Genomic DNA, 70,932 nt, shown 5'->3' on the forward strand with positions numbered 1-70,932 from the left:
AGATACGTACTGGGGAGATAACGTATAATTTATGATTGGTTTGGGAGTGTTGTTGAAAAATAAGTGCTGAAGTATAATTACTGAAATATGAGTGATAATTTTAGAATAAGTAAAAGCGAGAGATAATAATTTAAAATTGCTAAAATTAAAATTGATACTTAAAATAGAGAATAAACATAATAAGTTTTTATAAACATTTATCAGCATGCTTGAGAAAGTCGCGTTTTCAATCGTAAAATTTAGTCAAATCATGGTTTTGAGAAAATTCACAAAACACTCATTCTGCCTTAAATTCAATAAACTAAGCATTTATTCAGTCGTTATCACACTCGCAAACGTAGCCTTAAACCTTGAAGCAGGCCTGAGATCGCGGCACCCGTTGGATTGGATAGTACAGACATCCTATTACTATGCATGGTGTGGTCCGTGGCTGACGCTGGTCGCAGCCTCGCAGGCTTCATGCTTGTCGCGGAAGCACAGGAAAACCGTACATGTTATAATAGGATACGGTCCTGCTAACATGATTCGGATTTGGGGTCATGTGACACCGAGATCCCAACCGTCCACTATACGCCGTTCACTATACGTGAACCCCAAGTGTGGACGGCTGTGATGGCAGACAGAGGATCATGTTAGAATTTCCCAATAAGATGTGGACTAGTACACACGATAAAGAAAAGAATAGGTACGAACCGAATATTGTGAAATAAAAAAATGCAGGGCTGTTTCTACAGAATCAGTCCATCCAATGCGATAGATGTGTTAGCGGCTGCTATCGTTGCCTTTCTTAGCTTAACAGATCCTGCTTTGTATATACTATTCGTTATTCTTACGTTCGTCTTTACTTGCTCTCTGGGCCAATTTCCTGTCCGTTGAATTTTCGATGTCCCACAAACATTCGATTCGAGAAAAATTCTTTAGAGCCAGTCAAACACCCGATTCAAGAAAAATTCTTTAAGAGACACTGAGATGTAACGAGCCCAGCCTGCAACAACACATGTTCATCGTACGATGAGATGGAAGAGACGAGGGACTGGGCGTGACAACGCACAAAATGCCCGATGAGATGGAAGAGACGAGGGACTGGGCGTGACAACGCACAAAATGCCCGAACCCAAAGTAAAACATATAAGGGGGGGGGGGGGGGGGGGGGGGGGGGGGGGGGGGGTGGTGGGGGGGGTGAACAAACAGGGAAAGCTTTACTCAGTAGTTGAATGAAGAAGATACCGACAATAACGAGAGCTGCACACTGGTTGAGTCGATGTCTGAACAGAAAAATAGCGGTGTACTGATAATTCTGATTGAATTGAACTGTATAACCAAGTAGGTTGCGTCCTAAATGAGTTTGCTATGGGACATTCTTTTTCAGAATTTCATCTCAAAATGATTGCCCGGCCTTTGTTTTCGGTAGAAACAAATGGGCTAAAAAGAGACTGAGACCATTATGCCAAAAAATCCCTACACCTAGTAAATCCCGAGCCGACATATTGGGTTTCTCTTGATGAGACCAAGATCAACCTGCAATAAGAGAACTCCGTGTAAGTTTTCCGTAACGTAAAAGGAAAGATTGAGAAGCATGTCCAACAAGAGTACCTTGTGGCCGAAGAGATCCCGGATGTTATCAACCCCATAGAGTATCATAGTTGGTCTGGTCCACAATAAAGAAACCGTGAAAAGATAATACAAACAGAAAAAGTTGGCACCACAGTAGAATTGCACTTGGCTGTCTGAGATCAATATTTTTCATTTTTGGTGAAGGTTTTCCGAAAACTGTATCTTCACGAAACTCTCCTGTTTTCCTAGAAAGAGGAACTTTTGGGGAAAAAATAATAGTTTTATTCCCGTGGCATTAAGAGACGAGGAAAACAGACTTCCAAAAATTCCTTCAGTAGTCAGCAAAGCTTTGTTCTGGCGGGCCTTGTGAAATGGAAAAAGAGGACGCACCCAAACTTTACAGAGGGAATAAATTAGCTTACCTTTCAAGGGAGAGCCCCCAGGCAATGACACTAACATCCTCTGGGAGTCCCATCGGGAGCAACATTTCTGGTCTGAATATGCCCGAGTTTCCAATCTCCACCCATTTCTTAAAGCCTTCATGGTAACTGATAGATGACGATATTCAGATTCAATCTTTGTACTTTTCTTTCAGTAGATTTGTGAGTATCATATGCAAGTAAAATCCAAAACCTAGTTACCTGAAAATCTCCATGCTGGGTTCAGTATATGGATTGTAAGCAGGCTTGAAACGTAGATTTGACATGCCTGAGAACAGCAATTGGAACAGAGTAAGGGATGAAACAAAGAATTGCCAATAACCATCATTAATCTATTGTTGTTATTGGAGTAAGGATTCACTACCAAGCCGGGAGAAAAAGTCATGAAGCACTCCAATTAAATCTCCAAGAGTGAGACCACGATCACAGACCAGGCCTGACACCAAATCAAAACGATAAGTACAAAGCACTGAAAGCAAGATGTTTTGACTTTTTCTTACCCACAAATGGGCTTTCTACTAATACACAGTCAGATTAAAACAGCAACTAATGTGAACTCTTGCTCTCTTTGATATCATCAATGCAAGTACGATACATATTCAGGTTATCGCAGAAACAGGGCTCTATTCTTCTTCCACTTTTCCACCTACAGCATCTCTCGAATTTGTAGAACTCTAGTATTCCAGCCATCCGTCAGAAATTTGCTCAGCTGTCATTCTTATTTACTTAAATTTTGGATTTTGTTTCACAATTCACTGCGAATAGCAGTTACAGTGACAAGAGCCCCTGTAAGTGGGGCAATTCAAATCTCAACAGTAACTTAAAAAAATACACACACACACATACCTTCTATTTGATGGAACTCCGCTAGATGTGTTTTATCAACAGCTTCATTCCTAAAGACGCGGTCAATCGAAAAGTACTTTTTAGGTTGGAAAGGTTTCTGCAGATTAAAGAAAGATGAGAATAATCAGTGCCTTCAATTGAATGGGAGAAAAGTATGTTCTACTACAAGTCATGTGAGCTTTGGATGTCTCCAGAACTCTTCAATACAGAGGTCAAAATAACCTTCCATGAGAAGGTCAGCCAATGAAACACTAGAATGCTCATTATGGGACACGAAAAATATAAAAAGTTCAGAGGCAAATCCCACCTGTGCTAGCAAATATAGCATCCGGGAAGAGACAGCAGTTGTATGAGTTCGTAGAAGATTCTTGTTTGCTTCCTCTCTTTTCCAATCATATGCATACCTTCATTTAGAGAGAGGGGAAAATCAGAACTCCAGTGGATCAGCGGATTAATAAATTGGACCAGACACAAAGGACTAAACCGACAAGCTTACCCTCTTGATCCATAACCACCAAGTTCATGGACTTTCTTGACCCGTTCAACATAATCTTCAGGCAATTCCTTTGTAGTGGCAGGAACTACAAGTATAAATACCAAATGAACATGGAGTGATCAGATGAAAGTTAATCACACTCAAGCATTTATGCTTAACGAACCTTGTAAAATTGATCAAATGAAAGTTAATCAAAACTCAAGCAATTATGGTTAACGAACCTCGTAAAAAGAACGTATCATGGGAATCACGAGCAGGATGTTGTTGTGGTTGGAACAATGCATCGAAATTCCAAAAGCTGCACATTGAACGGATACAGTAATACTTTAATGCACTTAATACTTGACATCCGAAAGAAAAGAGTTTGACACAATTTTTTTTATTACATTTTATTGAGTGCATTCCCACCCAATGCTTTAAAGTTGAATAAGAATATATTGCATGATAAATTTCATGATGGTTTCTATTTTCTGCACGATAAATAAGCATACAAAAGCAAATTTTTAATATGCCATGTATTCAGCAGATATATGTAAGCATGGAAGAAGCCATGAGATTCCGTTTGCCATAAAAGAGCTAAATTCAGGGTTAAAACAAGAGCCTCAATTCCAAACTATGTCTTTTAATTTCTTTTTCAGTGTAAGCCAAGACATCTGTAGGTCAACCTCATCATTCAACAAATCATGTAAAAGCACTTATTTATGCAACTACTAGCATCTTGAAGCATCCCCATTCAGTGCTTAGACTTAGACCTAAGTGCAAACTGATGATTCCTAAAAAGAAGTAGTTCACAGGGAAAGCCTGTAAGATTGCATACCTGCTTTCAACAAAATTGTTCGTGGGCATCTCCTCAAAGCTGCAATCAGCATAAAAACCAGACAATTATGAAAAACATGAAAATGGGGAGGTAAATCTCATCATCAATAATAAATCAGATTTTTTTGCCAGAAAACAGCCTAGTCATATAGGCCTTTCACAAGCAAAAATAACTCACCCCATTTGCTGAAAGATCATTTTGAACTGCTGCCGCACCTATAGTTAACAAAGAAAAAAGAAACGGGGAAAAAAAAAGCAACCCAATTAAAACAGAAATAACAACACCCTCCTATTGGAGAAACATATCTAAGAAATAGTGCTAGCAATACAATAGACATTTCCCAAGGAAATTTTTATGGGAATGAGTGTCAATTGACTTGCTCTCACAAAGTTGACACTTAGTAGTCTAGTCTGTCTCTATCTGCGTTTCAAGTAGCATAGACATTTAGAGCCGTGTAGAGATACTAAGTAAAACTTCTCGGAAACATGCAACCGTCCTGGTAAATAGAATCCGACAATGTAAGGAAAAGGTTGGGACTAGAAATATTATCACCTGTCATTCTACCGAATCTTCCTTTCTAGTATAAACAGGGTCTTTTGCAAGATCTATATACAGTTAAGAAAGGGTAGAGGCAAGAAGTAACACAAACAATCGGACACTTGCCTTGAGGAGTGGATGAAGATGGCCACCTTCTAGAGGCTGACCCTTTGCACTGAAGTTGTACCCTTTAAATTCTAAGTCCTTCCAGTCACCTCTATAACAATAGAGTATGTTTCAGGATATAAACAATGCAGAAAAATGGAAACAGCTAATCAGCATCACGCCAATACACAGTCAAGTTTTTTAGAGCATCAACCCTATAAATATCAACATCATTCAGTATAAAAAAGCACCTAACTCAGAAACAATTCACATTTATATCATTCAACTGCAGGAAAATCATTATGTCAAATTACCATCCTAACTAAACAATACTATATCCCGAAAAATGGAATTGTGCACACGCACAAAGAGCACCATAATGGACACCATAAACAGCCATATCAAGCACACTATGATCATAAGGTACCTTAAAAGAATCTTCATCTTTTGATAATATAGATCTATGTCTACAATATCTTCACAATTTTGCTAAATGAATTAGAGAACCTCTATATACACACCAATCGATCATCATCCACGCTTACAAATTTCAAGAATATTCAAGGTGATGTACCTCTGCATATTTTCCCGAGTAAAATCAGTTGCAAAAGTCTTTCTCTTGGGAGCATAATTAGGACCTTTCTTCACTGAGTAACCCTTCCAAATCCTTCAGCAACAGTACACATGATATTAACAAAAATAAATGCATATATGTTCCTAAAATAGCTGAAACCAACATTATCTTCCATAGATCCACTAGATGATGAAGCTTGAAACATTTTAGGCTCTGTGAGCAATACCACAACCTAGCAAGCAACTCAAAACCAGATATATCACGAATAGAAGATAATTACTGAGGAGCAATCAGCTTCCTTGTCTTCAGAGCTCTCACATCTTCTGGTCCAGGGGCCTGTAAAGTAAAATATGTGTTTAAGTGCCATTATATACACAGATAGACTTCCTAAACTATAAACAGAATTTAAAGAAAATAGAAAATAAAATCATAAACCAGATTTATGAGGAAATTAGTAGGGCCAGTCCTCCCTGACTCAGATTTTAGAGACACAATTATAATTAAATACAGATGCGAACAAGGAAAAGGCTGGTGCCAACTGAAACCCCATCTTAAAATCATATAGATATCCTTGGAACCTTTCAATTAAGGACATGGAAGGAATATTTTCCTATCATTCTCTATTAGTCCCACTGGGTTTCCTGCTCAACCTAGATCCCACATCTCCTTGAAAAGCTTATATTAGTAGGCTATATATATTGAAGGATTCATGAAGGTTGAATCTAGTTAGAAGGGGAAACTTCGATATTACCAAAATTTCAAAAGTTCATCTGTGACATTATAATCAAATTACTTCTGCTAGCACGTAATGGAACCGGAGACAGTAAGATTTATTCAGCTAATCATATATCTTACTTTAGATTAATGCACCTTTTTATAACAATTTACAACTCTTGAAGCACAAAACCAGCTTTAAGGTAGCTACTGAACAGGATTGTCGCAATTTACAGGAAACCAACAATATTTCTTCATTTTAAAAGTCACCATACACTTTTCTGAACAGGGTCAAATGAGAGAACTAGCCGGTACTCATGATACTTGACAAGACCATATATATATATATATATATATATTCTCTAAGAGTTTGAAACTAATCAAACTAACAAGAACAATAAAATTTGGACCTGTCCATCTTTGATCTGTATGAGCACATCTTTGACTCGATCCTCCACATGTTGAACCTACAACAAGGTTGTGTTCTCAAAATGAGCATAGACTTTTGATAACAAATAAAAACCAAAAGACACCCAGCATGACGCTATTGCTCCATCACATAACATCCTTAAACATTTTTATTTCATTGCATCACCGGACACTATACCAAAGATTTTAAATTTATCTTAACAAATGCTGAAATCAAGCACCTTATGAGGGCCCGAAACTCTAAATGCATAAGAACTAATATAATAAATTACAAATATAACAAATTACAAAGGAGAAGGCTCTACAGATGAGGTAGAGAAGAATATGCAAAGGGAGCACTTTCTATATCATCCTTAAGGAATAAAATTGCCTTGATTAAGTGATAACTTTTTTTTTGGGGGATAAGAATTAAGTGATAATGTTCATTCATCTGAATGTCTTACTACATCATGACAACAAACTTCATTAAGTTAAAATATTTAATATGGATCACAAATCACAGGTTTATAAGTGATTGGGTACCACAATCAATCAGCTCGAGCTTTGAGGCTGGAGATGGGCCCAATCGCTTATAGGCCCAGTGGAATTTCTCTTTAGTTTCTCCGTGTGGGACATGATGATATGTCTCAACACAGCTCATAGATGAAATACTAATTCCTAAGAAAATACAAAAAGATAATTAAACCAGGAATAAGTACATTTGAAAACAGACATTAAATGAACCTTGCTTCATTTCCTTACCAAACTCATGCACAACAATCAGATTACAGCTTCAAATTGAAACAAGGAAAGCCAATTTCATTTCTAATTACTGTGAGAAAACAGAATGCCAGATATATTCATAAACAGAGAACTTTGACCGCTCACCTGTCTGGAGAAGATTTTTTTCTTTTTGTCATATTCCACCCACTTAAGCTTTGAAGCCTGTGCACACCCTATCTTGAAAACTGATGTGTCAAGCCTTTGCTGCAGGTACAGGCGGCTTTAGTAACAACTTTGATCAAGACAAAATTCCCTTATATTAGCATCTTAGATAAAAAGGACAAAGATCCATTTTACAAAATTGGGAAGTCCCAGATTAATCAGCTAAGACATATTCACACATTCAGGCATATCAAATCCCCCTTTATAGGAAACTCGACCTAAAGAACGATTAGCAAGTTGATGCACTATTCATCACTCGTATACATAGTTTTGGACAAGGGACAGAACGTACCTCCAATGCTTCACGTGATATACCCTCTGGTGGTATAGCCATGAAAAGGTGTATCTCAGGCGATCCAACCGCAGCATATGTCTCACCTTCCTCAGTGAGCACCAACGTTTCCCTCTTAATGTCCTGCAATATTTAAAAAGATTATCAACTAATCTAAGGATAACAACAACACAGAGGACACAATTTTATAAATTGCAACAGATTACGACGTAACTGTTATGCCAATATGAGAGAGATCTTTCTCAGCAAGCATTTGCGAGGTCAAAATAGACCAAAAAAGGAGAAGAAAAAAAACTTTGCAAGCGAATGATAAACTGGGATCTCTTCTGAGTTCACATATTCCATTTTACAGCACATAAAGTCCAATAAATATTATCAAATTCCTACCACAGCATGATGGACACAAGATTATACACTCACACACGTCAAAAGCAATTACCAGCAACAGTGTAGAAACATGTTCATACAAATAATTCTATGTTTTTTTTTTATTTAATGAAAAAGGGGGAAAAATCAGATATTACTTGATAGATATACCATTTATGCCTTTGACAATATGCACACTCAGATGCCAAAAGAATACTTATGAAAATGAAAGGACATACTCATATAAACTATTGTATATTTAGGATGCAAAAGCGGGAAAAAATTATATCGGCTAAACGAGTCACCTATACTGGACTACTCTAATAATTCAATGCATCAAGCAATGAATACCACATGAACTCCAATTCAAATCGTTGGGTGAAGACATTTTATAAGACAGGATTCTATCTTTCGTTTGTCCTACGACAAGGAACCAACTATAGCTCATCAACTTTGAGTATCTGACACCGCCCCAAGAGCATGCAAAGTACCCTTTTCACGCATATTAAGTACGACCAAATGCAAGGCAAAGGGCTATCCTTTCAGTAACAGAATCACTCGTGTTCCATCTTCTGAGATATGAAGATCTACGTACCATTTAGATCACTGCCAGCCCCTCAACATGTAAAACATAAATTTCAACAAAAGGAAAGTAAATTTCACAAAAGCCCGGGGGGGGGGGGGGGGGGGGGGGGGGGGGGGGGTGGAGAGCTTAAATAGAGTACCGAGATAGGTAACCGCATCCATTAAGCATGAACCACTTCATCAGTTGTAGATTTAGGATATAAACATTTAACCACAACTAACATGTATCAGCAAGTTCCGGTCGATAAAGTTCCATTACTGAATTACTGTCTAGCTAAAACGCATTGAGCAATTTATCAGAAAAAGCTCCGCCGGTCAGCGCCGTCAAGACATTGCACAGCAAAGAAGAACCGACGTGATCCGGAACTTCACAGTTATCAGCGGAAATAGCAGCTCTAACTCAAATGGCAGTCGATTTCGCACAAGCGATGAGAATTGGATCGATTTTGCGGCGGAGAAGACAAGAGGACAGCTCTAGAGAAGCACCTGAGCAACGATGTATCCGTAACCGTGGAGGCTCTTAATGACATTGACGACCTTGTCGTGATCGAGCCCCTTCTCCGCCGCGAACTGGCCGGAGTCGGCGATCTCCTCGTGGTCCTGAAGGTGGCTTAGGATTGCTTCTTCCTCCATGTCCGGGCAAGCACTTCCCTTGCTGCCGCAGGCGGAGTGTATACGCAAACAGTGGATTCGTTCTCAGTGTGACGGAGTCCCCTCTTCCCCGGGTTTGGTCAATTTATGGGGTAGAGCCCATCAAATCGGCCCATCAAATCCTTTATCCTTTTTTTTTTTTAATAAGTAAAATGGATATCAACCAATGTTATCAGAACCGGACTTGACGATAAATCGAAATAAATATGGGTTTATGGGTTTATGAATCAAATCGAGGGTTCAATGGGTCAAACTACACATATTAAAATAAAATAAGTATTCATATTATTAAAAAAATTATAATAGAAATATAATGATTTCAAAGAAATATAAAAATAGTATAAGAAAATGTCTATATTTAATATTTTTTATTCCAAAATAAATATTGAGTTTTAATAAGTACTTAAAAATAGAGTTAAAAGAATAAGAAGGTAATGGTGGCTTGATTGATAGCATGCTAGTATAAGAAGCAAATGTTTGTGGGGGTCAAATCCTTACACAGCTTAGTAATTTTTACATTAAAAATAACTAAATAGGAAACCCATAAAACACAGAGAACCAACCGGTTCAATGGAATTTTTCTCAAAAATTAGTCAATTCAATGGGTCTGACGGCTCAACTCTACAACTTGGGTCTTTAGGCAGATCAGATCGGACGTGGTACCGATTCTTGGTCCGACCGATCAAACCGACTGATCTGATCCGGTTTTGATAACAATTATCAACAATACAATCCGATATTGAAAAATAAAATAAAATACAATCCGATATGTGAAAGTTTTTCTTTTTTTCCTTTCCGAAAGTGCTTTAGTAATAATATAATTGATATAAAATACATTGACATATTGTTTCCATGAATAATTGAAATATTTGATATAGTTGCCGAATTAAATTATTGAGAATAAACTATCAATTTGGTCCCTAATGTTTCAAGCAACCATCAATTTCATCCTCAACGTTTCATTGCCATAAAAAACGCCTCGTACGTTACAATTCAGTCTATCACTTTAATGCTTGCCGTTAACTAACCTCTAATGGCATTAAATAAGATATTAAAAAAAGAAAATGAGAGAGACGAGGGAGGCGTCAGTATTGTGCCCCATCCTTTCTCTGCCACTATACTGCTCATCAGGGAAAGGGGCCTACGATTTGCCCCCTTCTCCCTCTCTCTAACATTTTATAGAAGAGAGAGAACGGGGAAAGGACCATATCATGGTCCATCTATCTTGGCCACTTTCGCCCACTCGGGAAGTCGCCGGAAGAGCTCTCTCTCTTCTGTAAACATTACAGAAAAGTGAGATAGGGAGAGGGACAAATTGTGGTTCCCCTCTCCCGGCCACCTGGCAGTCCCTCTTGGCGACCACTCTCATTGGAGAGGTCGTCAGAGGACACTCCCCTATCGAGAATGTCGTCGAAGACTTTTTGTCCTCCAGTGGGAGGAGGTTGTTAGGAAAGGAGGAGTGCAATACTACCCCTTTTCTATCCTTTTTTTAATTATTTTTCTTATTTTTGATTAATTTTTTAATATTTTATTTAACATTGTCAGAGATTATTTAACGGTGAGGACCAAAATGATAAACGAAAGTGTAACGTTAGGGATGTTTTTTATGGCAATGAAACGTTGAGGATGAAATTAATGGCTGCTTGAAATGTCAAAGACCATATTGATGGTTTAATTAATCATTAAGTTATTAACTATCAAATAATAGATACTAGAAGGTGGGTTAAGAAATAAAATCCGTTTGCAAAAAATGGGATGGGTGGCCGCAAAGGGAGAAAGGAAAAGGAGTAAAAAATGAGAGACATGATGAGTGGAGAAGAAATAGTGGGTAGTTTTTCTCTTCTACTTTTACTTTTTTGCCCCTAATCTAACTGTCTTAACTAGTTGAATAATAAATAATAAGGGTGATTTTGGAAATAAAAGTTAGACAAAATCCTCATCTTTGACTTTATATGATAGTATAGATATAGGTATATAAAAATATTTAAGATATTGTAGCCAAAAATATATATTGCACATGTTAATAGTGAAAAACTCTATCTTAATAAGAAAGTGTATATATATGTATATATATATATATATATATATTAAATTGAACTTATATTTAAAATAAGTTCTCAAAAATTCCAATTAAACTATGAACAACAACTCTATAAAATATCGTGCAAGAAATATCGTATAAATCAATAGCATAAGGCTTTATTGTAATAAGAAGTTATATTCTCTCCTGTTTTGGATTCCTAACCAATTCACTTGTATAGTCATGAAGCGTATCTCCTCTTCTAGGATTAGTGTGCTTTTTAATGGTGGCAAACTAAATCAATTACCCTCTCACTTGTGGTATATGTCAGGGCGAACCTGTTTCTCCTTACCTCTTTATTCTTATTATGAAATTCTTCTATATTCTTATTGAGTACAAAGCTAGCAGGAGAGCTTGGAAACCCCTAAGGAAATGGACATCACCGCTTCCGATTCCTCCTCTTTCAACTTCATTCTTGATCAGGTCAAAGAGAAACTTTTTAGTTGGAAGGTGAGTCTTTTTTCGATGGCTGGAAGAGTTGTACTTACTAACTCTATTATCTCATCTCTTCCAACTCGTATCATGCAATGCATTCTTCTACCACAAGAAATTTGCAATTCTTTTGATCGATTAATTAAGAACTTCTTGTGGGGGTTCTCGAAGGATCATAGGAAAATTCATCTTGTGGGCTGGGAAAAGGTAACTCTCACTACAGGAATTTTGCTAAATAGGGACGGTCAGAAGGGATGAAAAAATTTCCATCTAAAATTAGAGACGAAATAGGGACGGTATAGAGACGGAAGTAGTTGAGATAGAATTCAAGACGAAATTTATGTTTCAACATTTTATACACAGAAAGTTTGAACAAAAACTCTGTCCCAATGTTGGGACAAAAAATTCCGTCCAAAAGAACCGTCCATATCGTAGAGATGATCTTACAAACTAAAATATCATCTATATAAATAGAGACGGAAAATTTAAGATGATGCAGTCCGTCTAAATATTTGGAATGATTGAAGACATAAATTTTGTCCATACATAGAGATTGAATTGAGACGGAAATGTATGTCAATACTCTAGGGATAGAATTGAGACAAAAATATCCGTCCATATCATAGAGACCGAAATTTTCGTCCCTATTATGTTTAAATAAGTAAACACATATGCACGCTATCTTCGTAAATTTCACAGATTATTTTGAAAAATACATAGCTTTTGCAGTTTTTCTTCTCTTCTCTTTCGATCCAACCTTCTTTTACCCCCATCGGCCCCCCATATATAGACATCTTTGACGAATTTAAAGCATCCATCGATTTTACATCACTCGTCTATTTTTCTTTGTCAGGCAAGTCTTACCGATTCAGAGTATTCTCAATTCAATTAAATGTTTCATCTTCAAAACCCTAGCTTAGAGATAAAAATATCGAATATTGATGAAGCTTTTACTAATTATAGATAGTGATCTTTTTTATATTGTGAATATGTAGATGATGAATTTCTTCTGCATCGTTCGTGGATGTATCATATGACTAACCCTTCTCAAGCGGGCCTCCGAGAGGAATTCATTGAAGGAGTTGAGAAGTTTATTAAACATGTTTCAAGTTTTAATCTATTTAAGAAAGAGCGCAAAACTAGATGTCCTTGCAATCATTCGAAATGTAAAAGGCGAGGGTACATGTTATCAAATGTAAAAGGTTTAGCTGCATTTATTAAAGTGGGGATTTAAACCAAATTATTGGATTTGGACTGAACATGGGGAGAATGCTGAAACTCATGTCAACACTGAACAATAAGATTTTTAGGATCCACTGAATAGGGTTGAAGAGATGGATTATGATGCAGTTATGCAGAAATTCGGTCATTAATCTGAGCAAAATGATGATGAGGTTTCAGGAGACGAGGATGACCACATCGATGATGAGACCGAGAAAGATGAAGAGCCTAACACTGATGCTAATCGATTCCATGAACTACTTGAGAAGTACAACAATCTAGGATGCAAACATTATGCATTTGTCTATAGCTATATGGATAATGAACATTAAGAGTGACTGAATTTTGCCCCATGATGTTGTTCATGAGCTATTCAAGTTGTTGGACGAGATAGTTCCCGGGAAAGACAGTATTCCAAAGGATTATTATGAGGCGAAAAAGATTGTGTCTAAACTTGGATTAGTAAAATACAAGATAGATTGTTGTGAGGACGAATGCATGTTATACTACAAAAACGATGCCAACGTGAACGTTTACAAGTTTTGTGGCTCCTCTAGATATATTGAACGGTTCACTAAGGAGAAGAATAGTTGCAAACGGCTTCATGTTAAGAGAATGTAGTGCTTGCCTATCATTCCTAGGTTGAAACGGATTTTCACGTCGATGAGTTCAGCGCCTCACATGACATGGCACTACGAGCATCGAAGAGAAGCGAATGTTACGTGTCATCCCGAAAAAGATTGGTAAGAAAGGAAAATATATTGTATGAATTGTTCAATATATTATGATGTTTCTTTTCTAACTGAGTGGTGCAATATAGGAAAAGTTATGAAATCAACCAATTGGGGATATATAATTGTTCATCAAGCTTCACAAGAAAGATGATGGAACCTAGAGCCACGCTCGAACAATTAGTGTAAGCTTAAATTTTGTTCTAATGTTTATATTGTTATTTTCTTATATTTTGTTATGTTGTGTTCTGCTCTCCTGCAATGTATGGTCTGGTCTTGTCTATTTTGTTTAGTTCTATTTAGTTTTGTTTTGTTATGTTCTATTCTGTCTGTTATGTTTGTTTTAGTCTTCTGCAATGTTTGGTCTGGTCTAGTTTGTTCTGTTCATGTATGTTCTGTTATGTTCTGACTGTTCAGCTCTATTTTATTTAGTATATTCTGTTCTCTTGTAATGTCTGGTCTAACCTCTTCTGTTTTGTTCATGTATGTTCTGTTCTGTTCTCCTGCAATGTTTAGTCTGGTTTGGTATGGCCTATTATGTTCATGTATTTTATGGTATGTTCCTTTCTCCTTCAATGTTAGCTCTATTTTATTCTATTATGTCCATTATGTTCTTTTCTATTATGTTATGTTCTTCGTTCTGTTTATGTTTTGTTGTGTATAGATATGATAACTTGGAGATATGAAAGGCATAATTTGATCGGTTGAAAATTACACAACAATAGTCCCAAGGAGAGGATGACCAATGTGTAAGCGAAGTCACTGAGGCCGAATTATGGATTAAGGCTGTAAAAGGCCCATACAAGAAAGAACGAGTATGTGGGATGCAATACTTCAATGCATCTGATATCCCTGGCTCTTTGCGTGCAATGGAGAAGGACGTTGAGGAGATGAGGCCCAACATCTCTTTATTGGATTCAAAGATGAGAGCGCAATCTGAGCATCAAATTTCCATATTCAGGGAGGAGTTGCGTCCAAGATGCTAAATATGGTGTGAGAAGAGCTTGCCCAACATGAGAAGAAGTTGAAGCAACGTGAGAAAGGGCTCGAGAGACATATTAACAATGTGCATTAAAAGATGAACAAGACTTTGTCTGCTATAATGATGTTGGTGAACAAGGATAAATGAAGAAGAAGAAGAAGAAGAAGATAAACGACAACATTGATAAGTTTTTCCAGCCCATAGAGGACGAGGAAGGTGAAGATGATGTCGATGATGATGAAGACGATGATTCGGAAGATGATGATGACTCAAAATCTAATGATGACTAGTATTGTTTTCATATTTTGTTTTTAATTTATTATGGATACATGAAGCTTGGTTATCTGCTTTTGTGAATGACTATATAGTTGATGTGGATATATGAGATTGTATGGTGACTTTATGAGGTTTTTGGAATAATTGTGTGATTTTATGTAAGATGTATTGCAAATAACTTTTTATTTCAGTTTTGTCCTAAATTTTATTAACAAAAAAATCTACATGTTTTGAGAAATGTCTGAAATTTGATCTTTCGTTACCATTTTATTAAGTTTTTCGTCTATTTACTTCCGTGGACTTTATGGAATCCACAAAATTTACACATCATCTGATCATTTTTTCTTTACAAAAATAACCTAAGCTTTCAGAAAGATCTCGATTTTGTTCCAAATTTTGATTTGTAATTTTAAAAAAATACATTTTAAAAAAATTTCTCAGAAATGGTCCATGAGAGGAGATACTAGCCGAGGCCGACTTTAGGAGCACTGCAAGGAGACCAAGATGAAGAGAGAGGTTATTTCCAAGACAATTTTTATTTAACCTATCTTATTTGTTTATTAGTTAAGGTTTTATGAGTTGTTTATGAATGTTTAAAATGTCACATGTGTAATGCCCATCAATGATTTCAACATCTCTATATCGAATAATCAAAGCACACACAAATTGAACATATCTTAAAATAACTTTTATAGTTGCAACTAACAAAATACACTCCTATGAGATGGAGAGGCGGGGGAGAGGGTGGGAGATGGTGATTTATAAAAAAATGGGTTTGATATACAAAATTGACGGAATTTATAACGGATGTCATTTTTGAGACAATATAGAAAACTCATGGTTTTTTCTATTACAAAACAAAATTTAGGATAAAACTGAGAGGTTTTACAAAATTTAGGTTTTTTTTTTGTAATTTGCCCTTATTTTAATAGAGACTGAATTTGAATGGAATATATTCATCTTAATATCTGTCCCAAATGGATCATAGAGACAGATTATGGAAGCAAAATTCGGTCTTTGGTATGCAAAAAATTATGTCCCTATGTGCGCCCAGTGTATGGATGGAAATATGGACAAAAGTGTTCGAGGGTAATTAAGTCTAAAAAATTTGGATGGAAAAAGGGATGAGAATCCTGTTCAAGAGAGACGGAAATAAACTATTTATATTGTCGTCTCTAATGTATGGATGGATTATGGACGACAACTTCTGTCCCTATGAGACGAACAATTTTGTCCCTATAACAAGTGTTGAGACGGTTTTGAAGTTGTAAAATTTTGTCAATTACAGACGGAAAAATTCGTCTATAATCTGTCAGTATGTCCACAGAGACGAAATGGGGACGAATTCTCGTGTGGAGAGAACTGTCCATCTCTAATCCGTCTCCTAGAGATGGAATTGACACGAACGTTTCCGTCGCTATGCATTGAGATGGAATTTTTCCGTCTCAACCCACAACGACGCTAAAATTAGAAACGGTGCTAAGATGGTCACTATTCCATCTCTATGGGTGGTTTAAAGATGGAATAGAGAGTGATTGGACCGTCCCAAAACGGAAGGGCAAACTTAGCATCCCAAGATCTGAACTGAGGGTCGCAACCTCGCTCTCCAAGGTAGCTTTGCCTAGAGAGCTCACGAGATAACAAACTATGGGCTCGAGTGCTTAAGAGAAAATACCTCACGAGTCGAGTCTTCAAATCCCCAGCCAACACTCCTGCTACAATACGTATTTTCTAGGCCTCCGCCACGACTCAAAATTTAGTTAGTTCGTGTGGCCTGGGACCTAATTGGATTTTAGTTGTCACTACACCGTTTATTTAGATATGTATACCAAAGAAAAGAAGTTTGACGAATTCTTTTGCTGTGGACAGTAAAAAAAATTCGTATGTAATTTGCCACGAATTCTTTTGCTGCGGGCAGTAAAAAAAAAATTCATATGCAATTTGCCTATGAAGATTAATGAAGAAGAAAATGATTTCTTTATTTTATCTGAGATTAAAAAAAAATACGGATTGGGTTTAATTAAATATGCTTTTGTTTTCAGTTTATTAGTTGGTTCAACTACATATACCAGGCAATATAATATTATACAGCGCGAAATCATCTACTTACCTCTTCTAAAGGCTGTTTTCACATCTTCTATGCTGGATCCTTCGGAACCACAAGAATCCTCAATTCAGTAAAAAATTCAGCATGCTTAAGAGCTCAATTTTGAGCTAAGTAAAGCCAATTGAACCTAATTAAATCTAATTTCAAACAATAGGAAGTTAATTACCCCTAATTAGACCTGATCACGTAACAAATCACGGAGTTGACTCATCTAAGCCTAAATTACAGAAAATTATAGAATATCACAAAGTTCAATTTCCATACTAATTTCACCTGATTAAGCAAATTCAAGCCTAATTACTCATAGCCAAGTTTGTAATTAGTCCAATTACACTCGATTTGAGCCAAATTACACGTAATTGACACCAAATTGGACCTAATTACTACATGAGCAGAATATAGACAGAAGAAATTAAGCAAGATTAAGCCTAATTAGGACCTAATTAGCACATACGTGAGCTATTACAATTGATTACATCTAATTATACACAAATTGACTCAATTAACAACAAACCAAGTCCAATTAACATGCAATTAGTCTTTTCCCGAAGACAACCAAAGTTAATTAGCCGAGTTTGATTCCTAATTAAGCATGATACTATCCGATTAGTCCTAATTAAGCTCCAATTCAAACAAATCAGCAACCCATTAGTCTAACCTACACATAAATACACTAATTAAGCACAAAGCAACAAAGATAGGAGCTAAAGAGCTCTATCCCGGTTCTGGACAGAGGCGAAAAGTCACCCATCTCACCTTAGTTCGTCATGGTTCGAACTCACCAACTAGGAATCATGGAAATCGAGCACTAAGCTCTTTAAAGTTCTACTAATTATGATAGGGGTAATTAAGAATTTTTGGAGTTATTTTGACAGAACCTCAACACGTGAAGTTGGCTAAAAGTCTATAATTTTGGAAATAACCCTCTATTTATAGGGAAAGAGAAGTCAGAGGTCGTTTTGCAAATAACGGTAGTTCAGGGGTCAAAATGAAAATTGTTTTGAATTTTTGAGAGCTTCGGAAGAGTCCAGTTGTCAAAACCTATCCGTTTGGAAAGCTGGCCCAGGGGTGCGGTTACTAACCGCGCGGCACGATTAGTATCCTCGCCTCCGTACAGGGACGAGAGAGAAAATCGCCTCCCTGTCCTAAAATTCCACCTCAGTGGGAGCTCACTAGAACCAGTTGAACTGAACTGGTCTAGTTGGGCAAAAATAACACATTCGCCCTCAAACTTATAAAAACATTTCACTTTTACAGTTTCAGGATTTTAAAGCCCATTTGAGTGGAGAAAAATATCGAAAAATATCCTCAGGCTTAGAAAACAATTCTTAATTGGAAATCACCCGACATGAATATTTTTCGCTTCATGAGATTATCGATTTTTTTGTCTCGAATCTTTGTTCTATTGAATAAAATATATAAATAAAGGGTTTTAATAAGAGAAAAGTTAACATGCCTTTTTTATATAAACAATATGAGCAAATTGGTTTTAAAACTAAGTCTTTGGAGAGTGAAGCGTCACGCTTCGAAATCCGTTTTACACGCTTGTATTTGGATAAAGAAATATTGCCATTAACTCGTATAGTTTTGAAAATAGGCACACATGGTCAAAATTAAGCACTTAGCACTCAAGAACTTATCTGTTTATTCTTGATAGTCCATCTTCTTACAGGCAATCACCAGGTGCTTCGTCGTTTCTCTGATTCAATGTACTTTCCGAACAATTATAATAGCTTGGGGTGGAACGAGGTGCTTACAGCCGCAAATAATAGGGATACTCTTAAAACTAGCAGCCACTTCTGTTCCCTAGGCAAAAAGAAGAAGAAGAAGGTATGATCGGCAATGGACAGCGCATTAACTTTTGGGACGACTGCTGGGCGAGTAACACTAGCTTGAGATTACTCGTCTCAGGTCCCCTGCCCTCTTTTGAAGGAGGCCTTATGGCGGATGACGTCTAATGAAGCATGAAACCTTGATGCTCTCTATTTTGATTCTCCCGGATTTTGTAAGAGACATTATCATCCCGAACTCTGGTAGGGGGAAACCAGGAGGACCGTGTGGTTTGGTAATGCTCCCCGCAAAGATCACTTTTCTACCAAGCGTACATGATCGTTCGTGGCCGTAACCCTTCTTGACATTGAGAGAATGATTGGAAGCGGATTGGGAAAACTAACACCCATCCTCGTGTGCAAACTTTCATTTGGCTTACCAAAAGCTGCTCAGTTATCCGGAAGAGGGTCGAACATCCCCCCATCTCGCCCTTTCTGTCAAGACCCCGAGGAAACGGTTTCTCATGTCCTTAAAAGGAATGCTCTGTTGCAGAAGATTTTTGGGATAGAATGGGAATCCCCCTTCTAAAAAGGGAACTTTTTCCATCTCAATTCACTAATTGGGTCTGGATAAATTGCGAGGGCTATGAGTTTCATTCCCTATATATTTCCATGGAAAATTGTCTTTCCATACACAGCTTGGTTTCCCTGGAATTAGAGTAACGAATACTTTTTTGAGGGACAAAGCTCCGCCCCTGCCAAACACAGCACCACCTGATTTTTGCCTCGGTGTTGCTTAGAGCAGGCCTCAGATCAATACTGCTGGCAGCCACCTCCCGAGGGGTGGACGAAGCTGAACACCGATGGCTCTTTCTTAAGACTCACTGGGTAAGGCAGGTGCGGGTGGCTTGCTTCGTAACCAGCTTGGAGATTGGATCAAAGGTTTTTGCAGATCACTGGGGGCTGTTACTAACAGCATTCTTGCCAAGTTGTGGGCGTTTAGAGATGGGCTCATTATGGCATCAAAATTAGGCATCCAATCTCTAGTTAGTAGAATTGGGATGCCAAGGGTAGTTTATGATCTTTGTTAGTGTCCCATCTGATCGTGGGAATCTCATTCAGCACTTGGGAGATTTAAGGATACGACACAACTACCGTGAAGCCAACATGGTGGCCGACAACTTAGCTTAGGCTTGCTAGAGATTATTATTTCTCACATTGGGACATTTTGTACTTCGACCTGCCACCTCCAAAGGTTGCTAACTCTGCTTTAGCTGATTTGGCCGGCGTAGCCTATTCCCGATCTATCCGTACTAACAATCCCTAATCTCTAACACCGTATCCTCAGAATAACCGAAAAGAAAAAAACAAAAAGAAGCTATATATCGATATTATATTTTAGAAGATTCTTAAATATCTCAACAAAAGAGCTACTATTCTGATGACATGAAAATGTGAGAGAACGATTTCAATTTTTCTCAGGTGACGGCATGAGATGTCGAATGGAGCATTTGCTATTATATGGATAGATTAAAGACCACAGCAGTAGCTGCTCTGATCAGCGGCTGCATTTGGAGGCGGCAATTAACGCTATCAACGTGCAGAGGCAACATCCATAGCCGAACAGTCAAGACCAGACTCGCATCGAGAAGATATTTTATAGGCATTATTAATTAATACCCGTAAAACCAAATGTTACAATTCATTTTCCTAGTTGACTGAAAGTGGATGCCGTCGACTTCGAAACTTTCCGCAAAACAAGCACGGCAAGTAAAATAATAAACCAAATGAACGGAGCAAATATTAGATTACCGTTTCTGCTTCCCATGAGCGATAGTAAACTTCATCAATTATGTCTTCTCCAATTCAACATCTCAATCAAATGAGATGTTAGCCAAATAATAATAGGTTTCCCATTGCTCAAGAACCCAATGTACAAGCAGGAAAAATTGTTCAATTTCCGCCCATTTGCAACTAATTAACAGCACAGGTTGATCGACATTAGTCCAACAGAATTAGCTCAACTCAAGGAAATCAAGTCCATATTTTTCTCAAGACCCACAGAGGACTGATCTTATTCTCCATATCGAAGTTCAAGTGACTCAAGAGGAACACTTGAGCCGACAAAAAGCTTCAGCGGTAGAGGCTCTCAGATCTTAGATTCTCGGCGATTTCTGACTCCCAACGGTCTCCATTCTCGAGGAGCTTCTCTTTGTCGTAAAGCAGCTCCTGCAGCAAATGATAGACATAAGAACAGAACCAGTAAGAATAATGAAGTTATATAGTTGCAAGCTGGTCTTGATAAATAAGGAATGATGCAAACCTCGTGAGTTTCAGTAGAGAACTCAAAGTTGGGGCCTTCAACGATGGCATCAACTGGGCATGCTTCTTGGCAGAATCCACAGTAGATGCACTTTGTCATGTCAATATCGTATCTGTACAACCACACAGTTTATTAGTTAATAGCAGGAGTGAAAATGGACAGTGAAAATCAAACCCACAAGGGAGACTAGACACCAAATCTCACCTAGTTGTCCTGCGACTCCCATCTTCTCGCTCCTCTGCCTCTATGGTGATTGCTTGTGCTGGGCATATCTGAAAATATCAGCTCTTATCAGAATTGAATTCTTTAAGACGTCTTGCGATTACCCTATGAATACAGACTATCAAAACCATAAAAGTGAAAACACAATATACATTTCTCGGAGAAGCTTTAAATGAATCTAAACTTCATTTAGATCTTCAGGGACATGAAGAAGGAAAATCCATGTTATGTTTGCAGCAGCACAGCATCTTATTTCAGCAGCCAATAATAAGAATGCAGGACAAGCAGCCAATTTTTTTTTCCTCAAAGGGTCTCCTCCACAAAGCTTAAGTGAGGGGTAATTTACCCATAACTGTAAAGGGTCATTTACTCATAATAGAGATGCTACCATAACCATTACAAGTCTCAAGCAATGGAAAGCTTGATGATGGATGATTACATACAATTAATCACCTTTTCTTAATGCAAATGGGCAAGACAAAATCAACAAATGTTGCTCCTATAAGCTTATACAATAACTTCATAGAAAATCTAAAATCTTACAGCTTCACAAAGTTTGCAGGCAATGCAACGCTCCTCCCCAGTTGGATACCTTCGAAGGGCATGTTCACCGCGAAACCTAGGACTCAAAGGGCCCTTCTCAAATGGATAATTGATCTGCGAACAGGAAAATCGATAAGATGGGATTGTCCACACAGAAAAGAAACATGTGATAGCAACCTAATCAAATTTTACAGAATGGCAAACACTTACAGTAACATTTGGCTCGAAGAAGTACTTCAGTGTCAGCATCAAGCCACGAACCAACTCGGTAAGAAACAAGGTATTTATGCTTCTCTCAAAAACTACAGATGGAACAAAATGGAATCACTAATCTCATTCCATACTCTGCTTTAAAAAAAAACACAAAATGAATAACACAAAGGCCTAACGTTTTACCAGAGCTCCAGTCCTTGGAGATCTCCTTTGTCAGTTGCTCTCTTTCTTCATCATCTGCAGACAGTTTGGAAGAAAAGGAGGAAAACTTCAATATTTGATGCAAATGACAACGTAATTATGCTCAGGAAGTCCAACTCTACATCAATTTCTAACTTAAACATCATAGAAGAAGCAGAGAAGTTTATCATCTCAATAATGCTTGGACAAACGATAGTACTAGCATGTTTTCAGCCTGGAAATATTCGTAATGGCCCAGCTCTGTTAAAGCAACTACAGGTATTTGTCTCAAGCAATCGACTTAGAAAGGTAAAAACAGCGAAGCATTCTGATGCATAGGGAAATGGCAAACCTTTCTTAGTAGAGAATGAGTGCGTGCTGGTCCGAAGACCATAAAGATGCGAGCTCTGCAATTCCTGCCCTGACACAGCCTGAAACATCACGGCACAAGAAAGATAAGCCAGTCGGTACGATAAATATCATAAGCTATCCGGTGCACTGAATCATCAAGAAAATGCAAAGAACCTCCCTGAAACAATAATAAACAGGGTAAAATGTAGATTCAGTGCAATAGTTGCCGATCTTAAAGTGCCTAATCATTTCCGGCAGTTCGAACCTCTGCAGAAACAGTAAGCTATGTGCAATTTTTATTAAGCTTTCGACAATTACGCCCCGCTGAGGTGGTTGCACGGTCAAATTGGATAAACTTGAACATGATCGAGCAGTAGAAGAAAAGCATGGAAATCCCGAACTTAGCAGCTAGGGATCCTAACCATACAAATTCAAGACATGGGCTTTCCGGCCAGTGAGAGGTTCGTTCGGATTCCAGCTCAAATCCCATATCACTGGATTTTCTCCGGCACCAAAACGAGCTCAAAACTAGGCGAAAAAGGAAGAAAAGAAGCCAGAAGAGTGAGTGAGGTACGTACGAGCTGCCGGGCGCGGAGAGCTTGGAGAGACTTGCGAGCTAAGATCGAAGCCGCCATTGATAGAAGCGATCTCCTCTGCTGAGAGCTAATTAGGGATTCTCCCCGAACACTGTCCGTCCGAGATCAGCTGATGGAAGAGAAGCACGGGTTGCGTCCCTTTGGTTTGTCCACGGGCAATCCACGCGTCACGGGACCATTTCTCCCCGGTTCCGTTTTCTAGTCGAAACGGGCAGAGGCTGAGGCGGTTCCTTCGGCCGGCCCGCTATTGGCCGGTTTAAGCTCTTTCTTTCATCCCTACTAATTAATAAAACTCAAATCTTTTTTTTTTCCTAAGCCAATATTTTATCAATGTACGATTGATTGTTAATTAGTGAAAATATTGATCATTTAGTTTTGCAAAATATTAATATTAATGTGAACTAATCGAATCAATGAACATCATCAACTACAATATCGCACTTTATTTAATTTGTTTATATATTTGAAATAATTACAAAAGAATATTGCGGTGCTTTCTTGAAGTTTGATCAAACTTTTATTCTATTTTTTCTTAATGTCATGTTATTGAATAAATTTGATACATTTTAAAAATTTATTTACTCTTTTTATATGTATATGTTATATGAATAATTTTTAAGCTGCATATATACTTGTTGATTGTTCACTTAAAATATTATAAATAATTATCATATATTGAAAATTGATTCCAATCTAGTAGGTAATGAACCAAACATAAGTAAAATATGCATAATTGAGGACTTCAGTGCATGTATATATTGGCGTGAAAGGTGCAAAATAGTCACAATGCAAAAGTTTTAGGGAGCAAAATCAAATTTGTTGAAATCTAAAACCCTAGCTTCGTCGTCTTCTCTCCTTACAGCTTTCTCTCTCTAAACCTTCCTTCTGCTCGCTCAGCTGCTTCGCCTTTTCGCTCTGTGATTCTCCAAGGTTAGGGTTTATCTCTCTATCTCTACCGAAATCTCTCTTCGTCGGCGATCTCTGCTACTCCACTAGCCTCTGCAGCTCCCCAGCTGGTGCTTCACCGGAGTGAAGAAGGTGCTGATTGCATCCCACCTCTTTGCAGTTTGTTGATTTATGGCTTAGTTCGCGATTAGTGTTCATTTTCAGATGTTTGCTGGATAATCCTGGTGGGAGTTAGACAATCGCTATTTCTCCATTTTTAGCCGGAGCAACTGTTAGGAAAGCAGTTCTATGTTCACTACCTGGGTTCTTAGGGTGCCTCCCAGGGACTTCTGATGAACCGTCAAACCGAATTCCCTGTCTCTCCCCCTGAGCTGCGCATCTCAGAATTATAGTCTCTGAGAGAGTCCTTGCACGTCTTATTTCGAAATTTTCTATGGAATTTTTTTGAAAAACCAGCTGTTTATTTTTGTTCAGTTAGCCTATCAAGTTAGCCTTTCTTCATGGTTCTCTGGAAAAATTTTCCTGTTTGGCTCGTTAGCTGAGAGAAAGATTGGGAAAATAATGGTGAGAGAATGATTTGACCTACTTGATGCCTCCCGTTGTGTAAAAAAGTCGGCAGATGGGGATCGGGAGCTAATAGCTTGTAGTTACTGGCATCTTGCTTGTTGCCCTTGTGCTTTCGCTAAGATGAACTTGTATTTGCGTGTGCGATTTGGGATTTGAGTCATTGCATGTAATATATTCTTTCTTGTTGTTATTAGTATGTTCTAGCACATTAACATGCTGCTTTGAGTTCCTCTTGGTTTGGCAGTCTTAAAACTTTGTGTCTCATTTATATATTCTGCGTGGTCTTTGCTTATGTTCATATTGACCAATTACAGTGACATATTCTCTCTCTTTTTCTAATTGCAGCTTTTTCAGTAGAGCAATGGAGGATGATGCAAATGTAAGTAATGTTACAGATTCCCTATAATTTTTACACCCTTCTCGATGAACTAGTCCACTATATGATCTTCTTGCAAAAACAGTGTATTAATGTTGATGTTATATTCTAGTGTCAACATTTTCTATGCATGTTTTGCCCATTGTTTTATGACAAACTAACTTTGCCAAGGATCTGGTCTGCTTAAACTGGTTTTGTTTTACCTGATTGTATATGTATATTTTAATTGTATGTGAGTGTAGATGATTTGTACAGGTTTCATGAATTGCTTGTAGCACTTGAACTTACCTGGATCTTGATTTACAGGCTACCAAGAATGAGGAAGAGGAATTCAACACAGGCCCACTCTCTGTATTGATGATGAGTGTTAAGAGCAATACTCAGGTAGAGTACTTTAATTGCTCAAGTGTTCAGTAGATCCTCAGGTCCTTCAGTGTTGGCAGTCCTAATATGGAGCAATTGTGCAGAAGGGCCTTAATATTGTTTGTAAAAATAAGATGAGCTTACAGTTAACCTGATTACTATATGAGACTGTTGCTTTATGGATATACTTGAGTTTACTGAGAATGAAAAGAACGTAACACGAGTTTGAGATTTCCCTGTAGCCATTTGATTTTTTGTCGGCTCTGCTCGAATGCCTTGCATGGAAAATTCATCTCTTGTTAATTTTGTTCGTGTTGCCACCATCATTTATGCGTCGATGTTACTGCTTCTGGCAGGTGCTGATTAACTGCAGGAACAACCGGAAGCTTTTGGGACGTGTGAGGGCTTTTGATCGTCACTGCAACATGGTTCTTGAGAATGTTCGGGAGATGTGGACCGAGGTAAAGAATTTTTTTGCCTGCATATGGTCCCACGTTGAGAATACTTGTGATGACTTTTCTACTTTTGATTTCATCTCATCAGATTAAATCTCTGTCCAGCATTAGCAAAAGCGCTCGCCTTGGTGCTTAGGTGCATCAAGCGAGGCGCACCAAGGCCTCAGCGCCTTGGACGCGCCTGTGCGCTTTTTTGTCGAGGCCCAGGCGTGTGCTTTTTTTGCCTGATTAAAAATTTTGTTCCAGACCACCTTTTTGGGCTCTCTCTCTTTATTAGTGAGGTTTATAACATTAAAAAGAACTTTTTTAAAAAAGAAAATGTTAGGGCAAAAATTAGGAAATTTTAGTGACGAGGACTCTGAGGATGAGGCTAGAGCTCTAGAGATTAGGGGAATCACAAAATTAAACTATTTAGAAGTCTTTACGTTTTGATTTGAGAGTCAAGTTAGCTTTTAAAAAATTTCGGTGTGTTGTGTCTCTTTAATTGGGATAATTGGATTCATGATATGCAAGACTTTGATTTGCTATAGTATATCTTATTGCTGATACATGCTATATTGCTTATGCATGATTTTTATTGTTTTAGATAGAGAATGACATAGCTACAGTGTGCAGGTAATGTATATAGTATGGTGTGCATTAGTTTAGTCGGGCGCGCGCTTTTTCTTGCGCCTTGCGCCTCAGGCGATAGGTACCCTTTCTGTGTTGAATGCACCTAAAGCTTTTGACAACCTTGCTCTGTCCATTGCAGGTACCTAAAACTGGAAAGGGCAAGAAGAAAGCACTCCCCGTGAACAAAGATAGGTTCATAAGCAAGATGTTCCTACGAGGAGATTCTGTTATCATCGTACTTAGGAACCCGAAGTGACTTGCAAGCGATCTCCCTTATCTTTTAATTCGATGAGTAGATGTTTAGATACTGAGACTTTTGTTGCTCGAGGATCTGCAGTAGGCTTTTACCTTATTGTGAGTTAACTCTGTACCTGCTTAATATGGTCGGATCATATTATACTACCTAGTAAAGATGTAGTATTTGCCTTGTTTTACTATGGCTTAATGTACATCTTCTGTCTTGTTATTGTCTCGTCTGGCTTCTAATCTGAGTGTCTTTGATTCAATCCACGCTTCTTGTCAATTTAATTCCCGAGTAAACCCGTTCATTGTATAGATATAAAAGCAACCGAAGGAGATGGGTGGAGATGAGGATGAGCGGTTTAATGCTCACCATGGTTCTTTCAAGCTCGAATTCCAATTACAACCAAACTCCTATATGCTGGTTAGGAATGGAAAGGGCTCGAATTGTATGTTGGTTAGGAATGGAAAGTAAATAAAGTCGCTTGTTGTCGGAGCCGAGAGCATTATGTGAGTAATTTGGTGAGACTAGTGGGATCGATTAGTTAGCCAGAAGCAATTCGACTGATAAATACCTAACACTCGGCTCGTCCATCAAAACCCGAAGGAAATTTTGACAAATAACTCTCGACTTGTCTATCAAGCCCGAGTAAAGTATGCATAAATGAGGACTTCAGTGCATGTATATATTAGCGTGAAAGGTGCAAAATAGTCACAATGCAAAAGTTTTAGGGAGCAAAATCAAATTTGTCAAAATCTTTCCCCCTGGACTACTTGCGAAGGCCCCTCTCTCTCCGGTTTCGTCTTCGTTTCACTCTCCAGCTCCTCTTCTTCTTCTTCCTCCTCCTCCATCTGCGCTTTATCCGAAGCTCGGAGAATGGCTTCCCTCTATGGTTCAGCTTCGGCGGCAGCTTCCACTTCCCTTGCTCCCAGCTCCAAATCCCGAGCTTTCAAGATACTCTCTCCTCCTCTCATTGCTTCGCCTGCAACCGTCTCTCCTCGCCGTTCAAGGTACTGACTGCATTCTCACCTCGAAGAATTCGTCCCCGTACACCTCATGTTCGTGTAAATTTTGCTCTCTGTGGAGTAAACTTGGAAAATTTAAGCTTTTTTCTGTTATCAATGGATGATAATTTCTTTGAGAGTGAGAAGCGTTCGTCAGTCATTGATCAGTGCTTTTACGTGTATCAAAACTTGCGTATCAGTGATTTGAACTTGCGAATTGCTTCACAATGGATACATGGTATCCATTGCAGGTGGTGGATATTTTTTCTGGTTATCTCAACTTCGTTTCCTTCTTAAATTTTCTCTTACAGAATTTGTATAGTTTTAGGGTTGTTTCAGCATTGGGGAGCAAGGAGTCGCCTTACAATACCATTGCACCAGGTATGATTAACTTCCGTGGCCCTTCTTGTCGGTATGGTCTGTTTATCTGTGTTTTGGTTATGTTGGCTGCGAGGATTCTTTGGCACTATGCCCCTTCAATGCCCGTAAGCGTAGTGACAACTGCACTGCAGACTTTATTTTCACGTGTTGATAGTTGTTGCGGCTTGTTATATGTAAAACTTTACAGGACAGAATGATTACTGTTGTTCTCTGGTGTAGTGAGATATTCTATGACTCGAGAGATATAAGGTTTCTTAAGATCCCTATTCGTCAGTGTGTATTTCATCATGCAAGTGAAGAATTCTGTGGACGTCATTTGAAAATTTAAAATGATGCGTATTTGCGCAAATTAAAGTGCTGATATTTGTCTGAATGCAAATTGAGTATTGGTTGGCTATTGCTGTTTCAGGGCCGTCTCGTAAAACATATGGACTACCTCAGAAGTTTGATAGGAAGGATTTTGGTGATTCCAGTCTGAGGTGAGCAGCCATGTCCCTTTTGCTTCAGTGTGCTTTGAACATGATTGGGTCAACCTTTTTTGACATCATGTTCTTACTGTAGGGATTCATATAAGTTTTCATAATTAATGTTAATGATGCATTGTATTGTACCAAGAAGGTTTTAACTGGTCTGTGAGAATGTAGGAATTGTTTGAAAGAGAAAAGGAATACCTAGCCTTTGGCTTGGTCCATGGATCCATGTGTCTCTATCAGCTTTTTCAGTTCATGGATTAAGGAAGCTCCACAAAAACTCTATTTGCCTTGACCATTCCATGATTTTTTTTTTCCTTTGATGATTTGCCTTGCCAATGGCTACACATGCAAGGGTCAATTCAAACCCATGACCTCATGGAGTACTGCCAAGGCGTACAACAACCTACCCGCTTGCTCTAAATCTCAGCACCTTTCCCACCTTTTTTTTTTAAAAAATAATTAGTAGCTTTCCTACATAGGTTTTCTCACTGGGGATTTAATTTTGGATGTTAGTTATTGGTCCAAAGGCCAAACCCACATCTGCTGTTCTAAGTCTTGCGTATCACCAAGCATTTCTCTCCCGTCTCTTCTCTCATTCAATTAGTAGTCCTGTTTCAGATTTTACGATCATTGATTTCCACCTGTAGTCCTGTTTCAGATTTTACTATCATGATGGTAGTCTCTTGGATCTACTGCTCTGCTTAGATCAGGACCTAGTCTTAGCTCCAATTAAATTTTTTATGTGAAATTTGTTTGAAGATTTAAGAGCATGTCTGGCTACTTATTACTATTAAGGTGCAAGTGGGAAGAGATTAGGATCTCTATTGGCATGAAAACTCAGCTCGACCAATTATTATGCTCTTGAAAGTTGACATTTCTCTATTTTTCTAGTATTCCAGTATCAATTCTGTTATACACGGAGAGTTTGTGGATGTAGTATACTGTACACATGCATGCGATATATTAAGGGATCATTCAGTGAAATCTTGTGTCTGAGTTGCTTATTCTGGATTTTACTTTTGAGTAATTGTCCCTCACGGACTTTCTATATTCAGTTGTTACTCTTATTGAACCTTGTCAAAGGAGAAAGGAAAAGGAGAAGAGAGTAATTGGGTTTTCAGCATCTTGATGGTGCAATTTGGCATATTTATTACTTTGTATTTTTTTTTTATCCGCAGTGATGGCACAATTGTAGCTAAAAAGGGAAATCCTCCGATCATGCCAGCAGTCATGACTCCAGGAGGACCATTGGACCTGTCGTTAGTGTTATTCCGGAATCGCATCATTTTTGTTGGGCAGCCAGTCAACTCTCAGGTGGCTCAGCGGGTCATATCACAGCTTGTAACCCTTGCAACCATCGATGAAGATGCGGATATTTTGGTCGGGCTGTTAATTCTCTTTTAATTCTACCTTGCAGCCTGCAAAACAAACTTTCAATCTGATTTTGCAGAACTTCTTGGTTTTCAGATGTATATAAACTGCCCGGGCGGAAGCACCTATTCGGTGCTGGCAATTTATGATTGCATGTCTTGGGTAAGTTTTATATCAGTCCTAATATCAGAAGCCTTTCTGCACATTCTTCTGAGATAAGCCCTTGTAAGAAGAGAGTGCCATTACATAATATGGAAACCGGGCAACAATATCAACAATTTCTGTCATGGTAAAAATAAATAGTTTAAGAGATAGATTTATGCATGTTATTGTAGAGACGAGAATTACTTGGAAATGAAAAAGATATTGCTAAGACATCAAGAAAGCTTGAATAATTTTTTGCAATCAATGGTGTAGATGGCTTTGTATTCTACTTTATCATTCATTTTCTCTTTTGGAATAACTTTCATACTTGGAGTACTCACACCTCCAATATACAGATTAAGCCAAAGGTAGGCACAGTATGCTTCGGAGTTGCAGCAAGCCAAGGAGCTCTTCTCCTTGCTGGTGGAGAAAAGGGAATGCGTTATGCAATGCCAAATGCCAGAATTATGATACATCAGCCACAGAGTGGATGTGGGGTATGGATTTTATCTTGAGTATTGTTCCATCTTTCAATGCTATAAATAGAGCGAAGCCCTTCTGTCCCCTCTTTAGTCCATTTCTCTCTCTCTTTTTGTTTTTTTGTCTTTTTTTATTTTTTATCAAGTATGTCAAGGAAAGGAAGATGCCTCTGAAAATATTGAAAGTTCGGGATCTCCATTGACAAACTCCTCTGCTTTCCATATGTTAGTGGCATTAAAAGTGTGTAGATATTTGATTTAGCCAAAATTATCTTACTGTAAAGGAAGGCTTTGATTGTTATTGGCAGCAATGATTTTATTAGTCGTACTATATGTATTTTTTGGCATCACATCTACCAATTGTGACATCAACATCCTTGTGTTTGCATGCATTAGGGTGCATATGTATGGACTGATACTTAAGTGGAGAATGGGATTTTGCTCGTCTTCTCGCAGGGCCATGTGGAGGATGTGAGGCGCCAAGTGAATGAAGCAGTTCAATCTCGCCATGTCAGTCTCTTTAATCTGGTTTTGTGAATATTTTCAGTGTGTTTCTCTCCCAATCACCAAAAGGAAACAAACTGCATACCTACGATCTCCAGTTAATTGATCAACAGAAATTTGGTCTGTTGAATCCGAAAACTTAGCTTGCCAAAATCATTCTCGTCTATATGCTGACTTCGGTGCAGAAAATTGACAAGATGTATGCTGTTTTCACTGGCCAACCCCTTGAGAAGGTGCAACAGTACACAGAAAGGGATCGTTTCTTATCGGTTTCCGAGGTAATTTTCCTCGACTCTTTTCTGACCCCGTTACGTGCCACACTTGAGAATATCAAACAGCAGCGGATCATTTTTTTCCAAGGAGGATCGCTTGATCATCAATAATACTAGTCATAAATTGCCAAATCAGTGTTGGACCTCATTGTATAAGCATCAGCAGGCTGATATTCTTATGGTGCATATCAGTTTTGTCTAGAATGTTCAACTTCTACACTCTTTGTTCTTTCAGACATAAAAACCGAGGCATGAAGCCCCAACTATATGTTCCTTCTTCTCAGTACTTTTGATGGCACAGATTATAGGATTTGGAATTTTTTTTTAATCTGTCCTGGCTTTATGATGGTACATTCAAGCCCTTGACCATGCTATCTTCATCTATTCTTGCAGGCTCTGGAGTTTGGGCTCATAGATGGAATCCTCGAAACAGAGTATTGAAGTGGCCAAATTTCTTTTGGACAATTGCTCCAAGCTTCAATATAGCGCGAACTTTGGTGTTGCACTAAGAAAGGAGGAAAAGTGTAAATTAGGTCAGAATTTGAGCCTGAAACCATGTTAGGTGATGCCAGTTTAATTTTTGAACCTCTTGTTCCCATTTTTCACGCTTTGTTTAATTGTGACGAGAAGGCATAAACACTGTCATGTCTGGTATAATTTTTATTTTCTATTCGGTTAGGAATTAGACTCCAAGTAGAGTTGTAATTCTATATTTACATTGAATTCGCAATGAAGTTTTTGGCGAATTCAAATCCTAAAAGCCATTTTGTGTTATTGGTGAAGAATTAGTATCTTCAAGTATTATTTCTTTTGCAACTTATTATATCACGTGGGAAATTCTAGGTTCATCCAAGTCAGTACATTATAATTATATAAAAGTCAGAGAGCATGAGGAGTGTACCACTTGGTTAAATTATGTAATCTTCTCTCCAAGATGAATTAATTATATTGGAGATTCTACCATGGTTGGTTACTAAAAATAATCACAATGAATATTTTTTTTCAGTCGTTAGATTTCTTTCTGTAAGATTTTAGACGTATATGTGTCTTAAAATTTTTTTTACTTTAAGATTCATCGCTTATAGTTTGATTATCGATATTCTTGGCGACACATTTTTTCGTTGACGCTCGGTCTCGTTGGTGAACGAGATGTATCCGCTTAGATATAAAATTAAACCGAAATGAATTGTTTCAATCAAATAAAAAACAATTTAATTACTTAAAAAAAGAAATAGTAAACAAATGCCAAACACACACTAAAAAGTCTCTTCTGTTCTTACACTCTGAATTAAACAACAATCAAATCCCTAAATTGAAAGCAAATTTAATCTTGTCAATCCCTCAAATCAAAAGAAAAATTCAATTTTATCGACGCTCAACACCGCCCCTCGATTATCTGCCTTACCCCGATTTTGCTGCCAGCTTGCTCTGAGTCCGACTCCTCCCCTTCCTTTCCCTTGCCTCCTGGCCTCATAGTTCGGTAAAGTCCACCGGGGTGAGCTCGAGGTTGTGGAGTGGCTTGAATCGAGCTTTCCTCGGTAGACTTTACCAAACTGTGAGGTTTGGAGGGAAATGAGAGAAAGGGAAGGAGTCGGGCTGGCGACAGAACTGGGGTAGGGTGTGCAATCGAGGGGCGGTGCTGAATGTCGACTAGATTGAAATTTTCTTTTAATTTTAGGGATTTGACGAAGATTAATTTTTTCTTTTACTTTGGGGGATTTAGTTCTTGTTAAATTAGGAGTGTACCAACAAAAGATGATTTTTAATTTTTTTAGTGTTTGCTTATTTTTTCTTTTCTTGAAGTAATTAAATTATTTTTTATTTGATTGAACCGGTGCATTTTGATTCAATTTAGTATTGAAGCGAATCCGGTTCGTTCACAGGCAAAACCAAGCGTCGATGAAAAGATGCATGGTCAAAAATATCAATAATCAAATTATGATGGGTGAATCTTAAGGTAAAAAAAATCTAAGACACATGTACAACTAGGATTTTATGTAAGTGGATCTAACGGCTAGTAAAAAATAATCGCAGTGGTTGTTTTTGTTACCAACCATGGTAGCATCATATAGATTGGGTGGTTATTAAAGTAAAATTACAATCTTTTAACCTTATCAAAGTAGGTCAAATTTAGTAAAAACGTTTTAGGAAAATGAAAATTAAATCAAAACTTTTCTTCTCACTTTTGTAGTAGTATAGATATATTTTATTGTACCAGAAAACATTACAAAAATGTGAAATGTATTGAATATGGAAAATTGGGTTTCTTGTGGCACTCCCTCTTAATCATGGTGCCAACACAAGATACTCTTGGCAGTCTTATTATATGATTTTGTTTCATGCAAAAAGAAAAAAGAAAAAAAAATATCTCTTAATAAAAATGGGTCCGTCCTAAGGAAGTAGAGAGTGGGGACATTTTCCTACGCTCGGCTCCTTTTTTTTTTAATTTGTAATTTTTTTAAAAAAATTTCCCCTTGTTCTTTTATGTTATCAAACCGATTCAAAAAGTATATCACGGAATTCAATCTTAACAAATGAAAATGGGTCGATCCTAAGGAGTTAGAAAGTGGAGACATTTTCCCTATTCTCGGCTCCTCTTTTCTTTTATTTTTAAACTTTTGCAATTTTCATTTTTTAAAAATTTGCCCCCTTTTCTTTTATGTTGTCAAATCGATCCAAAAAGTGTATCACATAATTCAATCGACACATTATGCCTTTTTAGATCCGAGTTCAATAAGGTCTCAGGTAATCCGATCGACACATTACGCAAAACGATTCAATCAATAGGTTCGAAAGTTAGTCTTTTTAATGTTTTCAAATTTGACCCGAATAATGTACTGCGTAATCTGGTCTACGCGTCATGCCAAATGATTCGATCGTTATAGTCGAATTATTTTTGAAAAATACTTTTACCTCAATTTTTATTTAGAAAATTTCGAAAAGGTTTCGTACTAGAAGTACTATAGATTACAATATATGTTATGTTCTTTGTCAAATTTTAGTTTGTGAGTACGACACTTTTTTCCTTTTTTATTTTTCTAATTTTCTTTCTTTTGTCCAGTATTAATAGAGTGGTGTAATCCAATTGATCCCACTGGATCAAATGCCAATCGCACTAATCTGTAACTTCCATGGGAGAGCCGGGAGATCTTTCCTATTCCGAATGGAGCACTCTTAATGCTCCAATGCGGAGATTGTCGAGTCATCGCTCTTGTTTCCTTGTCAGGTCAGATAACGAGCACCTACAGAGTCTTACAACCAAACAAGCTCGGGAAATCACTAAACGTGATTTGTACATTAAGAATTGTCCTTTTTTTTTTTACCCTAAATTTCTAAAAAACTGATATTAATGCCGAGAGAAATCATTTCACGGAAAACATTGCTCGATTGTCGTCGTCGAGACCCTTTACATAGAGGATGATCTTTCTCTGCTTGGTATGTAAGAGTTAGAGAGAGAGAGAGAGAGAGAGACCTTGAATCGGGCGAGGAGGGAAGAGAGACGTCAGCAGGGAAGGAGGAGTGAAGGAGATGAAAGTGCATGGCGGGATTCGATTTGATGACAGAAGAAGGGGAAGTGGGTGCAGGAGCTTGGAGGAGGAAGAAGACGGTGAAAGAGATGGAGTGGGTGGTTGGTCAATCAACTAGTCAATGCCATGTGATAATCCACATCAGCACCGTTACCCATTAACTGTGTCATGTCAGTCGGTCAGTTAATAATTTGACAGGATCAGTTATGACGGGATTGATTTGAATCAATGTACAAATTATAATCCTTTTTAAGTAATTTTTTTACGTGAAATAGATTTGATAAAATAACAAAATCATAATATATTTGGTACAATTTACCCTTATCTATTTTAGACATATGAAGTTTACAAAAATACCGTCCAATAAGTGAGATATTTTTTTAGTATATTATTATACTCTTAACAAATTATGATATTTAATATTATATTAACATCACAAATAAATGTTAAAAGTTTTGAAATGAAAGGTTTTCTTGATCGAAAAAAATACTAAAATTTCTCTAAAAAATAATAAAAAATTACATAAATTCAATAACTTCTCAACCTCTACATAACATGCGCGTCTGTACTTATCTTTTTTAATAAAAGTTTTGAATATGAGTTGGTTCAAAATGTTCGGCGCTTACTCCCTTTAAATAAAATCTCGGGTTCGAATATTGTAAATGGAGAAAATTCATGTTGAGAGAGCTTTACTCCTTAGTGGGCAGGCTCAACTCAAATTAGATTAGTTAGGGACCGTTGGACTTTTGAACCAGGGTTCACAAAAAAAATATATATATCACAACTTTTTGCTAATAAGCCCATGTAAAAGGATAATATAATATAGTTATTTAAAATAAAATATTTTCTTTCCCTCCATTTTCTTATTTAGGCATATGTTTATAATTCAAAATTCATCGTCCTAAAAAGTTTGATTATATTGTATACTGCATAGAGTCAAAGCCGGCTTTAAAACTTTTTGCGACTCAGGTCGGGGGGATTATTCAAGTTCCTCTGAGTTTAATATTCCCGAGAGGCATGGAGTGATGGTATTAAATCTAGCCGAGTGTTTGAAGTTTGGATTTAATGAATAATATGAACAAATCTTAGGATAGTATGCGTTGATATTAGGATATTCGTATATGATTGTATCTACATATCTCTTTCATGAGATTCAGTTTCAAATTTACAATTAACAGAAAATATTATTATATGGGGAGGCCGGAAGTGACCATCGAATTGGAATTTGCAAATAATGTCACTGCGCACAAATGCTTTTCTTGCGAGTTTTTCCCTATAAATAGGACATAGATTTGGAGAGCTTCCCATTCCTATGCAAATTAACATTTCAGCAGAAAAAAAAAAGGACTAAGTTGAGCTCTGCGCATGCTTGGGAAGACAATGAGCCCTCTTGCTTTTGCTGCTCTGGTCACTCTCCTTTCGGTAAAGGACTATATACATATAATATATATGCACAAACATATATAATTATATGACGATGTATTATTTTTTCCAGTGATATGTAATGTTATGTTTGACCTGCATACTACTTCAAATCTTATGAACTGCATCCTAGGATATAGACTAAGGAATGAACGGACTAATATTACGATATTTTTCTAGAGTTAGGGGAGACGATAAGGAATTTCATCAAAATTTGAACAACTGTATACAACTTTCTTTAAGACTTGAAAGTTTTGGGGGAGGCGATTGCACCCCTCAATCCTTCCTCGATCCATTCCCCGAAAATCCTCATGCCTAGCTATACTTCCTCGTAAAATTTGAACCAGTCAGCTATCTGGCCATGCTGAGGCACGACCAGGTAGTAATTTGTCAGGCATTCGTGAAGGAAAAGATACTGCACAAATTTCAATCTATTCATTCCATTGTGATATGAGGAGCATACTTAAGAAGCCTTTAGTGATTCTCTTGGAAATTTTGCAGGTAGCAACCACCGGGGGAGCTGCAAGGAATGACCCAGGAGAGTACTCGGTGGCGGTGATGAAGGATGAGCCAATGGTCGAAGCCCTCAGTGGACTTGTTCGAGGTCTCAACTCTCGAACCAAAGAAGGTCATATTCTTCCTCTACATGATCATTCGCATTCTCATCACCATCACGGGATGACCAAAGATTGCTTGACCGAAACTTCCGGTGATCAAGAGAAGTTTCCATCCGACCTCGAGCCCAAGGCCAAAACGTCAACTTATAGTGACGATTTCGAGCCAAGGCCAAGTGCCACTGATTACAGAGGTAAAGGTTACAGCAGCGACAATGTCAAGCTGACTGAAGAGCTAAAGAAGAAGGTCACTGACGACTTCGAGCCAAGGCCCAGTTTCACTGATTACAGAGGAAAAGGTTACAGCAACGACAATGCCAAGCTGAACCGAGAGGTGAAGAAGAAGCTCACGGGCGACTCCGAGCCAAGGCCCAGTATCACTGATTACAGAGGTAAAGGCTACAGCATTGACATTGTCAAGCTGAACCAAGAGGTGAAAAAGAAACTCACAGATGAGTTCGAGCCAAGACCCAGTGCCACTGATTACCGAGGTAAAGGTTACAACAATGATCGTGTCAAGCTAAACCAAGAGGTAAAGAAGATGCTCACCGACGACTTTGAGCCAAGGCCCAGTGCCACTGATTATAGAGGTAAGGGAAAAGAAAAAAAGTCGTACCCTGGAGATTTTGAGCTCAGCCCCAAAATATACCTCTACCAAGGTTAAAATTAATTTGCAATCGAGGATGCAGGTCTTGAAGTAGAAGTCAGGTGCTGTGATGTGGTATTGTACACCTGCGATGGCAGGATCAGGAATAAGCTTTGAGAGTTCTAGCTCTTGTGCAGCAATGTTGTCATCTGTCTAACTGTCTCTGTTCGTCAGTTTGATGATGTGTTTGTAAATCGTTCGGCTATTAAATTTTCACCTTGCTATGGTTGTTGCTTGTATTTGGACTTTCGGTTTGTGTCATTATAATCAAGAGATGATGTCCCATCTGATATGGTCATGGTCGATTTGACTTACAACTTTGTGCCAAATGCAAGTAGATCAAGCATAAACATGTAGGAGATCGATGATGCAACGTGCGCGGAGTGTATGTTTGCCGACTCCATTTGTAAACTGGACTTTCCTGAATCTTGACGGAATCACAAGTTACTTGATATCCGGAAAGATACAGGATCTAAAATCAGAGGAGAAAATGTTGAATGACTCTTCCTCACACTTTACACAGAATATAGTCCGGAACTTTATGAGCATGAGGATTGAGGATGGGGACGCAATCCTCGTCCTTACGATCTAAAAGATGTTGTTGAGATATGTTGTCCCACATCGAAAAATTGAGAAAGAAACTACAAGCTTATATGAGGTTTGGGTCCAGTAATCTATCAGCTTAAGCTTTTGGGTTGCAGATGGGCTCAAGTTCGTGTAGGCCCAAGTGAGTTTTTTTCATGGTATCAGAGCCCTTGCCCTAAGGGCAAGCTCATCACGTATCAAATTATCTTCTCTACATCATGTCTGGTGATCAGACACTTGCACCTCTTGCAGGAATCAGAGGGAATCAGCCACAATTGGCTGCACTACTTTCTCCCTATACCGTCACTGCGTCTGATGGCACCAGGGTTTAGCTGATCAATTGTAAGCTGAACGGGGACAATTACCTCACATGGTCCCGGTTGATGTGGATATCGCTTCGCGCGAAAAACAAAATAGGATTCGTTGATGGAACCCTCCCTGAACCAGCAGAAGGAGAGTCGAACAGGGCTCTATGGGTGATAGCAAACTCCACGGTCGTTGCATGGATTGCAAATACGTTGGAGAAAGATCTTCAACCTAGCATCGCTTGTATCGAGAACGTAAAAATTCTCTGGGACGACCTGAAACAACGGTTTTCCCAAGGTAATGAAACCCGAATTTATCAACTAAAATGCGAAATTTACCAGTTGAAGCAGGAAGGCAGACCCGTCTCAAAGTATTACTCACTACTCAAGGGTCTCTGGGATGAACTCGATCAAGATGACACTCAACCAGCATATACACGAAGTTCTTGGCACATGCCGTGGAAACCGCGAATTTCACTCCTAAGGAACTCTTGAGCCTCTTACTAGAGTTTAACCCATCTTAATTCCAAATTCTCTTTCCCATGCAATGATTCTTAATATATCGGCTCGAACCATTTACTTTAAAGATTAGTAGGTTGCCCTACATTGGGAAGATAATTAGAAATTTTGGGGTTTTAGGGTGAGCATATATGATCAAAGAGATTTGACATCGGGGAATAGCTAAAATGAAGAACTCGGGGTATGGTTCATATCAATTCTGTACAAGAATTCATTTGTTTATTATATCATCAGATTATGCTTGTATTCGAAGTATTTAAATTTTAATAGCGTCGTAGTGCACATAAATTAATTACGCATATATATTGTGCCATAAACATGTACGAAAGTGAAATAAACACTAAAAACCTTAAAAATATTTTGGAAAAATGAAATTTACATTTGGAGTTCACCTTAAAGTTGAAAGAGACGTAAGGAAAAGGCATGTGTTTTATACGCCGGAAGACAACGGCAATTATGGATTCCATTGTCCCTCGTAAACAATTTGATTTCAATTAGCAATGTGGTGGGGTTCAAATGGGGTTCAATGTCTGATCCTCTTAATATAAAATTTCGGATTCGAGTGTTGCAAATGGAAAAAATTCACACGAATGATTTGGCACAAATTTAAATTAATCGAGACCCATTATACTTCAAAGTACTAGATGATTCACACTGAAAAAAAGAAGAAGCTCTAAATCACAATTGTCACCCCCAATTCATCGTTTCCACATATGTTTTGTATATTTTATTGCAAAAAGAAAAGGACTATAAATTGAAAAATACATTTATTACAGCCATACAGGTCTCCGGGGCCTCTCCTCTGAGTCATTGCGTCATTGCTGGTCCAATAGTATGATTCTCACTAAATCTATTTTACCAAAAAAAAAAAAACTTTGATAATGACTGCCATTCCACGTGAATCACGAGTTCATCCGAGCGTTTTGTTAATGTTAAATGCACGCACCTCGTTTGTAATTCTTTTCGACGACGATCCTAATATTCAGAAGTGCAATTGAGTCCCGACTAATTCAGTCGAACCGGATGGACCATTAAAAGGTAAAGCTTTCTTTTGTAATTTCAACTTTGCCACTAACACAAACAACTGCGATTAAAATGCTTGAAAGATTGTTTCAAAAGAACAGTTTGCCCAAGGAACTATGGTTATTAGAATCGCGATTTGAATCGTATTCAAGGGGTAACTAGCGATTCCGATTTTATGGCATGAATCGGGAAGGTAGAATCACGGTTGAATCGCAATTCGAATCGCAGAAACGTAAAATCGGATCGATTCTATGATTCTAATTTCAATCAAAAGTCAAATGCCCCTCTCTCTCCCTCCTCATCTCTCTCATTGTGCGACAATATTGCTCATTGGTTCTCTTATTTTATGAAAAGTTTGAAACTTGCATCTTGGCTGTAAGTGATAGGGACCTAGAAAATTTTTGGAACTGTTTCGAATTGGGTTCTGGCCGCTTCTTGATTGCCTATGGTTTGAGATGATTTAGGCTGGAATTTTTTTCGACTTTTTTAGGTGCAAAGAAAGATGATTTCAAGAAGGGACAAACCAAGAAGAAGTTAGGGAGGAAAAGCAGCTTCGCCTTCAGGATCTGTGACTATGGTACTATATCAATTTTCATTGAAGGTTGTTATAGTGAGAGCACTCTCTTGTGAAAACTAAGCACCATGCGATTTTGATGAACAAAGTATGAGGCAACAAGATTTATCATTTGATGTTTATTTCAACTATTTCTGACATGAGATTTGGTGTGTGTATATATATATATGCTTTTTTTTAATTACAGATAGAATTTTACAATTCACGATTCGATTATACGATTCACGATTCCATGACCCTTGACTGATTCTAGGTAGAATCACAATTTTGACAAGCTTGCAAGGAACTATTGCGTGCATATATCTAATGACTAAATCATCACTCCATGTGGATGAACTTTACCTATAGTGTAGATTTTGACCATCATTACAAGAACTTCGTGCTTAGGACAAGCCAACATCTGTGCAATGATCAGTAACTTATATAAGGTCCTCATTTGTAACGGAAAAAAAAGTGATCTATAGTCGTCTCGGCACAAAAACTCGAAAGGTTAGGTACTTCCCCCCACCTGCACCCCGTGGGGGTTTCTTGCCCCTGACCAGTACTATGACCAATGACAAGTTTGAAAGGCACTCCATATCTTCTTTTTTATTTCTTTCGGTGTGTATCATTTGGTATTTGGATGCTGACTAATCCAAATTTGAGCTTAGATCGGCCCACTATAAGGTATACTTTTCCAATTGTGATTCCTATTTTTTTTTCATTTGCAGACTCGAATTGAAAATCTTATTTAAGAGGAATATGCGCCGAACTATCAAAACAAATCCATGTTAGTAGGTATTGAATTTTTCTGTCGATAATTTTTATAGTTTGTTTGGAATGAAAAGAAAATAGAGAAATAAAAGGGAAGAGAAACTTTTTACCTCTAAGATTTTAAATGAGGTAAGGGAAGCAAAGGTAAACTTCCACCTCCTTCTCCTCTAAGGGTCTATTTTCTCTCAAACCCAATCGATATATAATATATAATGCATGCAATACTTAATCAGGTCGCACCACATGTAATCGTTGGTCTCTCCAACTTCCACCATGTGTCGCCAGAACTCTGCCAAGTGTCCATGTTCCCATGTGAACTTCGCCACATGTTGCCATGTGTCGAGTTATACTAATTACATAGTTATTATTTCACAAAAAAACACATGCACAAAAAAATCACGTATAACAATTACTTGGAAAATATGAAAAATTACTTTTAATTAAATAGAATTACTTGGAAAAATTATTTTTATTAAATACAATTGTTACTTACAAATAAATATAATATAACCCTATTTCATGTTGTTATAAAATTTGAATACATATATAATATATAATGCCTGGAACAGTTAACCATGTCACACCATGTGTAATTGTTGGTCTCTCCAGCTTTCATCATGTGTCGCTAGAACGTTGCCAAGTGTCCATGTTCCCATGTGAGCTTCGTCGCGTATCGCCATGTGTCGAACTATATTAATTAGGGAAAATTACACAAAAAAACCTAAATTTTGTAAAACGTCTCAGTTTTGTCCTAAATTTTGTTTTATAACAAAAAAAATCACGTGTTTTGAGAATCGTTTCAAATTTGACATCCCGTTACCATTATATTAAGTTTGCCGTCTATTTGCCTACGTGGACTTCACGGGACCCACAAAGTTTACACATCATCTGATAAACCATATTGTTTTTTTTCATTACATACCAAATTTATGATGAAATTGAAACTTTTTTAAAAATTTGAATTTTTTTATTTAACCTATCTTATTTGTTTATTAATTTATGTCTAAAGTTAACAGTTCACGTATGTAAAATTGACGGAATTTATAACGGATGTCATTTTTTAGACAATTTTAAAAACTTATGTTTTGTTTTGTTACAAAACAAAATTTAGGACAGAACTGAGACGTTTTACAAAATTTATGTTTTTTTGTGTAATTTGCCCATATTAATTACATAGTTATTATTTCAGAAAAAAGCACACAAAAAAAACATGTATAACAATTACTTGAAAAATATACTGCTGCTGCTGCTTCTGCTACTGCTGCTCCTGCTGTTGCTGCTACTACTGCTGCTCCTGCTCCTGCTCCTACTACTGCTCCTCCTACTACTACTACCTACCCTTAGTGGGCCGGCTCAACTCAAATTAGATTAGGCCTCCTCTTGTACAATGAGAGTGCTCCTCAACTTTGACAACCAATCCAATTGCAGCTAAATGCCACAACCAATGTGTACATAAATATATTTAAGTGACTACTCTTATGGCATGGAATATGAGGACATTAACACTAAATGAAGCACATAGATGTTACCTACGACATTGCTTTTTGTAGTGTGTGAGTGCATATCTAAGAATGGAACAAAATGATACTTGATAGTATCACGCAGTATAGGGTTATTGGCCTTTTTCAATTTGAGAGCTTGTGATCAAGAGAAGTTCAATGTCATGATGCGCATTAGCATATTCACTCTTTACTCTCTTGAGCATTCCATTAGATACATAATAGGTCTCATCCCTGTATAGATCGTGCTCGAATAATTCTACCGCCTCGTTGAATAATATGGATTGCACTATCACACCCTTCACTGAGAGAAGGAATACAGTGAATATATTTTTTTCCCATTTTTTATTGTTCAAGATATATATAAACAACAACAATAACAACAATAACAATAATTAATAATAATAACGTGATAATAATAATAATAATAACAATAATAAAAAAAGAAGAAATGTACCTCAGAAGCCATGGATAGAATCTTTTGAATGGTTCCCAAACCTTTTGAATTTTGATATCCCTCTACAGTTCCCCTACATAATACTCTCACCTTTATTGTCCGACTTCTATCAAATGCCTTCAATGAATTTATTGGGATAATCCCTGTTCATCCAAAATTTTTCATTGTTTCACTATAAAGAAAGAACAAAAAACGAAAGAGTGCAGTAACAAATTTAATAATAGGTGGAAAACATCAAAGAGGAACAAATATAACTACCTGTTGGGTTATTGGGTGGAAACGATCGATCTGGAGGTGATATGGGGTTAACACAATAAGATTCGAGGCGCGAATGACGCTTTCCAAAGAGAACTATTTGCCCCCACACAAAGTTGCTAAAGGGTTAAGGCAAAGGTCCTCCCGGGATACTATGAAGCCTTATGAATTCTTTCAACTAGCAAAATCGAGGAATTCCCTAACTCTCACTCTGATTTCTGAAATTTTCTTTTTAATTATCATTTGAGCACTATAGCGTCTCTATTTATATGCACTCAATGGACACTATCGAAGAGTCAGAACCCTTCGTATTGGACGTAACTCTTAGATGGAATATCACCCATGGATAAGCAATTAATGATCTTACATGAACACTTAGTTAATGTAGACACTTTCATATACATTACTTGTCTTGCACTCAAATGTATCCATTGAATGAATGAACCTTCACTTCGTAACATGAATTCGTCCAAGTACTTATGAATCACACTAAGTGACCCATTAATAAAATCCAATGAATTTGCAATCTATAATTTCCAACAATCCCCCACTAGATTGCTAATTCCAGAACACAAGTACACAACGATCATGCATAAAGAAGTGGTGTCCGCAGATTGAACCCTTCCTTAGTGCAAACTCTCAAAGTATCAACAAAGTGATTGGTGGCTAGTCGCTTGAACCATTACTCTTAAAGTCAATACCGGAAAAGTCGCACACATAATCGTAAAGTATTCGAGTAAGAGTTTATTTGCTTTAGCACCGTTATGGCCATGTGCTCATCCCGTTTCATGAATATGTACGAGAGAAAAAATCATAAAGAAAACTCTCATTGAAGCGGCACCACTTCATGTCCATATAGGTGGATTTCATGACAACTAATGTCCATCCATTAAGAGTAAAACTCATCCTCCTAAAACTCAAGCACTAAATTCTAATTCTTAGTGCACGGTGTCATTCGATAACTTATTATTACCCTTTGAACCTCAAAACTAACTTTTGGCTAGAATGAGGTAGGGTTCCCATTATCAATGACGCGATTAGAATGGTTTTAAACCCCATCTTAGCGGTGGTACTCTTAACCAAATCCCTTGACAAAACTTTCGTCAATGGGCCGCTAAATTGTCAATTGACCTAACATAGGTAACAGTTATCACATCGTCCCTCATCAATTGTTTCACATACTCATGTCTCAAACTTTTATGTCTAGACTTTCCATCATACACCTTATTGTACGCTCGAGACATGGTGGATTCACTATCACAATATACGGAAATGGCGAACCTATGTTGTGGCCACAACTTTATATCTAGCAAGAGATCTCTTAGCCATTCCGCTTCCTTGCCGGCAGCAGCCAATGCTATAAATTCAGCCTCCATGGTTGAATGTAAGATACAAGTTTGTTTTTTGGAGGCCCAACTAATGGCTCCACCACCAATCGTAAAAATCCATCATGATGTGGACTTATTGTCACTTAGACTCGTAATCCAACTTTCATCTGAGTAACCTTCTAGTACCGCGGGATAATCACCATAGAATAATCCCAAATTTTTGGTCTTCCTAAGATAACCACGAATCTTACAAATTCCTTTCCAATGATCGGTACTAGGACAACTTGTAAATCTCGCCAATTTGCACACAACAAATGCGATATCGGGTCTGGTGCAATGCATTGCATACATTAGACTTCCAATTGCGCTAGCGTACTCTAATTGCGCTATAGCCCTGCCATTATTCTTACTTAACTTGAAGTTCGGATCAAATGGAGTGTTTGAATCCTTGATATTCAAGTGTTTGAACTTCTCCAATACTTTCTCGATGTAGTGAGATTGGCTTAGTGCAAAGCCCCTTTCATGCTTTTGCACCTTTATACCTAGGATTGTATCTACTTCGTTGAGATCTTTTATCTTAAAATTCAAGGTTATATACTCTTTGGTCTCACAAACACCTTCCAAATCCGTCCCAAAGATCAACAAATCGTCCACATAGAGACAAATAATTACACCGTACCTATCGGTAAATTTAGTGTAAATACACTTATCCGCACAATTATGCGAAAAACCATATGACAAAATAACCGAGTCAAATTTCTCATGCCACTGTTTAGGCGCTTGTTTCAAGTCATATAATGACTTGATCAATTTACACGCCTTATGTTCATTCCCCAGATGCACAAAGCCTTTCAGTTGCTCCATGCAGACTTCCTCTTCAAGATCACCAGCCAAAAAGGCCGTCTTAACATCCGATGCACATGTAACTTATGGATAGATGCAAGTGCCATAAGGACTCGAATGGAAGTCATCCTAGCCACCGGTGCATAGGTGTCAAAATAATATAGGCCTTTATTTTGACACCTATGCACCAGATAGGTGTCAACTTTTAAACACCCATTTACACCAGATAGGCTTCGATCCATTTTATTCTTCCTTTTAACATCCATTTTATTCTTCCTTTTAAACACCCATTTACACCAAATTGGCTTCGATCCTTGAGGAAAATCAACTAGGACCCAAGTATTGCTGAACAATATTGAATCCATTTTATCATTGATCGCCTCTTTCCAAAATGCCGCATCCCTAGAAGCCATGGCTTCACCATAGGTTTGTGGATTACCTTCCACATTAAGCATTATGGGGATCTTCCTAATTACGGATTCTCTATCTCCCTCAACGAGATACGCTAGAGATTGCGAGGAAATGAAATCGGGACCAAAGTCCTTTTCTTTTCTCACACTTTGACTTTTCCTCGGCTCCGTATCCTTATTGTCACAAAGACGTCTCTTGTTTTGATCACTTGAGATCATTGGTTCATATTCTTGTTTCGAATCCACTGAATCGTCGTAAAACTTGCTTTCAATGAATACAACATCTCTCGTTTCAATTATCGTATTTGACACCAAGTCAAGAACACGATAAGCCTTAGAATGTTGGGCATATCCAACGAATACACCCTTAGTCCTAATTTTGTTCTCTGTTGGTCAGGAACTCTATAGTAAGCCAAACACCCCCACACTTTGAAATAATCTAAGTTTGGCTTCCGACCCTTCCATAACTCATATGGAGATACCTTGAATTTTCTCGATGGTATCCTATTAAGGATATGACACGCAGTCAATAATGCTTCACCCCATAGGTTATATGGAAGTTTAGCATTTAACAACATCGAGTTAACCATATCCACTAAGGTACGGTTCTTTTTTTCCGCCAAACCATTTTGTTACGAAGTATACGACGCGGAACACTCATGTACCACATCTTGTTCCTCACAAAATACATCAAATTTATTGGAAAAATATTCACCACCTCTATCACTACGAAACACTTTGATTTTCTTGTTAAACAAATTCTCAATCTCATTCTTAAAACGTTTAAACATGCCAAAAGCCTCGTCTTTACTCCTCATGAGATACACATAAGTAAATCTTGAGAAATCATCAATAAAAGTGATAAAATATCGTTTTCCACCTCTTGTTAGAATTCCATTTAATTCACAAACATCCGAATGGATCAAATCTAACACTTGTGAATTTTTTTCACACTTTTTAAGAAATGGTTTCTTGGTAATTTTTTATTGAACACAAATTTCACATTTATCCACAAGTTTATCATCATTTAGATTGATGTAACCATTCTTTTGCATATATTGTAAAGTTTTAAAATTAAAATGTGCTAAACGCGCATGCCACAAATAATAAGATTCAACAATATAAGTAGAAGAATTAGCTTTATTCATATCAATGCTCAACTTGAACATGCCATCGCTACAATATCCCTTTCCCAAATACATATCACCCTTAAGCAATACTAACTTATCGGATTCTAATATAACCTTGATTAAATTCTTTCTTACATCATGAACATGCAACACATTGATTAAGGTCAATTTCTTCCCGGATGTAAAGTTGTGTTCCACCGTCCCTTGACCAAGCACCTTGACCGATTCATGGTTGCCCATAAGCACCTCACGGTTTGCCACTGGTTCATAGCTCTTGAATTGTTTCTGGTCGTTACACACATGGACAGTTGCTTCGGAGTCGAGCCACCAATTATAGGACTTATTGGTCATGGCTATGTTGAGTTCGGTAATCATACCAATCTCCAAGCTCTCGATTCCTCCCGCAACCATGGCCACTAAGTCCATGTCCTCAACCATATTGGCTTTGGAAGTTGTGGTATCTTTCTCCTTTTTGAGAAGTTTACAATCCTTAATGTAGTGTCCTTTCTTATTGCAATGATAGCAATTGCGAGACTTTCTCTTCTTGTCTTGCGTGTCCTCGATCTTGGACGTAGCCTTTCGCTTGCCTTTCCGAGAGTTCTTGGACTCACTCACATGGTTCACTTTAGAACCTTAGGGAAGATACACCGCATCGCGCTTCTGAGTTTCCTCTTCAATATGCAAATGCCTAGGTATTTTCTCCACAGTGAAGTCCTCCGCCATATGTAGGAGTTTCTTCCGGTAATCGTTCCAAGACGAGAGTAACTTTGAGATGATGGCCTCGACTTGTAGCGATTTCGGAATAATAACTTTCAGGTCACGAAGCCTGCTTATAAGGATTTGTAGTTCATGGACTTGATCCATGATAGGGACACTATCTAGCATTTTGAATTCTAAATACTTCATCATTAAAAATTTATCGGTACCTTGCCGCTCGGTGTTGTATTTCTTCTCAAGAGCTTCCCATATCTCCATCGGGGACTGCATCGACATTTAGAGATCGTACAGTCGATTGGATAAAGTGTTGAGGATGTGTCCATGACATGTGAATTTGACTTCCTCGCGCTTCTTCTTGAGTTCGGCCACCTTTACGATTTCCTCGGGGGTTGCATCGGGGGCGGGATCCTCCAAGGTTGCAGGTTCAGGTCCAGAACGTACGCCACATTTAAGACGGTAAGGAGGAACAACATCTTGTCCTTCCAGCGGTTAAAGTTTGTGCCATCAAATCGATCAAGTTTCATGAACTCTTGGTTCATCACTTTGAACGCGGTGGTATCCTCCGTCGCCATCTCAAAATAGTTCTCTTTGATTGTTGGGTTATTGGGTGGAGACGATCGATCCGGAGGCGATGTGGGGTTAACACAATAAGATTCGAGGCGCGAATGACGCTTTCCAAAGAGAACTATTTTTCCCCACACAAAGTTGCTAAAGGGTTAAGGCAAAGGTCATCCCGGGATACAACGAAGCCTTATGAATTCTTTCAACTAGCAAAATCGAGGAATTCCCTAAATCTCACTCTGATTTCTGGAATTTTCTTTTTAATTATCATTTGAGCAATATAGCGTCTCTATTTATATGCACTCAATGGACACTATCGAAGAGTCAGAACCCTTCGTATTGGACGTAACTCTTAGATGGAATATCACCCATGGATAAGCAATTAATGATCTTACATGAACACTTAGTTAATGTAGACACTTTCATATACATTACTTGTCTTGCACTCAAATGTATCCATTGAATGAATGAACCTTCACTTCGTAACACGAATTCGTCCAAGTACTTATGAATCACACTAAGTGACCCATTAATAAAATTCAATGAATTTGCAATCTATAATTTCCAACACTAACATATAACTTGACAGGTTTGTACAATAAGTTTTTGTTGAAGTGATTAATTCACTTATCCTTAATGTTTGGCAAAGAGGAAGAAGAATCAATTGAAGCGAAAGTCAACGATCCACATTTAGGGTTGGTGCCGCTCTTTCTATTATCGATATCTTCAGACTCTAGAGAGCACATCACTTTTCTATTCCTCTTGGTCAAAGGGTTGAGGACAATATCTCCAATATTCATTGTGGGGTTAGCAGCACCTTGTGATGCTACTGAGCCTGACACTTTTCTCTTCCCCTTGGTCGAACTACCATAAACAGTCATATCCTCTTTCATAACAGTATTGGACTCCACAAAGCAAGCGACTTTTCTCTTCTTCTTCTTCGAACTATTTGGGGATAGTCCTTTCCCCATTCTTGCGAGGATTGATTTTACTATTACGGGGCATTTTTTGACATAGAATAACTAGATCTGTATGTCTGGAAAAGTATGGATGACAATTGAAACATTTGATTTGTTTTAAAGTGTGTGAAGGGATGTCACCGAACCATTATGAGTTTTCATGTTTGAATGGTTGACAATATTGGTATCGTCTCTTTATTTTTTCTTTTGGGAACTGTTGAGGTACCCAATAGTTTGATGATTGTGGACGGTCACAGGTGAGGATGATCATGCAAAATTAACCGTCATTTTTTTAAAATTAAAATTAAAATTTTTTGCATCCTATACACTTGTTATTATTTATATCTTAAATTAAGAAAAAAATCTCATAACTGATTTAATTTTCTTTTATTTTATTCTCTAATTTATTGCCCTATTTTTAAGGAATTGAATTTAAAAAATATATAAATTGGAAAATTAATCCTATAAATCCGACAATAATTGCAACATTACTCTCTCTCTCTCTCCCTAAATCTGCAACCGAGAAAAAGATAAAAATCCAACCTAAACACGTAAGTGTTCTACCGAGAAAAATCACACGTAAGTGATGATCTATTTTGAAATTCCGCTGTTGATCATATTATTATAATAAAATTTGCTAGTATGATTATTTGAAGATTGAAGGCCACAACAGGTGCCAAACTATAATAGTGTATACGCTACAACAATCCTTTTTAAAGGTTTAATTATACGTTGTAAAGCAATCAATAATTGATAAAAGGAAGCAAATATTGGTTATTTTAATGTTAGCTGTGCGGACTCGAATTTCGTTTCGTTGGGGCCCACAAGCGTGCGCATTAGTCGCATGGCTTGGGAGTGTCCACGTTCCCTAGGACGTGTGAATGAGACGCGTGAAAATGAGTCGCCACTACCAGTTTACGACCCGAAGGTCGAGAACCGATGAGTTGCCCGGGGTCTAGGGGTAATTGATATACCTAGTTAGCTAAGGCATATGGTGGTGGAACCGAGGGTTCCAAGTTCAACGGTTTTGTTATGTGCAGGCATTTATCCCACATGCTTTATTGGTACTCTGGTTTGTCTAGGGCTTGCCTTTTTTTTTTTTAGTTTATTTACCACTTGATTATGTTTCACTCGTCTCGCATAGTTTGATACCGTAAATTCATGAAAGCATTTGGTTCGGGTTAAGAGACCGAAAGAGGAGCGGGTCATCGGGTCAGGGGATCGGTCCATCGTCATCGCGTCTCGACTAACCGGGCCGAGATGGCCGGTTCACGGCGTGGATCGGGCCCGTGACTCGTGTGGTCCCGTTGGTCTCAGGGACTTGTAAACCGGCTCGATCGATTCTGATCCTCGGACCTCAAGCTTGCCGACTGGGATTATCACATAAATGATTGTACAAATAAATACCTCGCATTGTACTCTCAATAATAATTACAAATACAACAAATGAATTCCGGTCGACTCACGTTCGGCCAATATTCCACTCCTGCTCATAGTGAGGTTGGAAAGATCGAAACTGAAATTAATGCGACGCAAGCTCACGTGAGTCGAAGGTCGGGTCCAACCGAACCGACGGGTCCCTAAAGGACCGAATGATCCTCGACATAGCCGTGGGAACGGTCGAGTTCTTGGGTGATTGTCTAACTTCATTTCGTGCATCCCGACCTAAGTCACCCCGCTTGGATACTACAAGGGTTGAAACGGTGACTCGAGACTAGACTCCATGCCCCGTTCTGGTTGCGCGTGTGCGTACCCGAATTTCGTCTCGTCGGGGCACGCATGCGCGCGCCTAAATGCAACGCGGCTTGGGAGTATCCACCTTCCCGGGGACGCGCAACGGACGCACGTGAGAAGGAGTCGCCACTTGCCATTTTATAACCCGAAGGTCGAGGGCCGGCAAGTTACCCAGGTCTAGGGGTACGGAGTACACCTAATTGCTAAGGCATATGGTCTGCGAAACCCAAGGTTCCGAATTCGGGGGTTCTGTTACATGCGAGCCTATATCTCGCATGCCCTATCGGTACTCTAGCTTGTCTAGGCTAGCCATTTTATTTAATTACCGCTTAATTAAGTTCCGCTCATCTTACGCGTTTTGACACCGTAAATTCGAAAAAACACTCCGACCGTCTGCTCTCCGATCGGGATTCTTACATGAATAAACATACAACATAAATCCTCACATTGTTCTCTCAAATAAATGAAATACAAATTATAACAAATGGATCCCGGTTGGTTCGCATTCGGTTATTATTCCACTCGTGCTCACCGTGTGGTTTGAAAAGACTGAAATCGAAATTAAAGTGCGCACTCGGTGTATAAGGGCATTGGACCCCGTGATCGAAGGTTATGGGCGTTGGACCCAATGTGAATCGAGTCCTAAAGGATCGGGCTCGATCCGCATAACAATCAAGTGCAAAGATGTAACAAGCAAGCTCAAATAAACAATCAATGGGGTTTTGTTATCACCAAATTTACGTGGATTAATTGATTATTAACCGAGGTATCTTGGCATACAAACCCTACCCTAAAATAAGCAAAAAGCAAGAGGGGAATGGCATGTAGCATTCAGCATCATTTACCGGACCTGACAGACTGTATGTGTCTGTGATCAAGTCTCGAATGTGTGGGTTGATTTTAAATTGTTATGTATCGTGACACTTTGATTATGATAAGTTATTATAGAATGTAGATTTTGACACGAGAATCCTACAACCTAGTGCCTAGCCCGCTATCCCCATTATGTTTTCTATTAGGCCGAGTATGCGATTAAGTCAAATTTTGGTATCTTAAACCGTTATTCCCGATCTAACTACCCAAGATCATGCATAGATAACAATAAATTGTAAATACGCCTTTTTTTGCCTTTGTATAGAAAATTTATTTTTGAAAAGAGAGAGACTGCGCAATGCGGGCCACCTCGGCTTGTGACCGGCGTTGACTGATTCCCTGATTCTTCTAGGGTTATGCGAGAACCCCAAAAAGTCAAAGAAACGGTCAATCTATCCGGAAGTGATCTAAAAAGAACTTCCACACCCCGACTTGAGTTACCTAAAATTAGGAGGCCTCGAGTCAAAACATGCAAGTTCTTCCCAGACGTCCATGTCACATCGGATCACGAGTCTCATATTTTAGTATGAAATTTGCGAATTTTGAAAAGAAGGCGTCAACACGTATTTGCAATTTATCGACGCGTATTTCTGATTGATTACCAATTCGTGCAAAATTATTAAGGTCGAGTGAATTAATTAGTCAAATGAACGTCCCGTTTACCCGATTGGTGAAATCATTAAGTTTAATTAAAATCTGCTGAATGCTTTATTTTATTTTTTGGGTGTCAAGCCGTCGAAACGATCAATAATAGATCGCCTGATAAACTCTAATTTCCAGTCATCTCGAAAAATTTGCATAAAGATCGAACAACATAATGGAGAATAATGAGGACTAATAAAGTAACAGAAAAAGGTTTCAAGGACTAAACTGAAACAAATCAAAAAAAATTTGGAGAATGATTTTTTTTCTAAATTCTATAAAATTTGGAGAATGTCCGGGAAAGTATAAAATGGGCTAGGGTTTATTTGAAATTAATTTTTGACATTCAGGGCTGGTTTTAAAATGAATAAATGTTGCAGGGACTAAATTGAAACAAATTGAAAAGTTTACTGGAGCGATTTTAAATTCTAAAGAATTCGGAGGATGTGCTAGAAATAATGAAATAGCCCAGAGTATGTTTGAAATGAATTTTGAAATTTAGGGCTGATTTTAAAAAAATAATAAATGCTCCAGGGACTGAATTGAAACAAATGCAAAAGTTTGCTGGAGCAGTATTTGATTCTGAAAAAAATTAGGGACGTGATGAAAATATCGAAAATGTCATGGAACTGGTTTAAAATTGATTTGGGAATTTGGGCAGGATTGAAAAATATGAAAATTCGTTGCAGGACTAGAATGGAACAAATCAGAAAATTAGAATAATCGGATTCGGCATAATTTTGATAATCTATGCAACCAACAAGCAATTATTTCATGTCATCATCATTCAAGCAAGCATGATATTTAATATAAAGCCCTAAACATGCCGCTAAGTTGAGATTTTACCTAACCCAAAAGTTTAGGGGCGTTTCTGTAATATACGAAAGCTGTCGGACGAACGGGTCGGATCGGATCGGATCGGTCGGCCGGTCCGAAGGAAAAAAACCGCCCGAAAGGAGTGGGCTGGTCTGGAGCAACTCGGGCCGGACGAAGACTTGGGCTGCGGAAGGATAGATGGGCCGAGGTTGGCGGATTAGGCCAACTAGGCCGAGCCTGCAAAGGAAGAGAAATGGGCCGAGGCCTGTTAGCCGAATAGTGGTCGGGATCGGGGGGCAGCGGCGGCGCGAGGCTGGGGGCGGCGATTCGCGCCTCTGGACGCCGCGACGACGGCACGAGAGGGTGCGGGAGATAGCTTTGGGCGCCGCTTGGGCCACGCGGTGTTTGGTTTGGACTTCACCGAGGTCGAAACGGCCGGAATCGAAGGAGTTTTCGCGATTTTCCGGCGTCGGTCCCGAATCGCACCGATCTCCAAATTCTCTCAAACGAGAGCCAATTTTTCCTTTTTTTCCTCTGGGTTCCCTCTTCCTCGCCGAATTAGGTTTTTCCCCTTTTAATTGCAATTTTCGGTCGAGATTTCAACCGATTTGGGGAGAAAATCGCGGAATCCGCGATTTCCTATTCTGGGCGGCCGGCCAGATCGCGGGCAGCCGGTTGCCGCTGCCCGGCCTGCCCGGACTGCTCGGAACAGTAATTTTTTTTTAAATTAGGGCCGGCGGGTCCTGTGCAGCCGGTCAACGCTGCCCGGCCTTGCCCGGCCCTGCCCGAGATTTTTTTTTCTTTTCTTTCCTTTTTCCTTTTTTTTTTAAAAAATAATTATTTTTATTATTATTAATTAATTAATTAATTAATTTTTTTTTAAAAATGTGATAAATAAAAAAATGACAATTTTGTCCCCCCTGGAGCCGATGGACCGAAATTGGGTGCTGATAGCTTGCCCCTCTTTGGTTGCGTGCTCGGATAGAGGATGCACCCAAAGATTATGAGAAGCACCTCGTTTGATCCTAGCGATCGTCTGACCTGTTGCAAAATAGTACAAACCATAAATTAATAAATGTAGACGCATACTTGAAGGACATTAAATGTGGACACGAAATCTGAAAAGCAGTATATGCGGACACGAAGTCTGAAAAGCAGTATATGAGGACACGAAATCCGAAAAGCAGTAAATGAGGACACGAAGTCCGAAAAGCAGTAAATGAGGACACAAAGTCCGGAATGCAGTGGACACGGACACGAAGTCCGGATTGCAATGAATGTGGATACGAAGTCCAAAATGCAATAGATGCGGACGCGAAGTCCAAAATGCAGTGAATGCGGACACGAAGTCCGGAAAGCAGTAAATGAGGACACGAAGTCCGGAATGCAGTAGACACGGACACGAAGTCCGGAATGCAATGAATGTGGACACAAAGCCAAAATGCAGTAAGAGGCGGACGCGAAGTCCTGGACGCGAAGTCCGAAAAGCATTAAAGATGGACACGAAGTCCTGGACGCGAAGTCCGAAAAGCGATAAAGATGGACACGAAGTCCTGGACGCGAAGTCCGAAAAGCAGTAAAGGTGGACACGAAGTCCTGAACGCGAAGTTCGAAAAGCAGTAAATGTGGACACGAAGTCCTGGACGCGAAGTCCGAAAAGTGATAAAGATGGACACGAAGTCCGAAAAGCGTTAAAGATGGACACGAAGTCCTGGACGCGAAGTCCGAAAAAGCAGTAAATGTGGACACGAAGTCTAGAATGCAGTAGATGCGGACACGAAGTACGGAAAACAGTAAATAAGGACACGAAGTCTAAAGAACGGTGAATGCGAGAGTAAGAATCACTGTTATGAGGTAGCGTAGGGCTATCTGTTCGGTGTTAAGCCGGTATTGTGCTGAAATAATGCAGTGATAACTACGCCCTGTTGCTGATCGTGCGCCCATGGGTTTGTCTGGCGGAGTTGACGTGTGCTCCTTTTTGGGTCCTTCACCCGAATAGGGACTGCGGCTTGTCGAACGAGACAGACATACGCCCGCTCGGGGGACACCTCCTGGGATCTGTACACTCAAACCTGTATGCAGGAAAACGATAACCAACGATCGTTGTCAGTCGGGCAAAACTTGCTGAAATTGCGATATGTAAAGAAATCTATGTAATGATATTCCGGGAATTTAGATTCAGTGGCCGTTTGAGGGGTGACCGCGTCCCCGAGTATGACACGTATTTGACTTGAAGGAATGGCCTTTGCAAGACGGGCATGACCCGCAGAGTTTTTGCATGAAGGTAAAAGGAAGGATATTTAGGAATCCTCTAAATCAAGGATACGACGATTCGAACTCATTTCGAGGCATGTCTTGAACCCGTAGAGTCGAAGAGAGTTTGCTTGCGCTGAAAACCGCTAAACCACTACTTGTCATAGCTCCACACGAGGTGTCGCAGCTCTTTCGTGGTTGAATCGACAATTTCCCCTAATTTTTGCCCAGGCCGCAAAACGCGCAATGACCTGACGGGGTATTTTATTTTGACTTTTCTCTCATAAATGCTCTCCTTTTGCTACGACTGCCCAAAATAGGGTCCGATCGCACCTCTCGGTTCCTTTAACTTTTGCCTAGACCGCCCTTTATGGGTTTTCAGCCTAGCAAGGATATAACTCATGCTCTCCTTTTGCCACGGCTCCCCTTTGCGGGATTTTAAGTCGTGCCCCTCGTTCCCTAATTTTTGCCTAGGTCGCCTTGGGGAGGTTTTCAACCTAGCGGGAAAATTATTCTTTTTCTCTCATAAATGTTCTTATATGGAAGGATTGGATGGAGATGGCATAAATGCTGATAACAGAAGATGCGCTGAAGTAAAACGGGCGCGAAGCCTGAAGAATACGGAAGAAGGCAAGTGTTGGAAGTGTGAGTTGTAGCTGCGGGGACATGCAACGGCTGTAGAACGACGAAGCACCCAATTTAGGGATAGTACTTCTTGAGGGCATCGGCGTTGACTGGGAGCACATTTTCGGTCCCGTCCATGTCGCTTAAAATGATTGCCCCTCCGGAGAAGACTTCCTTGACGACAAAAGGCCCGCCGTACTTGTATGCGAACTTGCCCCGAGAATCAGGTGTAATATGTAAGACTTTCCGCAGGACGAGGTCACTGGGTTTGAACTCGCGGTGGCGGACTCTCGCATTGAACGCTCGGGCCATTCTCTGTTGGTAGCATTGACCGTGACAGAGTGCCATTAGCCGCTTCTCGTCAATGAGATTGAGCTGTTCACAACGTTGCTTCGCCCATTCTTCTTCTTCAAGTTCGGTCTCGGCGAGGACCCTCATGGAAGGAATCTCCACTTCGATCGGAAGGACGGCCTCCATGCCGTAGACCAAAGAATACGGGGTTGCCCCGGTTGAAGAGCGGATAGATGTTCGGTATGCCAAGAACGCAAAAGGAAGCATCTCGTGCCAATCTTTGTAAGTCACCGTCATTTTCTCGATGATCTTCTTGATATTTTTGTTTGCAGCCTCCACTGCACCGTTCATTTGGAGACGGTATGGAGTGGAGTTACGGTGATGCACTTTGAACCGCTCACAAAGCTCGTCAATGACCCTGTTGTTCAGGTTCTTGGCATTGTCGGTGATGATCGTCTCGAGAACTCCGTATCGGGCGATGATGTCACGCTTGAGAAAACGTGCCACGGCATTTGCTGTGACTGAAGCAAGCGTTACGGCCTCGATCCACTTGGTAAAATAGTCTATCGCCACCAAAATGAATTGGTGTCCGTTGGATGCTTTGGGGTTGATAGGACCGATCACGTCGATACCCCACATTGAAAATGGCCATGGGGCTGCCATCAGGTGCAACTCGTTAGGCGGCGCTTTGATCTGGTCGGCATACACTTGGCACAAGTGGCAATGCTTGACGTGCTTGACGCAATCGGCTTCCATGGTGGACCAAAAGTAACCTAAACTCATGAGTTTCTTGGCAAGCATAAGCCCGCTCATGTGGGGTCCGCAGCACCCTTCGTGTATCTCTCCCATGAGACGTTGTGCCTCGACTTCATCAACACACCGGAGTAGTGTGGCGTCGAAAGAACGGCGATAGAGAGTTTCTCCACTCAGGAAATAATGTGCTGCGAGTCGCCGAAGCGTTTTTCGATCACGACGGTTAGCGAATGTAGGGTATTGACCGGTTTGCAAGAAATGTTTAATGTCTTCGTACCATGGCTGCTCATCGGTCGCCTCGATTGCGTCGCAGTGAGCAGGGCCTTTGGCGATCTCGATCTCGAGTGGTTTAATGAGGTTTTCTTTCGTGATGCTCACCATGGATGCGAGCGTCGCGAGTGCATCTGCAAATTGGTTCTTGATGCGCGGCGTGTATGTGAATGAGACTTTCTCGAAGTTCTCCGCTAACTCCTCAAGATACTCGTGATATGGCACTAGTTTCTCGTCCTTCGTCTTCCATTGCCCCAGAGTCTGGAAGATTGTAAGCATAGAATCTCCGAATACTTCCAATTCTTTTCACCTTGAAGTCGATCGCCGCTTGCAGGCCAAGGATGCATGCCTCGTATTCGGCCACGTTGTTGGTGCAAGGAAAATCGACTTTTGCTGCAATCGGATAATAACGTCCGTCAGGGGATATCAACACTGCGCCGATACCAGAACCGGTGGAATTCACTGCGCCGTCGAAATACATCTTCCATGCGAATTTGTTCTCCTCACTATCCACTTGGAGAATCCCTTCGTCCGGAAAATTAAAGTTGATTGGCGTATCGTCTTCGATTGGGAACTCCGCTAAGTGATCTGCAATTGCCTGCCCCTTAACCGATGTACGGGGCACATATTCAATGTCGTATTCTGTCAGCTGACATCGCCACTTTGAAATGTTCTTCATGGAAGATGGACTATCGAGCAAGTACTTCAGGGGATCCGCCTTTGACAATAGCGGATAGTGTGGTAGAGCGTGTATTGTCGAAGTCTCTGCATGACCCACACTAGCACGCAACATATCTTCTCAATCTCCGGGTAGTTAGACTCCCCTTCGGTAAACTTCTTGCTCAAATAATAAATGGCGTGTTCTGTACGCGCGGACTCGTCTTCCTGCCCTAACATGCATCTTAGGGATTGCCGGCGCACTGTCAAGTAAAGGATCAGCGGACGATCTGGTGTCGGCGGAACTAGCACTGGTGGCTGAGCCAAATATGCCTTGATAGTATCGAAGGCCTTCTGACATTCCTCATCCCACTCAATTGCCGCATTTTTACGAAGCAGACGAAAGAGTGGTTGACATTTGTCTGTCAAGTTTGCGATAAATCTTGCAATGTAATTCAGCCGTCCCAAGAAATCTCGTACTTCGCGGGCCGTCGATGGCGGACGTAGCTCCCTGATTGCCTTTACCTTGTCCGGGTCAACCTCAATGCCTCGCTCACTGACCACAAATCCTAACAGTTTCCCTGACTTTGCGCCGAATGTGCACTTCGTCGGGTTGAGTCTGAGCTTGTACCTCTTGAGGCGGTCAAAAAGGCGTTTTAAATTAACCAGGTGGTCCTCTCCTTCTTTGGATTTGGCAATCATGTCGTCAACGTAGACCTCGATCTCTTTGTGCATCATGTCGTGGAATAGCGTGACCATCGCCCTCTGATATGTTGCCCCGGCGTTTTTGAGGCCGAAGGGCATGACTCGGTAACAGAAAGTGCCCCACATTGTGATGAACGTCGTCTTGATTTTGTCCTCTTCGGCCATCCAAATCTGGTTATATCCGGAGAAGCCATCCATGAAGGAGAACAACGTGTGGCGTGCTGTGTTGTCGACTAAAACGTCAATGTGAGGTAGGGGGAAGTTATCTTTGGGACTGGCTTTGTTGAGGTCTCTGTAGTCGACGCAGACTCTAACTCTTCCATCCTTCTTCTCTACGGGCACGATATTCGCTACCCATTCAGAATAATTGCAAACCTCCAGGAATCCTGCATTGATCTGTTTAATAATCTCCTCTTTGATGCGGAGGAGAAGGCCGGCACGTTGCCGCCGTAAGTGTTGTCTCTTGGGTGGAAACCTCTCTGTATCAAGCGGTAGGAAGTGCTTGACAATCGATGGATCTAAGCCCGGCATGTCAGCGTAGGACCAAGCGAAGACCTCTTGGTAGTCTTTTAGAAATTCGATCATCCTGGCTCGTTGTATAGGGTCGAGACTTGTCCCGATCTTTAGGATGCGAGGTTCTTCTTCGGTACCCACATTGATCTCCTCTGTCGGCTCCACGGAAGTGAGTTGGCGCTTCTCAAGGCGGCGCAAACTCTCTTCTATCTCGGGCACTCGACCATCCTCGTCGAGTCCTTCCCCGAAGTATGTGGGTCGGGACTCTTCAAGGGGTTCCTCGGATGAATTCGAATCAACGCGTCGAAGACTCAGATTCGAGTGGAGCCTGGCGATTTAAATGAATTGTCTTAGAAAATTTGAAGTGCTGCGAATAAGTGAGAGAGAAAGAAAGAAGATAAGAGAATTCTGAAAAATGAATGTAGGGATTTTATTAATGATGAGGGCGGAATGCCATAACAAGAATCCCTCTTCCGTCGTGTGGCTTATGGCTATGCCGACACGCGGGGAATATCAAAACATAGATGGCCTTACACATCGGCGATTACTGCCGAGTAACGCGGGACTGAGGTCCAGTTGTTGAGTTCCTCATTTTCCTGCGCGAGGCGGATGTAAGCCCCTGGAGTTGTCTCCTCGGTGATGGCGCATATGTTTGGCAAGTCAACAGGCTCGCTGTCTGAATCCGAGGAGAGACCGTCAAGTGTACCTCCGACGATGTGTGAAGGCCCGGGAAAAAAGTAGGAGAGCGGCTGAACCGGGATGCCCCTGTTGATCTTCCCATAGCGTGCAGCGGGACGGTGAAGGTGCTTGCCCCTGCGGGCCTCAATAATCTCGTGACAGGAAGGGCGAAAACCGAGTCCCCTCCTGTTCTTGTACTCTTCGACCTCGATGGGGCGGTTGATCCCCTGCCCATGTGCTCCGAGTCCGGTGCCGGGAATGTAATTGTAGCGCAGCAAAACCTTCCCCACCATGCGGTCAGCGCGGGTTGGACCGATCTCTCCGTAGACTCGAATGACGGAGATTGTTTCAAATGAATGGAAGGGGAGGTTTTGATCGTCCCCGATACTGATGTAGGGAACAGCTGTCTCCTTGTAAATGGCGTAATCCTCCTCACCCTTGACCGTGATAAGTCGATCTTCTGCGATGAATTTAATCCTTTGGTGTAGGGACGAAGGAACAGCGCCAGCCGCATGGATCCACGGTCTCCCGAGCAACAAGCTGAAAGCATTCGGGATGTCTAGGACTTGGAACGTAACAGCGAATGAGCAGGGACCCACCTCGATCACCAGGTCGATCTCTCCATTTACTTCCCTCAAAGAGCCGTCAAAGGCTCGAACCGCAGTCTTGCTCGGACGGATACAGTTAAAGTCTACGTTCATCTGCTTCAACGTGGAAACCGGGCAAACATTGAGTGCCGAGCCATTGTCGATCATGACCCGACCGATAATAAAGTTATTACACTTGCAGACAATGTGTAGTGCCCGCGAGTGTGCCCACCATTCTGAGGGAAGTTCATCATCTGAGAATGAAATGTTGTTGGAGAAGATCGAACTGATAGTCTCCTCAATCCGCTCCGGAGCCGTCTCTTTGGGGATCTGCGCTGCTGTTAGGACCCTCAGAAGCGCTTCACGATGTGGCTCTGAACCCAAGAGGAGGGCGAGTAGTGAAATGTGGGCTGGAGATTTGCCCATTTGTTCAACGACCTTGTACTCGCTTGCCTTGATAATCTTCATGAAGGCCTCAGCTTCTTCTTCAGTCACCTTCTTCTGGGGAATGGATGAGGCTTCCGGGGCGACTCGGGCATTGCCAGGGCTTTCCCTTTGTTTGCGACCTTCGGATTTTCATAGACTCGACCCGAGCGTGTCACGCCCATGACGCTAAATTGACTCTCGAGGTTCCCAACACTTCCTTCGTAGGTCCACGGAACCTTGCTGTCTTGATATGGCTCACGTGCGGGGACTTCTATCAAGAATGGGGCGGGCGTGGCATCAAACCCTGCGTACCCTACATCAGCTTCTGTAGGAACATATTCGATCACAAACGGGGCCGGTGCCTCCTGTCCGGTCTCGTACTCCCCTATAGCGCAAACACCGATAATGTTAATGCTGGGTCCCGAGCTCGACCCGTGATCGGGAAGAGGATTTGATTGCACGTTCGGGGGTTTGACGGCGTTGAACGTGAGTTGCTTGTCATCAATCAACTGTTGAATCCTCTCCCGTAGTTTCCAACAATTGTCAGTGGTGTGACCGGGTGCGCCCTGATGGTACTCGCAGCGCCGACTCTGATCTTGGATGGTTGGGTCAAAATCAGGGTTAGGTGCTATCGATCGGATCTTGTTACCCGCGAGGAGTTGCCGGTATATATAAGAGAGCGGAGCCGGCAGAGGTGTGAACTGTTTACGCTGCCGATTTTGCGTTGCGCCACCTTGCTGACCTTGTGGGGCTGGGGCCTGTTGTGTCGGCTGAGGAGTTCTCGAAGCCGGAGGCCTGTATTGCGGGGTCTGAGGAGGAGCATAAGCATAATTATGGGCGTATTGCTGCGGGACCGGCAATGGAAAGGAAGCCGGTGGGGCGGAATAGTAAGCTTGCTGCGCTGGGGGTTGTTGTTGATAATGTATCGAAGGCGGAGCATATGCTTGAGCGGCTGGTGGTGCGGGCGTGTAGCTTATAGAATATTGCTGGGGGGCCTGGCGCCCTGAGTTGACAGCATTGACGGACGGGTCTTTCCCTCTCCTGCTTCCCGCTGTCCCAGTGGCGGCCCTCTTCGAGGACTCTCCTTCCTTTTTCTCGACCGGACCTTCTATCTTGCCGAGCTTGATGCCGATGTCGAGCTTCTTTCCGGTGTCGATAAGGTTAGAGAATGAAGACGTGTGGGCCAACAAGTGCAAGTAGTAGGCCCCTTTAAGAGTGGAGTGGAATAATTGGATCTGCTGTGCCTCACTGATCGGAGGGACGTGCTTCGCCGCTCTAGCTCGCCACTTCACTGCATAGGCCTCAAAGCCCTGGTCCTCGGTCATCTCCATCGTGCTGAGCTCCAGCAGAGTCGGGGGCGTCTCCGCACAGTACCTGTATTGGTCGATGAATTTGCTCGAGAGGTCTGCCCATGTGGGGATATCCGCAGCTTTCAGTGACATGTACCAATCCAGAGCCGCTCCTGCCAAACTATCCTGGAACGTATGGATGACAAACTCTTCATAGTCCCAGTACTGCAACATTTTTCCCCGGTAGTGACGGAGATGGTGACGAGGGTCGGTCGTGCCGCAGTACCTCTGGAATTCAGGCACCTTAATCTTTGGAGGTAGCTGCATACCTGGGAAGAGACTCCAATCGCCGTCGCCGGCATCGAGGCGGGAGCCACCTGATTGTAGGGCTCGAATATTCTCTTCCAACTTCTTCAATCTTTGTTCCTGTTCAGTCTCCGTTTCTGGGAGAAAATTTGTGGGTGGAGCTCTAGGGGCCGCGTGATTCGGCGTGCCCGGTTCAGAGTAGGCTATATTTATGGGAGGTGGAACTTGGTAAGAAAGGCCGATATGGGGTTGTGGAGCTTGGTACTGGGGAGGTTCAGCAGTGTGAGCAGGAGCCTGGGCAGTTGTAGGCAAGAAAATGATCGGCGGTGGGACAGCGGAAGTCGGAGCTGGGACCGACGCAGGGATCGAAACCGGGGCTGATGTGGAGATCGGTGGAGGTACGAGTGTAGGTGGTTCCAACATTGTCGCTGAAGCCGGTGGTGCTGGAAGATTGTTAACCGGATGGGCTGCCGGCACATTCACTATCGTTGGGGCAGACGTATCTCCATTATCGGGGATCAAGGTCGGCTGGGCCCATGGGCTTGGATCGACCGCTGGCCCATACCCAGGAGGTGGGGTGAAGCTCGAAGAAGCACGATTTAGGCCTTTGAGTAGGGCCATGAGCTCGGCCATATTGGTGGCCATGGTGGCAGCCAGTTGATTGACCGTGCTCTCAAGTACTGCAATACGTGCACGATCATCAGCTGCGGAAGATGGCTGTCCTCCTAAATATGCCGGGTGTGGGCCCGAAGATACAGGTGGCGGAAGATGAGTCGGGGAAGCTCCCCGATGTGCTGGTGGCACGCCTATAGGAGACACGTGTGGTGGTGGCGCATGCATAGTCGGCGCTTGAGAATGAATTGGGGTGATAGGCGTATATTCCTCAAAGACAGCTAATTGATTTTCTTCTGCCATTCTTTGCTGGAAACGAGTAGGATATCGATGAGGTGCCGCCAGTTGTTAACACCTAAATTCCATAAGTGCATGAGTAAAGATTCTCTTTAAAATGAATAAGGTATTGAATAAAAGAGGAGATGCATGAAATGCATGAAATTTGAAAACTAATGCCGCCATTTGTATTGACTCCGAACGATCCAAAAATACAATGCAAATTTTTAAAAGAAATAGTCCTAAATCGATCTTCTACCACGCCCGGGAACCAAGTAACCATCGCCGTGGAAAGCCCTAGTTCAAGGGTCTAGCGGGGGTGTCTATCCTAGGGTGTATATGGACCCCCGCGGGCCCTTTTCCTAGACCTCTCCAAAGCGGCGTTTACTCGTGTCAATTCCTGATCGCACCTCTGTAGCTCGGCACGGGTCTGGGCGAGCTCTCTCTATAGTTGGCGCTGATCAACAAGCTGCTCGTCCTTCTCTGCGACTTCTCGACGAAGATGATCTCTTTCAGCTCTGAGATGAGTGAACTCGGTTTGGATGGACATATTTGGAGTGGGAGTTGCGCCGGGTGACCTGCCATCTTCGACTCGCGGAGAGTTGACGAGATCCTCGTGTGCTGCTGGACCCCATCGGTAGAAGCGAATGATGTATTCTTCTGTAGCCTGGAAATCCCGCTCATCAAGGGTCGGATGCTCGGGGAAGTATGGACGCTCGGTAATCACGGTTCGCCACGCATCCAGGACCTGTTCAATGTTACTTTGGCGATCTGCGGGTGTCTGATCCTCCCGCCAAGTATGTTCAAATCTAGTTCGCGCCGTATCCTCGGGGACCGTCTGTAAGCCACCGAGCTGCCTCACTACTCGCGTCGGAAAATAAGTGATGGACCCCGCATGACTCATGAGTGGGACTCCATAAAAATCAGGACACCTAAGGGCCATGGGTCCGGGTGGCATCCACGCAGCACGCCACTTGAAGCCCCTAGGTGCTATTTCACGAAAAATTTTGATCCTCTCAGAGACCTTGCGTTCTTCCACACGCAGGAGGGGTAGCAATCGAGAAATAATTGACTCCGGACCATTAAAATACATAATCGAGCGCAACAGACGCAGAGAGTTTGCGTGACTCTGAAGCCAAATTTGTAAAAGTATAGGGGATCCTCTTATCCTTCGGTCGCATGTTCTCAAGACGCGGTCGAGGGACCGGATGGTTTCAGCCACGAGGGCTACCTCATAACCACGCCCTCCGACCACTTGGAGGACAACACTGGCCAAGGCAGCATCGATGAGACTATGCGAGCGAGGGAATAAGAGGGTTCCAAAGATTAGCAATAGAACAACGTGACATAAATCCTTTCGAAGAAAATCCCCCCGGACCCTATGCGCTCGTGACTTAATAAAAAATAGGAGTTTCTCGATTGCAATCTCCGTGCTTCCGGAGTATGCGAGTTCAGCATTCAAAAGAGTCGTGGGAACCCCGAGTAGGCGTGAGACTAGGGTTGGTCGGGTGGTGTGGAAGTTGGGCTCTACGATGCCGTGGACAACTGCGGTTCGACCGATGAGTGTCCGGTACTCCTCAATGGTTGGCGTGAGCTCGATACCTTGTATGTCGAAGACGGCACGACTTGGATTCCAGAATGCGATGGCGGCTTCGAGGAAATTCCAATCAACTTGCCGAGTAGCCAGCAAAGGGATATCCCCTATGAACGCAGAGATGTAACGGCGGTCGACTGGGCGTAATGCTCCCCATATACGAGTAATCTCCTCGAGCGGTGGTCTGACTCTGTCGAGGCGCGGGCAGGAGACCGAGCGTGACATCCCTTACCAAGATGAAAGGAAGATCGATTTAAGACTAGTCAATACAAATGACACCCTAATTTTGAAATTGGATGATGCATGTATGCATGAAATAAAAATGCCCACGGCTTAATGAATATTATACATCGCACATCTCTCTCAAGAACAGAAAAAAAATTCAAATTGGCGCGCAGGCCGACTCAAGGACTATTGTTGAAGTCGGGTTGGAGGATGGCGTGGAGCTCCTGCAGAATGCATGGTTTTGGCACTACAGGGACCGTGCTACGTAAGGATGGGGGCTCCCGACTCAAGGGTGTCAATTCCTTGAAATTGAGCGGGGATCTTTGGGGGCCTAATCGACGGTCCAACCGTGCGACGTACCCTTACTCGGAACCCCTATCTAACCTGTGTTTCCTAAAATCGGTCGTGGGACGCGACCCGTAGGTACCTAGAAGCTAGTATGATTATGCAATGCGTGTGCGGGAAATAAAAAATGCATAAAGTAGATAAGCGAAAAATTACAGAAAGCGATAAATAAACAAGCAAACAAAGCAAGCGGAAACGAGCCCGAACCCTCTAAGTGGTCCCCAGTGGAGTCGCCAAGCTGTGCGTACCCGAATTTCGTCTCGTCGGGGCACGCATGCGCGCGCCTAAATGCAACGCGGCTTGGGAGTATCCACCTTCCCGGGGACGCGCAACGGACGCACGTGAGAAGGAGTCGCCACTTGCCATTTTATGACCCGAAGGTCGAGGGCCGGCAAGTTACCCAGGTCTAGGGGTACGGAGTACACCTAATTGCTAAGGCATATGGTCTGCGAAACCCAAGGTTCCGAATTCGGGGGTTCTGTTACATGCGAGCCTATATCTCGCATGCCCTATCGGTACTCTAGCTTGTCTAGGCTTGCCATTTTATTTAATTACCGCTTAATTAAGTTCCGCTCATCTTACGCGTTTTGACACCGTAAATTCGAAGAAACACTCCGACCGTCTGCTCTCCGACCGGGATTCTTACATGAATAAACATACAACATAAATCCTCACATTGTTCTCTCAAATAAATGAAATACAAATTATAACAAATGGATCCCGGTTGGTTCGCATCCGGTTATTATTCCACTCGTGCTCACCGTGTGGTTTGAAAAGACTGAAATCGAAATTAAAGTGCGCACTCGGTGTATAAGGGCATTGGACCCCGTGATCAAAGATTATGGGCGTTGGACCCAATGTGAATCGAGTCCTAAAGGATCGGGCTCGATCCGCATAACAATCAAGTGCAAAGATGTAACAAGCAAGCTCAAATAAACAATCAATGGGGTTTTGTTATCACCAAATTTACGTGGATTAATTGATTATTAACCGAGATATCTTGGCATACAAACCCTACCCTAAAATAAGCAAAAAGCAAGAGGGGAATGGCATGTAGCATTCAACATCATTTACCGGACCTGACAGACTGTATGTGTCCGTGATCAAGTCTCGAATGTGTGGGTTGATTTTAAATTGTTATGTATCGTGACACTTTGATTATGATAAGTTATTATAGAATGTAGATTTTGACACGAGAATCCTACAACCTAGTGCCTAGCCCGCTATCCCCATTATGTTTTCTATTAGGCCGAGTATGCGATTAAGTCAAATTTTGGTATCTTAAACCGTTATTCCCGATCTAACTACCCAAGATCATGCATAGATAACAATAAATTGTAAATACGCCTTTTTTTGCCTTTGTATAGAAAATTTATTTTTGAAAAGAGAGAGACTGCGCAATGCGGGCCACCTCGGCCTGTGACCGGCGTTGACTGATTTCCTGATTCTTCTAGGGTTATGCGAGAACCCCAAAAAGTCAAAGAAACGGTCAATCTATCCGGAAGTGATCTAAAAAGAACTTCCACACCCCGACTTGAGTTACCTAAAATTAGGAGGCCTCGAGTCAAAACATGCAAGTTCTTCCCAGACGTCCATGTCACATCGGATCACGAGTCTCAGATTTTAGTATGAAATTTGCGAATTTTGAAAAGAAGGCGTCAACACGTATTTGCAATTTATCGACGCGTATTTCCGATTGATTACCAATTCGTGCAAAATTATTAAGGTCGAGTGAATTAATTAGTCAAATGAACGTCCCGTTTACCCGATTGGTGAACTCATTAAGTTTAATTAAAATCTGCTGAATGCTTTATTTTATTTTTTGGGTTTCGAGCCGTCGAAACGATCAATAATAGATTGCCCAATAAACTCTAATTTCCAGTCATCTCGAAAAATTTGCATAAAGATCGAACAACATAATGTAGAATAATGAGGACTAATAAAGTAACAAAAAAAGATTTCAAGGACTAAACTAAAACAAATCAAAAAAAATTTGGAGAATGATTTTTTTTCTAAATTCTATAAAATTTGGAGAATGTCCGGGAAAGTATAAAATGGGCTAGGGTTTATTTGAAATTAATTTTTGACATTCAGGGCTGGTTTTAAAATGAATAAATGTTGCAGGGACTAAATTGAAACAAATTGCAAAGTTTACTGGAGCGATTGTAAATTCTAAAAAATTCGGAGGATGTGCTAGAAATAATGAAATAGCCCAGAGTACGTTTGAAATGAATTTTGAAATTTAGGGCTGATTTTAAAAAAATAATAAATGCTCCAGGGACTGAATTGAAACAAATGTAAAAGTTTGCTGGAGCAGTATTTGATTCTGAAAAAAATTAGGGACGTGATGAAAATATCGAAAATGTCATGGAACTGGTTTAAAATTGATTTGGGAATTTGGGCAGGATTGAAAAATATGAAAATTCGTTGCAGGACTAGAATGGAACAAATCAGAAAAGTAGAATAATCGGATTCGGCATAATTTTGATAATCTATGCAACCAACAAGCAATTATTTCATGTCATCATCATTCAAGCAAGCATGATATTTAATATAAAGCCCTAAACATGCCGCTAAGTTGAGATTTTACCTAACCCAAAAGTTTGAGGGCGTTTCTGTAATATACGAAAGCTGTCGGACGAACGGGTCGGGTCGGATCGGATCGGATCGGTCGGCCGGTCCGAAGGAAAAAAACCGCTCGAAAGGAGTGGGCTGGTCTGGAGCAACTCGACCGGACGAAGACTTGGGCTGCGGAAGGATAGATGGGCCGAGGTTGGCAGATTGGGCCGACTGGGCCGAGCCTGCAAAGGAAGAGAAATGGGCCGAGGTCCGTTAGCCGAATAGTGGCCGGGATCGGGGGGCAGCGGCGGCACGAGGCTGGGGGCGGCGATTCGCGCCTCTGGACGCCGCGACGACGGCACGAGAGGGTGCGGGAGATAGCTCTGGGCGCCGCTTGGGCCACGCGGTGTCTGGTTTGGACTTCACCGAGGTCGAAACGGCCGGAATCGAGGGAGTTTTCGCGATTTTCCGGCGTCTGTCCCGAATCGCACGGATCTCCAAATTCTCTCAAACGAGAGCCAATTTTTCCTTTTTTTCCTCTGGGTTCCCTCTTCCTCGCCGAATTAGGTTTTTCCCCTTTTAATTGCAATTTTCGGTCGAGATTTCAACCGATTTGGGGAGGAAATCGCGGAATCCGCGATTTCCTATTCTGGGTGGCCGGCCAAATCGCGGGCAGCCGGTTGCCGCTGCCCGGCCTGCCCAGACTGCCCGGAACAGTAATTTTTTTTTTTTAAATTAGGGCCGGCGGGTCACGGGCAGCCGGTCAACGCTGCCCGGCCTTGCCCAGCCCTGCCCGAGATTTTTTTTTCTTTTCTTTCCTTTTTCCTTTTTTTTTAAATTTATTTTTATTATTATTAATTAATTAATTAATTAATTTTTTTTAAAAAAAAGGTGATAAATAGAAAAATGACAATTTTGTCCCCCCTGGAGCTGATGGACCGAAATTGGGTGCTGACAGCGCGCACTCAGTGTGTGTGGATGAGTTGTACCCTATGATCGATGACTTTGGCGTTGGACCTCGTGTTAATCGTGTCCTATAGAGTCGGGCTAGACCCGCAAGAAAACAGAGAAAAACATATAGAAACGGATGAAAACAGATAAAAACAAATGGAAACAGATAAAAACAGACGAAAACAGACATGTTGTACGTTAATTACCGTGTTTATGTGATTATCAAATTATGAGTCAGAGTTGCTTAACAATCACGTTTCTACCATAAACAGACAAAAACAGAGCAAGTATGTGTTGTGATAGTCGGCCATGGGCTTCTTTGTGAGGGTATGTAGCATTCGGCATTTCTTGAATAAAGAACTTGATAGACACGATGTCTATTATCAAGCCCTAAATGTGTGAGTTTATTTTAAATTGTTATGTTTTGTGACATTGAGGACTTAACAGATTATGACAGAGAATGTGTTTGCCAGAAACCTATAACCTAATGTTCTGTCCCACCTGTTTTCTCATATTTTGATTGTACCGAGTTTGAAGTCAATATGATATATATATATATATATGTATATATATATATATATTGTGTTTTAACTCGTTCTAAGCACAAACTTAGGAAAGTAGGGGTGCGAAGTACCACAGGGGTGCCAAGGTCTCTGCTCATGTCCTATGAAGAACCGGACGACCTTTTACAGGCCGTCCTTTTGCTCTTTTGTTTCACTTCCCTAAGCGCCCGAATCTATGTTAGAATTACAGAAATATTTTGGTAGGGTAAGGAGGGCAATACAAATGAAACCTGCACCTGCACGACCTGCCCATCTTTACTCGTGGCTCGAAGTGTTTCGATCACCCTAACACCTAAGGTGTCGGCAGATCGTGAACCAATGATCGTGCCCTTGAATCGGAAATATATGTGTGAGTGTGTGTGTGTGTGTGTATAAAAGGTTGAGACCACGCAACACGGACCGTCGAAAGTCTGTAGCCGGTGTTGACCAATCCATTAGACCCGTCAGAGTCATGTAGACCCTAAAAGAACTGAAAAACTGGTCGCTCCGCCCCGAAGTGGTGTAAAAAAACTCGCGCATTCCGACTCAAGCCTCCTCAAATTGGGTCCAGACTCGAGTCAAGACATGCGAATACTCCCTAGATATCCATGCTATGCATGCTACGTGTCTCGGTATTTTTGTCGGAAATTGTGGGTTTTGAAAAGGGCATGACCATAAGTTCATGAACTCTTGACGCGATTACAGATTATTGGTCGGTTTGCGTGATTCATCAACAAAGTCGAGTGGATTTTATTAGCCAAGTGGAACGTCCTGATTGCT

At 40.6% G+C, this 70,932-nt stretch overlaps 5 protein-coding genes across 8 annotated transcripts; 3 read left to right on the forward strand and 2 right to left on the reverse strand.

Moving 5' to 3' along the window:
- Positions 1–1,180: 1,180 nt before the first annotated feature.
- LOC116205693 (phenylalanine--tRNA ligase alpha subunit, cytoplasmic) lies at positions 1,181–9,404 on the reverse strand. The gene is made up of 18 exons (XM_031538338.1): positions 9,166–9,404; positions 7,729–7,851; positions 7,380–7,478; positions 6,494–6,550; positions 5,650–5,705; positions 5,370–5,462; positions 4,817–4,907; positions 4,331–4,368; positions 4,154–4,192; positions 3,558–3,634; positions 3,337–3,421; positions 3,148–3,244; positions 2,841–2,937; positions 2,359–2,430; positions 2,196–2,262; positions 1,977–2,102; positions 1,594–1,648; positions 1,181–1,518 (listed from the first exon to the last, which is right to left on the reverse strand). Exons 1-18 carry the CDS (start codon positions 9,310–9,312, stop codon positions 1,465–1,467), a joined length of 1,473 nt encoding a protein of 490 aa, XP_031394198.1. The 5' UTR covers positions 9,313–9,404; the 3' UTR covers positions 1,181–1,464.
- Positions 9,405–20,760: 11,356 nt separating this feature from the next.
- LOC116202360 (NADH dehydrogenase [ubiquinone] iron-sulfur protein 8-B, mitochondrial) lies at positions 20,761–23,511 on the reverse strand. The gene is made up of 8 exons (XM_031533890.1): positions 23,339–23,511; positions 22,762–22,840; positions 22,413–22,466; positions 22,227–22,318; positions 22,017–22,130; positions 21,456–21,523; positions 21,252–21,363; positions 20,761–21,157 (listed from the first exon to the last, which is right to left on the reverse strand). The coding sequence occupies exons 1-8, from the start codon at positions 23,393–23,395 to the stop codon at positions 21,062–21,064; spliced, it is 672 nt and encodes a 223-aa protein (XP_031389750.1). The 5' UTR covers positions 23,396–23,511; the 3' UTR covers positions 20,761–21,061.
- A 673-nt stretch (positions 23,512–24,184) lies between these two features.
- LOC116206438 (small nuclear ribonucleoprotein Sm D2-like) lies at positions 24,185–27,107 on the forward strand. 2 transcript variants are annotated; one of them, XM_031539314.1, is made up of 5 exons: positions 24,185–24,286; positions 25,175–25,208; positions 25,512–25,589; positions 25,925–26,029; positions 26,775–27,107. In XM_031539314.1, the coding sequence occupies exons 2-5, from the start codon at positions 25,191–25,193 to the stop codon at positions 26,889–26,891; spliced, it is 318 nt and encodes a 105-aa protein (XP_031395174.1). In that variant the 5' UTR covers positions 24,185–24,286; positions 25,175–25,190; the 3' UTR covers positions 26,892–27,107. The 2 variants fall into 2 exon arrangements, with proteins under 2 accessions (XP_031395174.1, XP_031395173.1); XM_031539313.1 differs by having other exon boundaries at positions 24,196–24,394.
- A 536-nt stretch (positions 27,108–27,643) lies between these two features.
- LOC116206101 (ATP-dependent Clp protease proteolytic subunit 6, chloroplastic) lies at positions 27,644–32,286 on the forward strand. Of its 3 annotated transcripts, none has more exons than XM_031538869.1 (9): positions 27,652–27,886; positions 28,209–28,261; positions 28,671–28,740; positions 29,913–30,114; positions 30,202–30,267; positions 30,606–30,746; positions 31,185–31,238; positions 31,418–31,510; positions 31,898–32,286. In XM_031538869.1, exons 1-9 carry the CDS (start codon positions 27,753–27,755, stop codon positions 31,943–31,945), a joined length of 861 nt encoding a protein of 286 aa, XP_031394729.1. In that variant the 5' UTR covers positions 27,652–27,752; the 3' UTR covers positions 31,946–32,286. The 3 variants fall into 3 exon arrangements, with proteins under 3 accessions (XP_031394730.1, XP_031394729.1, XP_031394728.1); XM_031538868.1 differs by having other exon boundaries at positions 27,653–27,886; positions 28,203–28,261; XM_031538870.1 differs by lacking the exons at positions 31,418–31,510; positions 31,898–32,286 and having other exon boundaries at positions 27,644–27,886; positions 28,203–28,261; positions 31,125–31,238.
- A 4,013-nt stretch (positions 32,287–36,299) lies between these two features.
- On the forward strand, positions 36,300–38,027 carry LOC116202289 (organ-specific protein S2-like). Its single transcript, XM_031533793.1, has 2 exons — positions 36,300–36,453; positions 36,955–38,027. Exons 1-2 carry the CDS (start codon positions 36,397–36,399, stop codon positions 37,729–37,731), a joined length of 834 nt encoding a protein of 277 aa, XP_031389653.1. The 5' UTR covers positions 36,300–36,396; the 3' UTR covers positions 37,732–38,027.
- Positions 38,028–70,932: the final 32,905 nt, after the last annotated feature.

This window comes from Punica granatum, chromosome 4 (genome assembly GCF_007655135.1).
Source record: "Punica granatum isolate Tunisia-2019 chromosome 4, ASM765513v2, whole genome shotgun sequence".
Taxonomy (NCBI): domain Eukaryota; kingdom Viridiplantae; phylum Streptophyta; class Magnoliopsida; order Myrtales; family Lythraceae; genus Punica; species Punica granatum.

Bases quoted from the DNA above. Each gene is read 5' to 3' on its own strand.
- LOC116205693 (XM_031538338.1), bottom strand. From the start codon at position 9,312: ATGGAGGAAGAAGCAATCCTAAGCCACCTTCAGGACCACGAGGAGATC. The intron at 3,635-4,153 runs GTATGCAATCTT...TTCAATGTGCAG, and splicing joins AACAATTTTGTTGAAAGCAG to CTTTTGGAATTTCGATGCAT. The intron at 3,245-3,336 runs GTAAGCTTGTCG...CTCTAAATGAAG, and splicing joins GGTGGTTATGGATCAAGAGG to GTATGCATATGATTGGAAAA.
- LOC116202360 (XM_031533890.1), bottom strand. From the start codon at position 23,395: ATGGCGGCTTCGATCTTAGCTCGCAAGTCTCTCCAAGCTCTCCGCGCC. The intron at 22,131-22,226 runs GTAAGTGTTTGC...TCCTGTTCGCAG, and splicing joins TCTTCGAGCCAAATGTTACT to ATCAATTATCCATTTGAGAA. The intron at 21,364-21,455 runs GTGAGATTTGGT...GTGGTTGTACAG, and splicing joins GGGAGTCGCAGGACAACTAG to ATACGATATTGACATGACAA.
- LOC116206438 (XM_031539314.1), top strand. The intron at 25,590-25,924 runs GTAGAGTACTTT...TGCTTCTGGCAG, and splicing joins GTGTTAAGAGCAATACTCAG to GTGCTGATTAACTGCAGGAA. The intron at 26,030-26,774 runs GTAAAGAATTTT...TGTCCATTGCAG, and splicing joins TTCGGGAGATGTGGACCGAG to GTACCTAAAACTGGAAAGGG.
- LOC116206101 (XM_031538868.1), top strand. From the start codon at position 27,753: ATGGCTTCCCTCTATGGTTCAGCTTCGGCGGCAGCTTCCACTTCCCTT. The intron at 28,741-29,912 runs GTGAGCAGCCAT...TTTTATCCGCAG, and splicing joins TTTGGTGATTCCAGTCTGAG to TGATGGCACAATTGTAGCTA. The intron at 31,239-31,417 runs GTCAGTCTCTTT...ACTTCGGTGCAG, and splicing joins AAGCAGTTCAATCTCGCCAT to AAAATTGACAAGATGTATGC.
- LOC116202289 (XM_031533793.1), top strand. From the start codon at position 36,397: ATGCTTGGGAAGACAATGAGCCCTCTTGCTTTTGCTGCTCTGGTCACT. The intron at 36,454-36,954 runs GTAAAGGACTAT...GAAATTTTGCAG, and splicing joins CTCTGGTCACTCTCCTTTCG to GTAGCAACCACCGGGGGAGC.